Source organism: Triticum aestivum, chromosome 1A, assembly GCF_018294505.1.
Source record: "Triticum aestivum cultivar Chinese Spring chromosome 1A, IWGSC CS RefSeq v2.1, whole genome shotgun sequence".
NCBI lineage: Eukaryota > Viridiplantae > Streptophyta > Magnoliopsida > Poales > Poaceae > Triticum > Triticum aestivum.
This window is the reverse complement of record NC_057794.1, coordinates 352645659-352717747: the sequence shown is the minus strand read 5'-3', so window position 1 is coordinate 352717747 and position 72089 is coordinate 352645659.

Sequence of the window (72089 nt, the reverse complement as noted above, 5' to 3'; positions counted from 1 at the left end):
CAAAACCTGGGAAATTAGACAAATTCGCATAACTAAAAAAACAGAAACAGGCCGAAACAAGACTGGCCCAATAGTGCACAAGAGGGCTGCTCACTTTGGGCCAAGAGGAAAAGATGGGCCGGCTGGGCCTTGGCGCGACACAGGGGAGCGACTGGGCCGGCTCGCGCAGGGGAGAGGTCAACGCTCGTGGTTCCCTCGCTCGCTCGACCTGGAGCAGAGGAGGCAGATGCTAGCGACGCGATCAGGGGTTGTCTCCGGCCTGTGCCCACCGAATCCAGCGACGACGGGCGCGGGGACGATGAACTGGGCGCGGGGAGGTCCAGGAGCGGGATGACGGGCCGATGCAGGGCAGCAGCAGGTTCAGTACAGGGGCGCAGCGGCGGCGTGGGACTTGCCGCGGCGGGCGCTGCGTTGGAGAGGAAGCAGAGGAACGAGCAGGCCACGCTTCGCCTTGGAGCAGGACGACGGCGGTGGCCTAGCGCGTCTCCGGCGAGGTCCAGTGCGCGAGATGGCTGGAGAGGCAGATCCGCAGCGGTGGAGACTGGATCCGGGATGGGGAAGGAGGCAGGGGCACGCGGCTCAACGTGGTTCACCGGGAAGACGGCAGCGGCGACGGACTTGACGGAGCTCGGCGAGAAGAGCAGCCATGGCGCTGGAGCTCCTGTAGGTGGTCATTGGCAGTGGCGCCAGTCGTCGAGGTGAGGTGGTGGAGCGGTGGATGGATCGATCGATGGAATTGGCTAGATTTGGTTGACTGGTGTGAAATCGAGGAAGGGATGGATCCCAAGAGGGATTTGGTGGAGTGGCGGCGGCGATGGGACAAACCCCCTAGAAATTAGGGCTGGCTTGATTTAGTAGGGGTTGGACTATATATATAAAGCAGGGGATTTTGGGTAGGGGCTAATCCGTCTCCCTGATCCTAATCGGACGGTCGGGAAAAATAGTCTAGGGAGCCTAAATAAGAAAACGGTGATATTTTGTAGATGTTTGGGGATGTTCCGGACACAACGGTAACGATAGTCCGGGTTGGGCCCGGGACAGCTGTCGGACGCGTGCGCGAGGAGGGCCGCGGGATGACGAGAGAGCTTAGGTTGGATCTGGCGGTAGGTAGTGGGTTGTGTAGACGGTCTCGAGCTGAGAGAAGAGAAGAGAGGGAGGCCCGGCGACTGTTTCCAGAGACCGAAAACTTCCAACGTTAGACCGACTATATTGTCCCTATAGTTAATCGTTGGGGCGTCAAACGAACTCCGAATGCGATGAAATTTGGCAGGAGGCCTACTGGCAACAACACCGCACGCCAACTTTCAACCCATTCCGAGAACATTTTCCAGCCACTTATAAAACACTATTTCGGACAAGCCGCGGGCGCGTGCAAGTGTGGTTGGGCTCAGAACGGACAACGAAGAGGACGAGGAGACCGGGACAGATTCAAGTTTTGAAAACATGATGATGCAATGCACATGATGACATGACAAGAAGCGACACACCATCAAAACACATGGCAACGACAACGAATCACTGGAAGACACCTGGCGCAACGGACTCGGGGCGTCACAACACTCCACAACTACGAGAGGATCTCGTCCCGAGATCCAGAATGGCACCAAAAGGGAAAACGGAAGAGGAAGAGAAGAGGTAAAACTAAGTTGCTCCTTTGACAAACGAGTGAAACCACGAGCCTTGAGAGGTTGAGCAAATTGAAATAAAGAATGCAACGGGAATGAATGAAGCTGAAAACACTCCGTTGGAAAAGAGGAACAAGGAACATTACAGAAAACTTGAGATTGCAAAGCTAAGAATGACGAGCGCAAAGGACAAGAAGGAATCGACACCACTCTGTTTGAAATGAGATAAGCAAAGATCAAAGAAGAATAATCTCGGGCAGAACTCTGATTGAAAAGGAAAGGGATTGAATAAGAACTTGATAAGATGAGGGAACTTGAGTAGAGGGCACAACACTCCGGTTAAATGGATAAGCACGACAAGAACATGATCTTCACACTTCGATATGATGATTGAAAAGAGCAACATCACAATGCCTCCGCAACAAAAGAATAGAAGATGGATAATTGAAATAGGAGAATGGAGAAGAAAATGTCAACTTCTGCCACAAAAGAGCTTGAAAAGGCATCTTTAGGAGAAGGGTCGAACGGAGTTGTTGGAAAACCAACAACGAAAAGGATAAGCTTGACATGTGCTTATAGAAGGCCTCTCACCAATATGAGGTGACAACTTGCCACCCACGGAAAAGATTTGATTGATATCAACAAGGAGACGAGAACTTATTTCACCGGGAGGATAGATGAAGAACTTGGATCATATATTATCACCATTAATAGCAACAATCCTTAGGGAAAGCTTTAGGTGAAATATAACCCAAGATAATTCCAACGCAGAGGTTGATGGATTTAAAATATCTCATTCTTAATAACATGTGAATCATGAAACATGAACTCAAATTATCAAGAATGGCATAATACCACCTCCAATGATAAGGTAGAAAGAATTGCACTCCGGATTGCAAGATGAAGAATGCATGAGCTCCTCTGAAAAGAATCTCGATGAACACTTCGAGAAGGAATTAAATCCTTGATGAACCATCGTGCAGAAACTTCATGAAGAACTCCGGTAAACAAAAGAATGATCAAACGAAAAGAAAGAGAAGTTGAAAACACAAGGTGAATCCTTGCAATGATTTAGATTAATCTCCATGGAGATGTAATTTAAAAAGGTTGGAACTCCGGGAAAAAGAGAAGATGAAACAAGAATAAGAATTACATTATGCTTAACCTTCACCAATTAAATTGATGACAATCAATGGATTTGGCATACTACTTATTCTCGTGGAAAGGATTAAAGAGAGGTATCGATAACTTGATAAGGTCTTCAATGAAACACCGTTAGGATTGAAACAACGAATGAATTGATATGATCACCAAGGAAGAGAATCTTGAGCAAACCACCGTAAGAATTGGGAACGATCAAAGGAAAGATATCGAAGCACCGGGGGGAATTAGCAAAAGAACGAAGATGTTTGAGAGAGTTTAGATACAAGTGAAACGAATAGATCACAGACTGATTAGAGATCGCTTGAACGATGCACCGGTAAGTTCGGAGAATGATAACTTAAAGCTGAGAATGAATAAACCTGAATGATGGGCTCCGGATGATCAAACTAAAAATAATCCTGAATTTGCTCCGGATAGGTGAAAAAAATTCTCACAATCCAAAAACAACTATGAGAGGATGGCAACCAGCTAGAATGACGAATCTTTGAGAGAACGGATAAGATATGGAGGAAAAACTCTTCTTCGGTCTTCAAAATCTGAGAATGACAATGAGAAACACCACCAATAATTGTTGAGGCACTCGGGAATGAAAAATTAGAAAGGTTGAGCCACCGATGAAAAGAATTTGACAGATCCTGGAGAAAGACACATGACTGATGATAATTCATTCTTACGTCAAACTTTGAAAGAATTTGAGGATAGCTCCGGAAAATAGAAGAGTCAGGTAAGATCCTGGGAAAAAGACCTGTGGGTTAGGGCCCACTCAAAAGATACACTGTTGAAATGATTTAAAGAGAGAGATTGCACCAGTTGAATTAAATGACTTGAATGAGATAACATCCTCGACAAAGTTTGAACGAAAGTATAGTGGAAACACGAATCTTCTGAGCTATCTTCGACACTCCGGAACAAATGTAAAGCGGGAGGTGAATGATTAAGAGGTGCACCGGTAAGAGGTGGCATTTGAAGCAAGGAAAAGAATATGATCAACACAGAAAACTTGAATTGAATCCAGCGAAGAAGAAAAAGAATGAGGAATGACAAACTTAAGGCTCCGTTAGGATCTTCATGAGAATCACCAGGTAAGAACATTGACGGAAAAGAATGGAGAGGCTTCACATCAAAGAAATGGATACTTGATTAAGAAATCTAAGTCCTTGAAGAAAAAGGGTGGGAGGGCGGGAAAAACAAAGGCAGCTTGGGACGAATGAAATGAACACCGTTGAGAAGAACTAGTAATAGATCTTGCTGATATTGAAATGATCGGATCCACTTGAAGAGAAGCACACCGGTTGAAAAGGATTGACATGACAATCTCGATTATCATGAAGGTTTGGTATTCACATAGGAGTACGAGAACACCATTTGAGGAAGGTATGGAATCAACACTTGACATTGAAGCAACTCGAATACCACAACTCAAAATAAAACAAAGGATTGGCTTGCAGAATAAGCCGGAACAAACATGTGATAGAGATTTCGTCCGAAGTTTTCGTGGTGGGGCCTACACAGGCTCGATCGTACAGCACCATCATGTACAAGGCAGTGCACATGACATACGAAGCGTCCCCGAGTCGGCATAGCCAAGGACTCTTTAAGACACAACGAGACCACTGTAAAACCAACCGTGGATAGGCAGACCACTAGACGTCGAACCCCAATTTCATATCATACATCTGTCGGAAAGATATCCTAAGAGCTACTTGAATTCCCACTTATAAACTCCCGAAACTTTCCCAGTTATGCAATCAGGTGTTGGGGATACAGGGGAAGCATAATATCTCACCCAAAACTAACAAATCCTACATCCAGCTGTATCCATCCTTCAACACAAAACCAAGAAACCTTCAGAAATCGTCTACCTCAACCTTTGAAAAGCATCCGTTATACGAGTTATGGCAATACTCCCGAACTCCCGCCCCAGTACTGGGTGGCGTCGAGGTTATCTCAACAACAACTGCATAAAAGAGAATTTCGATGTCGGCGAAACTAAACTCAGGTATTCCAGAACTGCAATGATAAAATTGTGACGATAACACCTCGGAGCTCAACTCCCCGGGACACTGCCACAACCCCTAAATGACAGGAGGCACCAAGAACAATGTTCTCGTCACAAAACCATCGGAATGATTCCAAGATACCCGTGTGATCCTAATTTTTTTAGTGAAATTTGAGAAGAGAAGAGTCAAAACTCTATGTCAGGATGCCTCACCAGATCGACAAAGGGACTGAGGAGTAAAAAGAAGTCCTAACTCTCCGATATATATAATTCCTAAATGACTCGAAACATTTCTAGACTCAATAACGCCAGCGATTCGATCAAGCAGGGGGCTCCTAAGGTCGGGGAAGGCTCTGATACCAACTTGTAACGCCCTTGATGCGGCTATATCTCCCACATGTTGAAGCACGACTTAGAGGCATAACCGCATTGAAAGCAATGTCGCAAGTGAGGTAATCTTCACACAACCCATGTAATACATAAGGGAAAGAGATACATAGTTGGCTTACCATCGCCACTTCACACAATACATGAATAAAGCATTACATCATCCAGATACAAACAAGGTCCGACTACGGAACCAAAATAAAAGAAGACTACCCCAAATGCTACACAGATCCCTGATCGTCCCGACTGGGCTCCACTACTGATCAACTGGAAACGGAACAACATAAAGGACAAGATCTTCATCCAGCTCCTCCTTGAGCTTGGTTGCGTCATCTGCATGGTTCAACGGCACCTGTAAGCTGGTTTTGGAAGTATCTGTGAGTCACAGGGACTCAGCAATCTCACACCCTCGCGATCAAGACTATTTAAGCTTACGGGTAAGGTAAAGGTATGAGGTGGAGCTGCAGCAAGCGACTAGCATATATGGTGGCTAACATACGCAAATGAGAGCGAGAAGAGAAGGCAAAAGCACGGTCGAACAACTATGATCAAGAAGTGATCCTAGAACAACCTACGTCAAACAATACTCCAACACCGTGTTTACTTCTCGGACACTGCCGAGAAGAGACCATCACGGTTACACACGCGGTTGATGTATTTTAATTAAGGTCAACTTCAGGTTTTCTACAACCGGACATTAACAAATTCCCATCTGCCCATAACCGTAGGCACGGCTTTCGAAAGTTCATAACCCTGCAGGGGTGTCCCAACTTAGCCCAACACAAGCTCTCACGGTCAACGAAGGATATTCCTTCTAGCAGGAGACCCGATCAGGCTCGGAATCCCGGTTACAAGACATTTCGACAATGGTAAAACAAGACTAGCAACACCGCCCAAATGTGTCGACAAATCCCGATAGGAGCTACATATATCTCGTTCTCAAGGCACACTCAGATGACACTACGTACAACTAAAACCAGCCCTCGAGTTTCCCCGTGGTGGCGCTGCAAGTGGCTCTGTTTGGACCAACACTCAGAGGAGCACTGGCCCGGGGGGTAAAATAAAGATGACCCTCAGGAGCGCGACTCCCAAGGGAAAAAGAGGCTAGGTGGCGAATGGTAAAACCAATGTTGGGCATTGCTGGAGGAGTTCTATTCAAGGCGAACTGTCAAGGGGTTCCCATTATAACCCAACCGCGTAAGGAATGCAAAATCCGGCAACATAACACCGATATGACAGAAACTAGGGCAGCAAGAGTGGAACAAAACACCAAGCATAAAGCCGAGCCTTCAACCCTTTACCAAGTATATAGATGCATTAATTAAATAAGAGATATTGTGATATCCCAACAAAATATCCATGTTCCAACATGGAACAAGCTCCAATCTTCACCTGCAACTAACAACGCTATAAGAGGGGCTGAGCAAAGCGGTAACATAGCCAAACAACGGTTTTCTAGGACAAGGTGGGTTAGAGGCTTGGCTTAACAATATGGGAGGCATGACAAAGCATGTGGTAGGTATCGCAACATAGGCATAGCAAAAGAGCGAGCAACTAGCAAGCAAAGATAGAAGTGATTTCGAGGGTATGGTCATCTTGCCTGAAATCCCGCAAGGAAGAAGAACGAGTCCATGAAGAAGACACATGGACGTAGTCGAATAGGTCCTCACAAACGCGACGTTATCGGAACCAACCCGAAGAAGCAACACCGGAAAGAAGCACACAATATAGTAAACAACCACCACATGAACATGGCATGATGCACAAACTAGTATGATGCATGTCCGGTTAATGAGGCATGTCATGGCAAAGCGCACAAGCAAGTCTACAAATTAAGTGGAGATCAATATGCAACGGTGCATATTGATGAAACACCACGACAAGTTATTTAGTTCGATCTCATTTATGTACCCAACAATATTAAATGTGGATTAGCATGGCAAGGGGTGGAGCAAAACAAAACTACCTATCTAGGCAAGTTTAAATGAGGCCGGAAACAACGAACAACAATTCCGGTAAATCCCCATATGCATATATTAGGTTTGGTACTGTTCTGCCCTAAACCCATTTTTAGAGTTGTTAGACATGCAAAGTGATGCCACCATGTTAAACTAGACATTTTTCCACCCCATTTACATATAACGATTATTAGGTTTGGAGCTACGGTTATTTAGTTATGGAATAAATCATTTTAGTATGGCAATAGGCAAAATTTAAACAAACAACATTTTAAACATTTCAAACATGCATGAAAGTTGAAAATTATTAAACTAGACAAAATTCTAAGCAACTTTCATATAAAGTTTGTTTTAAAATGATGCACCGTTTGTGAGTTATTATATGCATGTTGTGCAAGGGGTTTTCTGTAAAGCTACAAAACCTGGGAAATTAGACACATTCGCATAACTAAAAAAACAGAAACAGGCCGAAACAAGACTGGCCCAACAGTGCACAAGGGGGCTGCTCACTTTGGGCCCAGAGGAAAAGATGGGCCGGCTGGGCCTTGGCGCGGCACAGGGGAGCGACTGGGCCGGCTCGCGCAGGGGAGCGGCTGGGCCGGCTCACGCAGGGGAGAGGTCAACGCTCGCGGTTCCCTCATTCGCTCGACCTGGAGCAGAGGAGGCAGATGCTAGCGACGCGAGCAGGGGCTGTCTCCGGCTTGTGCCCACCGGATCCGGCGACGACGGGCGCGGGGACGATGAACTGGGCGCGGGAGGTCCAGGAGCGGGATGACGGGCTGATGCAGGGCAGCAGCAGGTTCAGTACAGGGGCGCAGCAGCGGCGTGGGACTTGCCGCGGCGGGCGCTGTGCTGGAGAGGAAGCAGAGGAACGAGCGGGCCATGCTTCGCCTTGGAGCAGGATGACGGCGGCGGCCTAGCGCGTCTTCGGCGAGGTCCAGTGCGCGGGATGGCTGGAGAGGCGGATCCGCAATGGTGGAGACTGGATCCGGGCATGGGGAAGGAGGCAGGGGCGCGCGGCTCAACGTGGTTCACCGGGAAGACGGCAACAGTGGCGGACTTGACGGAGCTCGGCGAGAAGAGCAGCCATGGCGCTGGAGCTCCTGTAGGTGGTCATCAGCAGCGGCGCCGGTCGTCGAGGTGAGGTGGTGGAGCGGTGGATGGATGAATCGATGGAATTGGCTGGATTTGGTTGACTGGTGTGAAATCAAGGAGGGGATGGATCCCAAGAGGGATTTGGTGGAGTGGCGGCGGCGATGGGACAAACCCCCTAGAAATTAGGGCTGGCTTGATTTAGTAGGGGTTGGACTATATATATAAAGCAGGGGATTTTGGGTAGGGGCTAATCCGTCTCTCCGATCCTAATCGGACGGTCGGGAAAAATAGGCTAGGGAGCCTAAATAAGAAAATGGTGATATTTTGTAGATGTTTGGGGATGTTCCGGACACAACGGTAACGATAGTCCGGGTTGGGCCCGGGACAGCTGTCGGACGCGTGCGCGAGGAGGGCCGCAGGATGACGAGAGAGCTTAGGTTGGATCTGGCGGTAGGTAGTGGGCTGTGTAGATGGTCTCGAGGTGAGAGAAGAGAAGAGAGGGAGGCCCGGCGACTGTTTCCAGAGACCGAAAACGTCCGACGTTAGACCGACTATATTGTCGCTATAGTTAATCGTTGGGGCGTCAAACGAACTCCGAATGCGATGAAATTTGGCAGGCGGCCTACTGGCAACAACACCGCACGCCAACTTTCTACCCATTCCGAGAACATTTTCCAGCCACTTATAAAACACTATTTCGGACAAGCCGCGGGCACGTGCAAGTGTGGTTGGGCTCAGAACGGACAACGGAGAGGACGAGGAGACCGGGACGAATTCAAGTTTTGAAAACATGATGATGCAATGCACATGATGACATGACAAGAAGCGACACACCATCAAAAGACATGGCAACGACAACGAATCACTGGAAGACACCTGGCGCAACGGACTCGGGGCATCACATCGGGAGACGATGTGGTGAGTACCCCCTAATCCAGGACACCATTAGTCGCTGCCAGCTGGTATCAGCAATGACATGGGGTGTACCATAGCCACGCCGGCCTCAGTCAGCGGAGTAGGTAGGCCACTGTTTCCACGCTTCTGCCTGTCAGGAGAGTTGGTAGGTTACTGTGGCCACGCTCATCCCTTCTATGGGGACTTGTTCCATCGTATGCCTCGGATGGGACAGAAGCTGACCCGTGGCCGGGTTGAGGAAGACGCCACTGGGGAGTTGGCTTATTGGAGAAGTCTTGGTTAGCCGAGTTCGGCCGGCTCTCACCAGCCGTTTTGGCCGGGTTGAGGGACTTGGTCGGGTTGATGAACCCGGCCAAGCACAGGCCGGATTGAGGGGTGATGCGGGCCCTGATGTTTTTTGAAAAGGATCCGGATTTCGTTGCCTGCCTGGGGTTCATCCCCCCAACACCTCTCCTTCTCTCTGACCGAGACCTAGCTGCTACAATTCTCTATGGTCCCTTCCCTAACCTCCTCGACAACATCAGATCCAGAAGGTTGCCAAGAAGGCCAACACGGACTCGCGCAAGGGCACACCATGATGCGCTTCATCACGCCATAACCGTCTTGCGGGTTGCATTGGTGCCATGCCGCCGCACCCCACTCCTCGTTCTCCATCCACTACCTCCACGCGGTTGGACAAGATGACGTGCAAGAATGAGAAGGCATGGAAAGATGGAAAGATCCTCGTCATGATGGTGCTGGGGAAGAAGGACGTGTTGGGTCCGAGCGACTTTTTGACTGTTGGGAAACTTAGTAGAAAACAAAAAAATGCACCTACGGTCACCCAAGATCAATATGAAGATGGATAACGGGTTGGGATCACGACCGTTACCGTCACCAAGTTGCGGCGGAAGAAGAACGTGTCAGTGTAGATCATAGTTGGAGTCCCTCGAACCGTCAATGAACGATCCCTCATACCACCCATGAACAGTGTCCAAACTAAAGACCAAAAGCGTGGCCTCTCTACTTGATTGCAAGCGTGCAACCTTCATGATCCGGCAGCGCTTCGCCGTCCAGAGCTAATTGTCACTGAAGAATTAGAGGGAGGAGATTAGAACCATATTGGGATTCAAATTATGAGTACAATAGGATTAGCCAAGCTCTAATTAGTCAACTAGGACCAAGTAGAACAAGAACTAGAAGAACTAGAGGAGGCTCCAAAACATATATATTCAAAAGGGCAAAATCCTCATGTATATATAGGTTGGAGGGGGAGGAGAGGGAAGCCACCAAGGGGGGAAGTTTTCCCCTTGGTGCACTTGCCTAGGATGGGGAGGAGGATTCCCCCCCTTGTCTAATTTGGCCCAAGTTGCCTTCTACCTCTTGGCCTTTTTAGGCCTGTTGATATTTAAATTAAATATAAAATGTTATAATTACTTCTAATCCACACATATATATATATATATTAACATCTCGGGAAACTTTTTCCACCTATATATAATTTATCGGTAATACCCTGTATTACCCGCTACTCACCGAAATCCTTCTCGTGACCCCGAAACGCTTCCAGATCCTCTCCAAACTATTCTGAATATTCATAAAATAATTCTACAAATATATTCTCATGACTCCCACCTCACTAACACTCAGTAGATTGTTATTGGCTTAAGCTTGTGACCCCGTAGGTTAGGTAACTCACAGACATGGGTGAAACCGTTCGTTCAATGACCGGCAATGGGACCGTGGACGTCTATACTAGTCCCTGTGAGCACACGAATGATATTTGAGTGAACCTTTGGTTATCATGTGATGTTTCCTTTGCTTCATGATACTTCACAAAACCCAGGATGCATCGGTATCCTCCTGAGTCATCACCATGCTCACTGTACCGAAATCCTCGTTACTGGTTTTGTTCTTCTTTCTCGTTATTGTGTTCCGGCATCCCCGTGACGAAGTCACGTGTGTCTGGCCAGATGATCATTGATGTCATCACACCAAGAGGGGCCCAATAATATCTCTCCATCGTAGGAGGAGCAAATCCCACTCTCGAGCTATCCGGTCACTTGCCAAACTTTCCGATGAACCTGTAAGTTGTCATTATGATCACCGTGTTACAAGTGACGTTTCAGCAACCCCAAAGCCCAACGTGCATAAGAAGTGACCATGGTACTCTCATGGTCTAAGGAGAAATACCACACGTTAACACTTCGTGTTATTACAATTGAATGCAAATGATATTAACTCAATTCATAACAAACAAGATTGGGTCGATTCAATATGATCGTTCTTCTAACGTCATAATCTCAGTGTTGTTTTAGGATCATCATTACACTTAATGATATCCTAAATCTGGAAAATGTGATCAACAACACTTGATGTAGTCCTAGAGGCAAGACTAGGGGCCTTTTATTTACCGCTTATCATTCCACAAGTGCATATGTGTTTTCCACTGAATTGCATATTCCAGGATCACAACAATTATAACATATAATATAAACTCTTAATTATGAACACGGAAACATAATAATACAAATATTGAAATATTATTGCCTCTATGGCATATTTCCAACAGTCTCCCACTTGCACTAGAGTCAATAATCTAGTTGCATGGTTTTCTTAACACATATGGCTTATCTGATGCTGCTCATGCTTTGCTAGTGGTAGAGCCTTTGTCACTGGATCTAACACTCTTCAAATCCCAATGTTATTTGTGTCGGTAACATTTGGTTTTATTGTGTAATTCATTTATTCCATTAATGGTGACACTATATCTCCATATGGTCCATTCCGTAGTAACACTATATCTCCATATAATCCAATTGCTATATCTCCATATAGTCAATATTTATTTGGAACTACATCAATAAACTTTTATTGATCCATATTATATTATATTCAAAACTTCTCAAGTCTCTAACTATGTCATTTATAGATCCACAATTTATGTTCATTTCTAAAACTATTTCAAAATTTATAGCCCGATAGTTTATCAGTCATGAAGTTGTCTTGTGTAAATTTTACAACAATTATTTTGTGTAACCTTCACATCAATCTCTTCATCTCCCCTAAATACAAGAAGCAAAGCTCTCATCCAACTGAGGTACTTAAAACTTTAAGCAATTACCATTGTGAATCTTTTAGAGATCACTATGGTACTTACTACTAATAGTTAGCCTATTCAAAAAGTATGGCTTTGTACATTTTGATAACACACATGATAAATTCAATTTCTGAAGTAAAGTGAACCCTATTCATCCATACATGCTCATCAACTATTGATTTTGCATAGTTTTATATTGTGTGACATTTTGAGAAAGCATATTCTCCCTTTTAAACTTATTTAAAACTTTATCACCGTACATGTCTTAGTGTAATCAGAAGTTTCAATCTATCTATATAGACTTTCATCCAATTATTCTAAGTCCCTTTTAGAAAGATTATTTTATATTATTTCTGATCAGGTGATATGTTAGATCATAAATGTCATAGAACTCCCACTAAATTTCTTGTATCCACAAGTTTTTGATATAATTCTAAATTCTCCAACTATTTTATCAAATTCCAGCTATTTGATACATTATTTCAAATCATACTCATGACTTGAAATATTGATATCATGTTGGTATTCTTGTCAAAACTCTTTGATTGTATCTTATATACATTCTGTTGAAATCTCTTTCAAAATAGTTTTGTTTGTTATATATCAATAACACTCTCCATTGTAATCCATTTACACTTTTATTATTGCTACTAAAATAAAGATTTGACAAGATCAGTTCTTCCGTTTCAACAAAACTTTTGTAAAAAACTTTTTTTCAGGATTACTAGCCATGAACATTTTGAAGATCCATTTATACACCTTGTGAAGGTTTCATCATTTCAAAACTTGTTCCTTACATATTGTCCTCACTTTGGATTTAAATGGCTTCAGTAATACCAATCCTAGTTGGGCGTCATCATAGCTTCCTCGTAGTGTATAGGTTTCATCTTATTCTAACATGACGTAGCAGGTTCGATAATTTGACCTTTGCATTTTGTTACCGTCTTAACTGAAAACTTCTACATCTAATGTAGCAATTACTGTGCTTAGATTTACAAACAAAATATTCTAGAACATTTCTGGTTTAGTCTTGTCATATCTTAAGCCAGAGATTAATAATCTCAATAAACTGTATCATACTCCCACTTGCTCCTTTAACAAAAAAACTTTCCTTGAAAAATATTCATTCTATGATAAACATTTTGTCATTTGAATTTAATGAGAGGAACACAAAACCCTACAATGAAGCCTTCGTCTAAAATATTCCATAACTCTATATAGTTTTTATCAACCCTTTTAGACGGTGCATCTGTTTAGTGAATATTACACTATTTCATTCATAATCCCCCAAAATTTAATAAGAGAAAATTGGTAATAATAGCTCCACAATTATTCAATTGCTTGCTAAACTCATGACTTAGATATAGTTCTTCATGAAAGAAGAATCCTTTTATCTTCTATCATAATGATATTATATCTGCATCCTGAATTTCTTTCAACTGCTTCAAATATTTTAGTTCTTATGTTTTATCAAGTAAATCATATTTACTCATATAACATTCATGAAGTATAAATATTCACCGAATCCTATTATATCCATCGAACATTATACATCTCAATTGTATTCAATTAATTCAAAACTTATACTTCATCTCTATGAAGATTAATTATCCGATATAACCGAGTATTGCCACACACAAGTGATTTTATCAATCTTTGATACATCTCCAATGTATATATATTTTTTGATTATTCCATGCTATTATAGTACCAATCTTGGATATTTTATATTTTCACAGCCCTAGAATAATGTTTGTAAATAGTGGCATTTGCATCCATGCATCATGTCTAAATTTATTTGAAATCTGAATTGGGGATGATCAAAACCCTAGCACCAAATTAAATCAATAGGTTAAAATAAATTATTTTTCAATGGACCCAAAATGCCCTTCAGAAAAGTTCATCATTTTTTAAAAGGGTGCAAACCTCTGCAAAAATGGTGCACATTTTTTCTAGGTCATTTCTGGATTTTTGAATTAAGGCATAAAACTATTTGGATTGGGGTTATAATCGCTATAAATCATTTATAGCTTCGGTAATTGATAACCCACAAGTATAGGGGATCACAACAGTTTTCGATAAGTAAGAGTGTCGAACCCAATGAGGAGCTAAAGGTAGAACAAATATTCCCTCAAGTTCTATCGACCACCGATACAACTCTATGCACGCTTGACGTTCGCTTTACCTAGAACAAGTATGAAACTAGAAGTACTTTGTAGGTGTTGTTGGATAGGCTTGCAAGATAATAAAGATTACTTAAATAAAAACTAGGGGCTGTTTAGATAAAGAAAAAATAAAGTAAATATAGCGAGTGTGGAAAAGTGGTGGCAGGAGTTGTGAAATTTCCCCTAAGCAATTGACTACTTTACTAGACCGATAGCAAGTATTATGTGGGAGAGGCCACTGCTAGCATGTCATCCCTGACTTCGAATTCTATGCACTTATGATTGGAACTATTAGCAAGCATCCGCAACTACTAACGTTTATTAAGGTAAAACCCAACCATAGCATTAAGATAAATTGGTCCCCCTTCAATCCCATATGCATCAATTTCTATGCTAGGTTGAAGCTTCTGTCACTCTTGCCCTCCAATACATAGTCCTATCAACATACAACTAACCCTAGGGTGTGATCCATGCGCGCAATCATATGATGGGCACCAAAGGACAGCAACATAACCACAAGCAAATTAAATCAATCATAGAAATTCATCAACCACCGATAGGACAACAAAAATCTATTCAGACATCATAGGATGGCAACACATCATTGGATAATAATATGAAGCATAAAGCACCATATTCGAGTAGAGGGTACAACGGGTTTTGGGAGAGTGGACCGCTGTAGATAGAGGGGGGAAGGTGATGGAGATGTTGGTGAAGATGGCGGAGGTGTTGGTGTAGATCGTGGTGATGATGATGGCCCCCGGTGGCACTCCGGTGCCACCGGAAGCGAGGGGGAGAGAGCCCCCCTCCTTCTTCTTCTTCTTCCTTGACCTCCTCCCTAGATGGGAGAAGGGTTTCCCCTCTGGTCCATGGCCTCCATGGCACGGGAGGGGCGAGAGCCCCTCCGAGATTGGATCTGTCTCTCTGTCTCTCTCTGTTTCTGCGTTCTTAGATTCTTCCCTTTCACCATTTCTTATATTCCCGTAGATCCGTAACTCTGATTGGGCTGAAATTTTGACACGATCTCTATCCGGAAATTAGCTTTCTTGCGGCGAAAGAAGGGCACCAACCGCCTTACGGGTGGCCCACGAGGGTCAGGGGCGCGCCCAGGGGGGCAGGCACGCCCCCTGCCTCGTGGCCACCTCGGGCACCGTCTCGCATGGATTTTTCTTCCCAAAAATCATATATATTCCAAAAAACTCTCCGTCAGTTTTTATCCCGTTTGGACTCCGTTTGATATGGATATTCTGTGAAACAAAAAACATGCAATAAGCAGGAACTGGCACTGGGCACTGGTTCAATATGTTAGTCCCAAAAATAGTATAAAAAGTTGCCAAAAGTATATGAAAGTTGTAGAATATTGGCATGGAACAAACAAAAATTATAGATACGATGGAGACGTATCAGTAATTCTGAAATATTTTGTGGGGCTTTGGAATAACTCAGTTAGCTCCCACAATAATTTTCAGAAGCAACAAAAATAATTCAGTTAGCAAACCAAATTCAAAACAACTGCAGAAAATAGAATAAAAAATGGAAAAAAACAAATAAGAGATAGCCCAACCTAGCTATGTTGTGCCAGTCATCTTCCTACTTTGGATAGAAGGACTGGGCACGTGCCCTACGCACGCTGGCACGCGCCCGGTCACCTCCTACCCGTCTGATCGCTACTACCGTCTCCCTCGAGCACCATGACACCCCTTCGACCCCCTCCCATTCTCCACCGTCCTCACCCTCTCCTCTGCCTCTCTCCCCCTCTCTCCTTGCTCATGGCCGAGAGCACTGACGAGCACCACCGTCCACCCCTCACCTCATCGACATGTCCAGAAGATCCACATCGTTGCCCTCTTCGTCTATAGCAAGCCAAGCAGGCCAGGAAGCCCTGACGCATCACCATTGAGCTTGTCTTCAACCTTCGGCTGCCGCACACCTCCGATCGATCCGCTCCCTCCCGTGCTTCCCCGGCCTCATCGCCTACTCTATTCAAATTGATGTGAGATCCCACGCATTCTCCCTCTATCCCCTTCTTCTAATTCATGCTCTAGGCCTGATCCCTGCCATGCCCGTGAGCTCCTCGCCGCTACCCATGTTGCTGTCATCGATATAGTGCACAACCGTCGCATTTGAGCACGGGTTTGGACCCCTGGAGCTCTCAGAAACCCAACCAAGCGCCCAGCTTGACTCCTCGTGCCCTGCAGCCCCATGCCCGCACCTAGCCGAGCTCTAGCTGCCGCCAAGGTCGCCATGGTCGTCGTCTCCGGCCACCTCGAGCCTTCCATGGGCTCCTATCGATGCATGCAAGGATGGGTATTCCTTTGGTGCCTCCAGCGCATCCAGCCGACGCTCGTAGCGCCGTCCCGATGGGACTCCATTGTGAGGAAAAGTCGCCGGCGGCTAATCGCCAGCACAGCCGATGTGGTACCATCATTAGCACTAATGACGGGGCTAACTAACCTCCCGGTTCAATGAAAACCGGGCCCCATGCCCTAATTAACAAGCTAAATTAGTTTAGGTTTAAATAAAACCCTGTTTAACTCACTGTGTCGTGTGGACCGCACACGTCAGGTTTGACCCTGTCCGACCTAGTTGACTGCTAATATCACTATGACGCCGTGTTGATGTCATGAATACATTCACTAGAATTTTCATATTTCTAAATAAAATTGGAAATTTCAGAAAATGTTTAAAACTTCTAAAATTCATAGAAATTCAACCGTAACTCAGATGAAAAAAATTATATATGAAAAATTATCCAAAAAATATGAAGAATCGGTTTATGTCATGATCATGCATGTTTGAACAGGTTAACATCACTAAATAGGACAAATCATGATTAGGCCAATTTATGAAATAACATTTGGAGGTTGAATTTGATCTTGTTTGAATTCCACTTCAATTAACTTGGCTAAATATTGCATTAGGTGAATTCAATACCTTAATATGACATGTCATTCATGTGAATGTGCATTGCATTGATTGTGTTCCTTCTCTGCTAGCCGGTGTTCTTCCTTCTCGGTAGCCGACGTTTCCGATGTTGTGATCGTTGACACCGATGAAGAACATTACTATCTTTAGAAGTGTCAGGCAAGCAAACCTCTCTTTGAGCATTCCGATACAACCCCAGTCTCTCACTCTTGATCTATTTTACTACATTAGGAAAACAACGATTCAACTGTTACATGTTGCGGTAGTTGAACCCATTCCTTTGCATGACCTGTCTTTGCCATAGTAAATAGTTGAAACCTACTAGCATGAGTAGGAATTGCTTGAGCCATGTTGTGACTACACATCCATGCTTGCTTGTTATGCCTGCTATGCTTAGAGTTGTGTTGGGTCTAATCCATCTGGGCAATGAATTGGAATGGTTCTGTTCATGTCCTACTGTGTGTGAGCTAAGTGTGTGACCACGATCTGGTAAAGGTAGCTGATACGTCTCCAACATATCTACTTTTCCTAACGCTTTTCCTCTTGTTTTGGACTCTAATTTGCATGATTTGAATGAAACTAACCCTGGACTAACGTTGTTTTCAGGAGAACTACCATGGTGTTGCTTTTGTGCAGAAATAGAAGTTCTCGGAATGGAACGAAACTTTATGAGGATTTTTTGTACAATAAATAAGAATTTCTGGAACCAAGATCCACCGGAGGGGGCACCTGGGTGGGACAACTCACCAGGGCACGCCACCCCTCATGGCGCGCGCAGGTGGGTTCTCCCCACCTGGTGGCCTCGCAGACCGTAAAACCGACGCTAAAAAAATATTATTTTTCCAAAAAAATCAGGGAGAAAGAATTATCGCGATCCATGAGACGGAGCCGCCGTCACCTCCTGTTCTTCATCGGGAGGCCAGATCTAGAGTCCACTTGGGGCTCCAGAGAGGGGGATCTTCGTTCCTCGTCATCACCAACCCTTCTCCATCGCCAAATTCCATGATGCTCCCCACCGGGAGTGAGTAATTCCTTTGTAGGCTCGCTGGTCTGTGAGGAGTTGGATGAGATTCATCATGTAATCGAGTTAGTTTTGTTAAGGCATGATCCCTAGTATCCACTATGTTCTAAGATTGATGTTGCTATGACTTTGCCATGCTTAATGCTTGTCACTTTGGGCCCGGGTGCCATGATTTCAGATCTGAACCATTTATGTTATCACCATTATATCCATGTTCTATATCCGATCTTGCAAGTTATAGTCACCTACTACGTGTTATGATCCGGCAACCCCGGAGTGACAATAGTTGGGACCACTCCCAGTGATGATCGTAGTTTGAGGAGTTCATGTATTCACCGTGTGTTAATGCTTTGTTCCAGTTTTCTATTAAAAGGAGGCATTCATATCCCTTAGTTTCTGTATGGACCCCGCTGTCGCGGGATGGTAGGACAAAAGATGTCATGCAAGTTCTTTCCATAGGCACGTATGACTATTTACGGAATACATGCCTGCATTATATTAATGAACTGGAGCTAGTGCCGTATTGCCCTAGGTTATAACTATCTCATGATGAATATAATCCAACAAGTCACCGATCCAATGCCTACGAATTTATCTTATATTGTTCTTGCTAAGTTACTACTGCTATCGTTACTGTTGCACTTGTTACAAAACTAATGTTATCACTGTTACCGTTACCATTGCTGCTGCTACTATTATCAAAACTATCATATTACTTTGCTACTAATCACGTTGCTGCAGATAATTAATCTCCAGGTGTGGTTGAATTGACAACTCAGCTGCTAATACCTTCAAATATTCTTTGGCTCCCCTTGTGTCGAACCTATAAATTTAGGTTGAATACTCTACCCTCGAAAACTGTTGCGATCCCCTATACTTGTGGGTTATCAAGACCTTTTTCTGGCGCCGTTGCCAGGGAGCATAGCTTTATTTGTTGAGTCACTTGGGATTATTATCAATTTATCACCATGAAGAATCTGAAGGATGCTAAGACTAACATTTATCCCTCTAAGACGAGGGGAGTTAAGGAACTGCCATCCAGTTATGCTTTAGATTCACCTTTTGTTATAAGTAAACTTGCAACACCACCACAAGCTATTAATCCTGATATGTCGCAAGTTATTGATGATGCTACTTCTGCTATGGATAATGCTTATGATGATTATAGTACCTTGCTTGATGATAATGATGTGCCACTTGGTGATTTTCTTGATGAACAAATTGCTAGAGTAATACAACATGATGTTGTTGAATTTGATGATGAGCTTGAAACTAAAACTACTAAAACACCTGCTAGTACTAGCCTTCCTAGATATGAATTGCCTAAGGTGCTGGAAGGTTATGTCTCTACTCTTATAAAAAGCAGAGTTGGTGATGATGGTGTGCCTGCCATCCTGCAATATAGGTCGTCCGATCTATATCTGATGGATAGGAAGGAAACTATGACAATTGACCCGCACTCCTCTCCACATTTGCAGATAAGGCCTTCCCTCATTCATCTCTTTCTCCCAGAAGATAAACTACTCATACAAATGCATCTTGATGTTGCTAGTTATTATTATATATAAAAACGGAGTTGGTGATGATGGTGTGCCTGCCATCTTGCAATATAGGCCGTCCGATTTATATCTGACGGATATGCAGGAAACTATGGCAATTTTGCAAAAATATACCCACACCCCTCTCCACATTTGCAAATAAGGCCTTCCCTCGTTCATCCTTTTCTCTCACAAGATAAACTACTCATAGAAATGCATCTTGATGTTCCGTGCAACGCATGGGCATCTTGCTAGTTATGAATGAGGAGACAACTAAAGATATTATGGCTTGTAGGGATAGAGATGATCTAGAGAAATTATTATGCAAGTATAAGGAAAAATCTCTGAATGCTAGAATGAAATATGATCCTAAGTTTGCTACTTCACCAATCTTTACTAATGATAAGGATTATGAATTCTCCGTCGACCCAGAGTTAATTACATTGGTTGAATCTGATCCTTTCCTTGGTTATGAAACTGAAACTGTTGTGGCACATCTTACTAAGTTGAATGACATAGCCACCCTTTCTACTCATGATGAGAAAACTCGCTATTACTTTATTCTCAAATTATTTCCGTTCTCATTAAAGGGTGATGCTAAAGCTTGGTACAATACTCTTGCTCCTATTTGTGTGCGTAGTTCCCAGGATATGACTTATTACTTCTCTGAAAAATATTTCCCTGCTCATAAAAAACAAGCTGCTTTATAGGAAATATTTAACTTTGTGCAAACCAAAGAAGAGAGTCTCCCATAAGCTTGGAGGAGGCTTTGCCAGTTACTTAATGCTTTGCCTGATTATCCTCATAAGAAAAATGAAATACTTGATATCTTCTATAATGGACTAACCGATGCTTCTAGGGATTTCCTAGATAGTTGTGTTGGTTGTGTTTTTAGGGAATAAACTGTTGGGCAAGCTATAGAATTATTGAATAATATATTGAAAAAATATGATGATTGGACTCTTCCTGAACCACCAGTTAAACCCACTCCGAAGAAGAGGGGTATACTATATCTCAATCCTGAAGATATGCAAGAGGCAAACAAATCTATGAAGGAAAAAGGTATTAAAGTTGAGGATGTCAAAAATTTACGTCCTATTGAAGAAATACATGGGCTTAATACACCATCATTGCCTAAGGTGGTAGAGGTAAATTCTTTAATGAAGTTCAATGATAATGACAATCCTCGCAATATGCACCCTAGCCAATGTCTTTATGAGTTTGAAAACTACATTAGAAAACAAGATCACTTCAATGCAAATGTTATGAAACAATTAAAATACAATTCTGATATGATTGCTCGCTTGAGTGACTTGTTATTTAGAATCTCAAATGATGTTAGAGGTGTTGGAAAGCATGCTTCTATGGTTCAAACTCAGTTAGAACAAGTTGCTAAATCTCAAAGAGAATTGCTTGATGAAATGAATAATAATATACATGACTTTGCTGTTAGAGTTGTAACTAGAGGAGGTAAAATGATTTAGGAACCACTTTATCCTGAGGGACACCCAAAAAGAATTGAACAAGATTCACAAAGGAACAAACACCACCGCACCTAGTTCTTCTAGAAAGAAAAAGAAAATTGATAGGACTTTGCCTGCTCCTAGTGAACCTGAAATGGAAAAACCTCCTAATAATGATAATGAAGTTTCTATCTCTGATGCTGAAACTCAACCTGGTAGTGAACACTCACCTTCTGATAATGAAAAAGCTAATGATGAGGTTCATGAGGATAGTCAACCAAATAGTAAAGAGCCATAAAATGATGTTGACATAGAACCACTAGTTGATCTTGATAACCCACAACCTAAAAATAAAAGATATGATAAAAGAGACTTTGTTGCTAGAAAACACGGTAAAGAAAGAGAACCATGGGTTCAAAAACCTATGCCCTTTCCACCTAAGTCAACTAAAAAGAAAAATGATAAGGAATTTGAACGCTTTGCTGAAATGTTGAGGCCAGTCTTTTTGCATACCCGCTTGACTGATATCTTGAAAATGCCTCCTTATGCAAAGTATATGAAAGACATCATCACTAATAAGAGAAAAATACCGAAAGCTGAAATCTCCACTATGCTTGCTAATTATATTTTTAAAGATGGAGTACCTAAAAAACATGGAGATCCAGGAATACCAACTATACCTTGCTCCATCAAAAACAATTATGTGAAAACTGCTTTGTGTGATTTAGGAGCTAGCATTAGTGTTATGCCTTTCTCTTTATATAAAAGACTTGATTTGAATAAACTCACACATACTGAAATATCTTTGCAAATGGCTGACAAATCAACTGCCATACCTATCGGTATCTGTGAGGATGTGCCCGTTGTTGTTGCTAATGTTACTATTTTGACTGACTTATACTTGAGATGTCTGAGGACAACAACATGTCGATTATCCTTGGTAGACCATTCTTGAATACTGCAGGGGCTATTATTGATTGCAATAAAGGCAAGGTCACTTTTCATACCAATGGTAATGAGCATACGGTGCACTTTCCGAAGAAACAATTCCAAGTGGATGGTCTTAATGTGATTGAAAAATCTCCGATAATTACTATTAGAAGTTTTCAAATACCTCTACCTACTATCGAAAAGAAATATGAAATGCTTATTGTTGGGGACATTCATATCCCCGTTGAGGTAACTTAGTGATTTATGATAGTTCTTCGGTTTCATGCTAATTGAAAGTGGTTGTTAATAAGACTTGATCAACCTTATTAATGGATCATTTTTGAGCGGTATGAAGTTGATGAATTTAGTGAGCACTACCTTCTATCCCTGCGTTTTGTTTTCTATTTTTATTAGTTAAATAAAATAAAATGCCATGTTTTTTCTGTTTTCTGAATTTCCCGTGCAATAAAAAATGACCCAAAAATAAAAGTTCTCAAAATGCTCTGAAAATTTAATATGATTTTTTTCTGAATATTTAATTATTCCTGGTGCAAATAATATTAGAGGAGGCCAGGTAGGCACAACCCACCTGGGCGCGCCAGGACCCCCAGGCATGCCTTTGTGGATCCATATGGAATTATGGCTTTCACTGACTTGGGTATCCGGACCCTGATGGTCGTGCAAAAATCATCATACCTTTGTTGTTAGCCTCAACCTTTAGTGGTCATGATTTTATTTGTTAGGATACCTTACTGAAATAACTTGACCACACCTATCCTTGATTCTTCGTATGACCATGGATGTGATTAATATTTTTGACATTATTCCTTGTGCTTGTTTTTCTGACCTGGGTCCGCACATATGACATATACTCGGGGTTTGTGGCTATACGGAGCTCCTTGCTGAGGCCAATCATACAAGAAGGTGACAAGGTTTTAGGACATCTCCTTGTCAGTTGCGGGAATAATGACCTTGATGACCATTGTCAAGGTTGTTGATTCTGTGATGTCATCTCTAGATCTTGTCGATCCTTGTATTATATGAAATGTATCTCTGTTTATCTTCATTTGCGTGATTCATGAGGCTGTGGGATCCGTACTTTCCTTAGGTATATCTGTTGGATCCTTGCCGCATCTCGTATGAGTGACTGATGAGACTGGGGATGCATGCTCACCATATGTAAAAATCATATGCAACCAAACACTTGATTCTTGAGGTAGGCATATGTTTTGACTGCACTGTACCTTTGAAAAAATTATTGCAAATCTGACCCTTGAACTGCGGAGAAAAGCCATTCATGTAGCTTGCCGAGGAAGGATCGTTAGCTTCTGCTCGAAGCTTTTGTCTCGGTAAAGTGCAGAAGAAGCCTCGATAGCTTACACACGAAGGTTGACATGATTATTGTGTAGGAGAAGTCGGGTTTCCGTACTTGAGAAGCTTCTCCTCGGGTTGCTTATCGAGAAGGATTCATTTTCCGTCTGTCAGAAGCTTTTACTGAGGTATCTTGCTGAGAAAGGCCGGGTATCTTGGATCGGAAATTGTTCACATATCATGCTGAGGAAAATTGAGGAGCCTTGCATCATAAATTTCTTCCGATAACATGTGGGAGAAGACTGAGTTTCTTTCATCAAAGCTTCATACTAATATGCAGACTGAAATCTACACACACGCCCATAATATTCGATGGCTGATTATTTGCATGAGAAAATTTGTTTGACTGTCTTCCTTGAGAATATCACATGTTGACTTTATTTCGGATGATAACATATTTCAAGCATCATGCATCGTTGAGCCAAAATTTTGTATATGATCCATACCTTTGACTGAAAATACACCGTTAAGCTTGTACCCAACTTGTCTTGCCGCTGACTTGATCATTACTGTTGCGAGGATTTGGTACCGATGGGGACTTGATTTATCAGTACTGTTGTGAGGCGTGCACACTAATGCAAAATTGATTATCATCCTCAAAATCAGATATTCCCCATTTCACTGCAGTCGGATGAGAATTCCATTCTATTTAGATGAGTTTCCAAATATTTGAACTCCTTGCTGATTCTTCGGATCCGGTGTCGGTTGATGAGCAACTCTTTATAGGGGAAAAATAATGTAACACCGGGGCCCAAAAGAAAGAAGCAAAAGAAAACTCAAATAAACAAAAGCACACAACAACAATCAATTCACACACAATCAGTGTCACATATTACTGCTAGTCACACAATATGCATGCCTACTTAAGCACACAAATCTTGCAGGATCTCCGGTTCTACGATCTAGCATGCTGTGATGATGTGCACGAGGACGAATAAATGTGTGGAAGAATTGGTGTAAACAACGCTACACCAAGTGCTAGCTTAGCCAGGTAGCAACCTGGACTAGCTTGGAGGCGAGGACATACTTGGTAACCATGTAGCAGGACACAGAATGTCGCAACCACATTATTATCAAGTGGACGGAAAAAGATCCGTACTCGTCCAAGAAATAGGATAGCGGGGGAAAACTGAGGCTGCTGACATTGCCCTTTTTATGATGACTAAGATCATTAAGGGTTGCCAACATGACAATAAAAAGGACGATCCAGGGTAGAAGCATGACCAAAACAAAATGGGGCTGAAGGAAGGAATTGGGCGCGATACCTGAGCACCATTTTTGCAAACAGTGTCGGGATCACTTGGCATCACTCAGCTGGGACAGAAATGACGCCAAACACCGAAGAATGAGCAGGAAAAGAAAACTAGAGAAATGCACAGGCTGAGCTGTAGTGGATTCGAGCCGATGCCATCTACACTCACCAGATAAATCGTCAGCAGCAAATAAGGCTATATGCATGATGTGCAACAAACAAATGCAATAAACCAGCCAACCTTTAAACTACCGATTTCTACCGCTCGCACTGACTAGGGCATCCTATAGCCAGACCTGCTCTGATACCAAGCGATGTGGCACCCCGGCTCAGAGAAACCGGAACGCCCCGTATTCCAGCCCAGAGATCGAGGAAAAGTCTCTGGAATACAACACTGCTTGACATAGAACAAATCAGCTCTTATTACAAGAATAATAATATAAGGGTCTGAGGTTACAAAGAAGCACATCAGCACGACAACACTACACCTGCGATACTACACTTGCTCTATGCTAGCAGCGGAACAACTCGAAGCACCAGAATACTTCTAGCAGTGGAACAACGATGAAGGTGGTGAACTCCACTCTGCAGGGACTCTGGCTGGGACACAATCTAGCGCGCACGCACTTCAACCTCGACAAGCAATCAAGCAAGCATGGCATCACCTGCAATCTAGCATGACACGCCAGGTCAGTACATTTAATGTACTTGCAAGATCACAACAACCATAAACATCAAGGCAAGTCAATAACATAGCATTAATAAGTTAATTAATTAACAACTACCATGATGAAACAACTACTAAGCATGGTATGAAACTGATACAATACTAATAAATCACCATCTCAGATCTTCATAACCATATATCCCTTGGCTAACCGGCCAAGCAATATACCATCTCGATCACCTCGTGATCAAAACCAAACGGTGATCTTTCCGGCGATCACAACCATGACCAACACTTGGTCCCAAACGGTGATCTTTCCGGCGATCACTACCATGACCAACACTTGGTCTCCAACATCATCATTAACATCCTACCAATCTGTACTGCTCAAAATATCAACATATAAATCACCTATAAGTCATTCCGTCATGTGAGTGTTGATCGAATGGTGTGACCTAGTACGAACCCATGCCCTTGACTAAGGACGCGGCTATCGATAGTTTAAACAAACACACTCTACAGAGTTAGTGCACTTTACCCACACCACGGAACCCATGGCCTCGCACTCCCAGTCGGGTGGACCAACGACGTTCCGACAAAACCAATCTACTGCCATGACACTCTCCCCGCCACTCCGACTCACTCCCCACTTGGCTAGCCCTGGGTGGCCTCGTGTCTACCAAAGACACTAATGGCCACCGTCGTGGCCAAAATAATAAACTGTCCCAGATGGGGACATGTGCACATAACAACAACAACAGGCACACAAGGCTTATGTCCGCCTACCTGATCAGGGTAGCATGCGCCCATAACCTTCCCTCGTTGGAGGCACCTGTGAGAGACACGGGAATAGCATCACATTAGGGCCTTCCCATAAAGGCAAATGTGGTTGCACTAGAGAAAGCCCGGTTCGGTGGCACCTGACCAACTTAATGACGGAATTTATCCCCAAAAATATAACTGTGATAACTGATACTCCGATATCAACTATCAAACTACAACCCAAGTCATAGCAATATCCAACAAATAATCCAAGTCTTAATATCGTCATATCAAAATACTCCGAGGACAGTATAACACTACTATCATGATGAATCCAAGAACGATAATACTACTACTCAAATATCAAGAACTAACTATCCAGCTATAATCCATATGCAAGCATCATCTCTATCATCATACTCCAAAACACAATATCAACTAGCATCATGCTGAAACTAACACTAGCCACTAATAATCCAAAGGCAACATGATATCCAAAGTAATACTCCAAAATAATATTAGATACCATCATGAAAATAATCATAATAGCCACTAAGAATCCAAAGGCACATGTCATCCAAAGTAATACTCCAAAATATAATAACGGATATCATCATGAAAACAAGCATAATATCAACCACTAATACTCCAATGGCAACATGATACTCATCAACTACAAACATAACTCCTAGTAATCGAAACAACAACATGGCAACAACAAGATCAAAATAATACTCTGAGAAACTGCCATGCACAAAGTCATGTAGCTAAAGCAATATTTTGAACAAGTTCAAATAGATTAAACCATGTCACTGCATTACAGTGATGCAAATGGAGGGTGTGGCTTGCCTGGGGTGGAAGAAATCACCGGGAAGAAGTGCGAGAAGCTCGCAGGAAGAATTGCCGGAAATCTTTCTCTCTCGAAGGGGGCTGAATAAAGGCAAGGGCATAATGGTCATTTTTAGAATGTCAGCACATGGTGAAAATGATTCCATCGTAACGGGCTCAACGAAATGAAGAAATGGGCTTTGGAATCACCTCATTTGGAGTTGGGACTAAAAAGTTGTGAAGTGTTTTCTGCCAGGGACCTATTTGCAAAGAAAAACTTCACCAACTGGGCCTGGACAGAAAAACAGAAATCATACTTTGCAGAACTATGCCTTCTCCTCTAGAAAACGTATTACACGCTGAAACAAAGAGAAAATACGCTTTCAGGAAAGGAAAACGTACTTCACCTGAAGGAGAGGGAAAATGCGCTTTCTAAAAGTGAAAACATACTCGCAGGTTTCCGTCTCCACTTAATCCAGTCAGCAGAGGCCGGACTGGGGCTAGAGCCACTGGCAGGTGGGGCCGCAGTGTCCACGCACCAACTGGAGGGAAGGGGTCGTGGTCTTCGTCTTCTCCTCGTGCTCGCCCGTGGAGCAGAGAGAAGTCGCCGGCACCTACTACCTCTTGAGCACTGCGTTGGATTTCCCCGAAGAGGAGAGGATGATGCAGCAAAGTAGCGTAAGTATTTCCCTCAGTTTTTGAGAACCAAGGTATCAATCTAGTAGGAGGCTATGCGCGAGTCCCTCGTACCTACATAAAAATAATAGCTCAACGCAACCAATGCGCTTAGGGGTTGCCAATCCCTGCACGGTCACTTACGAAAGTGAGATCTGATAGAGATGATAAATTATATTTTTGGTATAGATATGCAAAGTGAAAAGTAAAAGGCAAAGTAAAAAAGCAAAGCAATAATAAAGTGATGTAGATTGATATGATGAGAAAGAGACCCGGGGGCCATAGGTTTCACTAGTGGCTTCTCTCAAGAGCATAAGTATTCTATGGTGGGTGAACAAATTACTGTTGAGCAATTGACAGAATTGAGCATAGTTATGAGAATATCTAGGTATGGCATCACGTCCGAGACAAGTAGACCGACTCCTGCCTGCATCTACTACTATTACTCCACTCATCGACCGCTATCCAGCATGCATCTAGAGTATTAAGTTAAAAACAGAGTAACGCCTTAAGCAAGATGACATGATGTAGAGGGATAGTTTCATGCAATATGATAAAAAAACATCTTGTTATCCTCGATGGCAACAATACAATACGTGCCTTGCTGCCCCTTCTGTCACTGCGAAAGGACACCGCAAGATCGAACCCAAAGCTAAGCACTTCTCCCATGGCAAGAACAACCAATCTAGTAGGCCAAACCAAACTGATAATTCGAAGAGACTTGCAAAGATAACCAATCATACATAAAAGAATTCAAAGAAGATTCAAATATTATTCATAGATAGACTAGATCATAAACCCACAATTCATCGGTCTCAACAAACACACCACAAAAAGAAGATTACATCGAATAGATCTCCATGAGAGAGGGGGAGAACATTGTATTGAGATCCAAAAAGAGAGAAGAAGCCATCTAGCTACTAACTATGGACCCGTAGGTCTGAAGTAAACTACTCACACTTCATCAGAGGGGCTTGGATGATGATGTAGAAGCCCTCCGTGATCGATGCCCCCTCCGGTGGAGCTCCGGGACAGGCCCCAAGATGGGATCTCGTGGATACAGAAAGTTGTGCCGGTGGAATTAGGTTTGGGAAAATTTTGTTTTTGCCACTCTAGATTTTTCCAATTTTCCTTATGCCACTCTAAATTTTGACATTTCACTTTTGCCACTCTTAGTTTTTGAAAATTATCTGAATTGCCATTCCGGTGGCAAAAGCAAAAATTTCGGAGTGGCGATTGTTATGCATTTCAAAAGCTAAGAGTGGCAAAAATGAAATAAACTTATTCTACTTTTGCCACAGAATGGCAATTGTGATAATTGTCAAAAGCTATGAGTGGAAAAAGTGAAATGTCAAAATCTAGAATGGTATAAGGAAAATTGGCAAAATCTAGAGTGGCAAAAACAAAATTATCCCATTGGGTTTTTGGCTCCGTATCTGATCGTTTGGGGGTATGTGGATATATATAGGAGTAAGAAGTACGTCGGTGGAGCAACAGGGGGCCCACGAGGGTGGAGGGCGCGCCTGGGGGGGGGGGGGCAGGCGCGCCCCCCTACCTCATGGCCTCCTGTTAATTGGCTTGACGTAGGGTCCAAGTCTCCTGAGTTGTATTCGGTGAGAAAATCACGTTCCCGAATGTTTCATTCCGTTTGGACTCCATTTGATATTCCTTTTCTTCGAAACCCTAAAACAGGCAAAAAACAACAATTCTGGGATGGGCCTCCGGTTAATAGGTTAGTCCCAAAAATAATATAAAAGTGGATAATAAAGCCCAATAATGTCCAAAACAGTAGATAATATAGCATGGAGCAATCAAAAATTATAGATACGTTGGAGACGTATCAGCGCCAGCGCTCGCCTGGCCGACTCCGGCCATCCCCCGAGCCATGCAGCACATCGGCGTGCTCAGGGAGATGAGCCGCACCCGCCTGGAGCATCCACACACTGTGGGGAGGATGGCATTGAGCAAAGCCGCGACTTCAGCGGACGACGGCTCCGGGCGGTGATGGGCTTGTGGCCAGAGGCCATTGGAGGAGGAGGCTAAGGGCGGGGAGGAGCCAGGGGTGTCCGTGAGGGGCTCTGGTGGTGGTGTAAGGAGGGGAGGGGCTCGGTCTCGCTCGGATTGGAGCAGAGGCCGTCGGCGGCCGAGGCGGCCATTGGAGGACTCGAGAGCTCTTGGAGCTCAGGTAAGGGACCAGGGTGGCTTCTGGGAGTGAGTGAGGTCGAGTAGTGAGGAGAAACGCGCCCAGGACGGCCTTATATAGGCAGGGGAGGGGTGTGTCGCGCTGTCGTCACCGCAGACACGTGGCCAGCGCCACGGACGCGTGTGCACGCGCATGAGCTCGCTGGTAGACGACGGGGGAGGAGCAGTGGAGGTTCTCACGGGGTAGACGAGGCCAATGGAGCACAGAGAGGAAGATGAGGGCGATGAACCGAGCCAAAACGCCACTGTACATCCGTGGGCACATGGCGGTTTGCATCGGTAAGGAAGCTGATGGAGGGGAAGAGGGGTCCAGGGGAACCGCGACGACGAGATGCAGCCACTCGACATGCTCACAAGCTCTAAGACGGCGAGAGGGGAGCAGACGAAGCAGAAACGGTGCCCTAGACGAGGCCACTACGCATAGAGCGCGCGCACAGCCTCGCCATCATCGTAGTCACCATGTGAACCGGGGCATTCAATGCTCTACAGCACCCAAAACATTGTCTAGCTGTTAGTCCTTCCAAACTGGAGCATTGATGGGGCCATGGCTAGATCTGGGGTGCTATGGTTAAATGGTAACTAAGCTCTGAAGTTTACTACAGTAAACTTGGCCGTGCACTGGTGATTCACAGGGATTTGATTGGGTCAAATTGAGTTGTCTGCAATGATTAACTAAGGAAGGACTATGATCCTGGAGGTTTTGGGGCATAATGGAGCACAGACTAATATAGTTGCTGTGAAACCCCCAAAATTGGTCCAAAATCAAGATTTGGATGATGCACTCACATGATGATGCCACTTGAGCTCAAATTTGGCAAGGCTTAATGATTTGATCATGTGAAGATGCTGTAAAAGTTTCATACCAAATGTATTTACCAAAATGGTACTTCCTTCACAACTATCTTCGCTGACCAGAATGTTGCAATAATTCTAGAGAAATATTGTCTTGGTGAAATGGTGCCAAAATTGGTGGAGAGAAGTTATTCAGGTAGGAGAACAGTCTGGTAATTTATCAGGATTTTTGAAGCAATATAAAATGCACTTGCTTCACAACCTGGAAATTTTACCAGAAGTAAAGATTTGGTCCTGTGCCCACATAGATGATTGGATGGGGCTGAATTTTAGATGAGCGGGATAATATGAGCACAATAAGAGTGATGCAAAATTTCAACTTATTTGGGTACCCCTAGCTAGCACTTCCTTCACACTAGCTTCTGTTTGACAGAAAATTAGAAAAATCACTGAGAAAGTTTGGCTAGGCAAATAAAGTTGAATTTTTGCATGAGGCCATGATTTGGACATAAGAGAATGCCCAAACGATTTGGTAGCAATCAGGAAAGGATAGGTGGAACTTCCTTCACAAAGTGCCCCTCTGGACAGAAATGAAGAATAATTAGTGAGGAATTATTCTTGGGCTAGGACAGGAAAGTTTGGGCATATTTGAGCAATATATGACCCAAAGAAATTATGAGAATTAATTGAGATTTTTGGGAGTGACAGAAACATAGGTTGCTTCACAACCTAGGGCAGACAGGGTTATTCCTTTAATAGAAAAAGGAATATTTCCTAGAAAAAGATTTTAGGGTTTGGTCAAGCATTGGAGTGACATGATCTTGGAACTTTTTTAGAATGATGAGCCACTTGGGAGAGGAAATGAAGATGATTTCCTAGGTGACAAGACCACAGAACCACTCCAAAAAGAAAAACAAAGCAAAAACCAATATATTAGAAAGAAAAAGAAAAGGGCCAAAAACCAGGCTGTTACAGCTTCCCGGCATCTTGAGGACATTGTAGCCGTGATTGGTCACCGCCATGAACTTGGCTAGGGCTGGATACCCGAGGATGGCGTTGTATGGCAGGTGGATGTAGGCGACGTCAAAGTCGATGAGTTCGGTGCGGTAGTTGTTGCGTTCTCCGAAGGTAATGGGGAGGCGGACCTGCCCGATCGGGGTAGTAGAGCCGTCGGTCATTCCTGAGAAAGGCTTGGTAGGCTGAAGCTGGTCATATGGCACTTGGAGGTTGTCGAACGTGTCGACGGACAGGAAATTGAACCCTGCACCGCAGTCGATGAGGGTCTTGGTAACTTGCACGTTGCTGATGACTGGTGAAAAGAGCATTGGGAGGACGCCTGCAGTAGCTGCGCACTTGACCTGATCTGCGGAATTGAACGTGATGGGGCACCTGGACCATCTGAGTAGGCGTGTGGCCTCGAGCTTGGGGAGAACTGCATTCACTTCACGAGCAAACTGTTTGAAGATACGCTGCGAGGCTGGGGCTTGAACTCTGCCCAAGATGCAGGCGATAGTGCGTGGCTCCTGGTAGCCCCCAGCCCCCTCATCTTGATGGTGGTCGTCATTACTTCTGGGTGGTGGCGGTAGTGGAGGAAGGCCAACGTTTCCTTGAGGATGAGCCTCACGAGGCTGGTCCCTCCAGGCACCCTCGCGAGGCTGATCCTGCTAGCGGTCCTCATGAGGCCGGTTGTGCCACTCCTGGTGTGGGCCACGGTCATCCCAGCGTACGCCACCGCATCCTCCTCCTCGGCCGTAGCCCCGGTCGCTGCACTCGGGGCCTCGACCAAAGCGTCCTTCTTGAATGGCTCTGAGCTCTTGACAGTCGCTGGTGTTGTGGGTGTGCAGGTTGTGGAAGGCGCAAAATGGTCCGCTGCTCTTGGATGACTCGGGCTGGTCTCTGCCTTGCTTGGTGTTTCGTTCTGCCGCGAGTAAGGCAGTTCCCTTGCGCTTCACGTCCTTGGCCTTGGCTTTCTTCTCCTCCGGGTCCGCAGCAGGGAGCTCGAGGAGGGAGAGGCGCCCCTCCTCAGCTCTTGCACACTTGGTCGCGATGTTGAATAGCTCCAAGGTCGTGCACATCTCCTCATGGATGGCGAGCTCCTCCTTCATCTTGATGTCGTGGACGCCATCGGAGAACGTAGAGATGATGACCTCGTCGGTCACCTTGGGGATTTCTATGCGTGCGTTGTTGAAGCGCTGGATGTACTTCTGCAGGGTCTCTCCTGGTTGTTGCTTGATGCGGCGCAGGTCACCCGCGACCGGGGGGCGGGCGCGAGTGCCCTGGAAGTTGGCGATGAAGCGGTTGCACATCTCATCCCAGGAGGAAATCGAGCCTGGAGGCAGGTTTAGGAGCCAGGAGTGGGGGGCATCCTTGAGAACCATGGGAAACTAGTTCACCATGACTTTTTCATCGCCGTTGGCCGCTTCGATGCTCAGCTCATAGAGTTGCAGGAACTCTGCGGGGTCAGGGGTGCCATTGTAGCAAGGAGGCAGATTTGGCTTGAACTTGCCCGGCCAGGCGACGCTAGGCAGCTCGGGGTGAAGGCGCGGCAGCCGGCCGTGGTCACCGAGGCTCGCCTTGGAGGTGGAGCTTGGTCTTGGCGCCCACGCGCCGCTACGGCAAGTGGCGCGGGGCCTTGCCGCAGCAAACGATCCTAGCGCGGCGGTGCGAGGAGTGGTAGAGCGTTCCCTTGCGGTCGAGGGACTTCTTGACAGCTTCTTTCTTCACGCGCGGGCGCCGGACGCGGTGGGTCGCGCCGTGGAGCCGCGTGCCTTGGCGCTAGGGCACCGTCTTGGTGCAGAGGTGGCGAAGGTGCATTGTGAGCTGTATCGCCTGTGGCTGGAGGAGGGCGAGGCAGAGAGTGGGACGGCGTAGGGGAGCCCCCTGCAGCACGGACAACCTCGGCGATGTGGTCAAGCCAGTCCTCGTAGAGGTCGTCGACTAGGTAGTAGCACAGGAGCTCGTGCGCCATGAGGAGCGCGGCCCGTGCGTTCGCGGGAATGCGACGAGCGTGAGACGACGAACCAGCAGGAGTCAACGATGGAGTGGTGGTGCGGCTGTCCCATCGCACCGAGGGGTGCAGCGAGGATGCTTGCTGCTCGTTCCTCGCCGGGCCGATGGCGGCGTTGGCGGCAGGCGACGGAGAGCGACGGGGTAGCCCGCCGATCGGGGCCGTCTGAGCAACACGGGTTGCGAGGGCAGCCCGGCGCTCGGTGCGGGCACGGCGTGCGTACACCATGGAGACGATGAATCAACATGACGCAGAGCAACGAAAAGGAAGCTTCGGCGCACCCCTGCCTAGCGCGCCAAATGTCGGATCACGGGTTCCGGCAAAACCCTTAAGGTTCGAACACTGGGGTGCGCACGAAGATTTCCCCCCTATCGATCCATGTCCTAACTTAGCTAAGATCTTACAAACTAACTCGACGAACTCACAACACTAAGGACACAAGATTTATACTGGTTCGGGCCACCGTTGTGGTGTAATACCCTACTCCAGTGTGGTGGTGGTGGATTGCCTCTTGGGCTGAGGATGAACAGTACAAGGGGAAGAACAGCCTCCTGAGGAGAGGTGTTCTTGTTCTCGGTGGGTGTGTGGACAAGGATGTGGGTGGCTCCAATCTCAGATCTCTCCTCCCTAGCTACGGTGGCGGACAGATCTATTTATAGTGGCCTTGGTCCTCTCCCCAAATATTGAGCGGGAAGGGAGCCAACAACGGCCAATTTGAAAGGGGAACATCTAGTACAAGCTATCCTGACAAAAGCAATCTTCGCCTGCCAAAGGCTCTGGTGGTGACGCCGTCTTGGGCTCCACAGTGACCTCCGTCTTGCCGTCCTTCTGGTCTTGGTCTCATTGCACCGATATGGAAACCTTTGCTTGATTCCTTGGTACTCCGCGCTTGCGCTTGCCCCCTTAGCACCAAAGAGGAAACAAGGACACTGCGCGCGCTGGCGCCCGCCTGGTCTCCATCGTCATGGCTCACGTCACGAGAACCTCGCGACGTTTTCCTGGCCTTGAACTCTCCGCCCCCCACGAGCCAGCCTAGTGAGGCCGCTCCTAAGGAGGTCTTGTGTCGTCTGCCTTGCAAGGCTTGGCCCCTCGTGAGGGTCTTGATTCCTTGTTGATGAAGCACTACAAAAAAAAGACACATCCGTGACATTTTGGGCCAAACGAATTTTTTTTCTGTCATACATATGACACTTCTATGACGATAATTGTGACAAAACCCGTTATCATGATAGATGTGGTGGGCTCCTACTTCTATGACAAAAAATCATGACAGAAAATGGGCTTTTCGTCCTGGGCGGGCCAGAGACGCAGCTGCATGACATTCTTTGGGCCGTCCATGATGGAAAAAACCATGGTAGAAGCGAGGGGGAGGAAAATTTTGGGGAGTTCCCGATTATGGTGTGAGGTTGGGGGCCGAGCGATGCGCGTTTCTCTTGTACACGTACGCGCGTGTGTGTGAGGCATTTGCTCTAACTGAACCCGAGCGAGGCGTTGGGCTCTAACTGAACCTGAGCGATTGCACTGCAGGCTACGCGTTACTGAACCCGAGCGATTGATCGATGGCTGTTAACTGAACCTGATCGAGTGATTCCTTCGCTACTGCTGCTAAATGAAGCCGATCGATGCTGCCTCTGGGATGAATAGTGAGTGTTGCGGGGGGTTTGGATGAACAGTGAGCGGTGGTGTTGCCTCTGGATGAACAGGACCCCGTGGTGTGGTGGAGGGCTGGATGAACAGTAGATGATGGAGGGGTGCCCGTGGAGGGTGGTTGAACAGGACCCCGTGGTGTAGAGGGCTCGATGAACAGTAGATGGTGGAGGGGTGGTTGAACAGTAGCCGGTGGAGTAGCGTGCGGTGGAGGCTGGTTGAACAGGAACCCGTGGAGGCTGGAGGAGGTCGACGATAGCCCGTGGAGGCTGGAGGAGGTCGACGGTGGATATGAACAGTATCCCATGGAGTCCCGTTTTGCCATACGCCACACCCGTCCCGATGAACAGGACCCCTGTTTCGACCGTAGGACGCCCGTTTCATCCGTTTTGCGGTACGGTACACCCCTCCCGATCAACAGGACCCCCGTTTCGACCATAGGAGGTCTGTTTCGTCCGTTTTGCGGTACGCCACACCCCTCCCGATCAACAGGACCCCCGTTTCGACTGTAGGAGGTCGTTTTCTCTGTTTTGCAGTACGCCAGACCCCTTCCGATCAACAGGACCCCGTTCAGGCCTCGTTTCCATCGCCTGTTCTGTCCAAGCCCTCCCGGTGAACACGACCACGCATTCTGTTCCGACCCAGCCGGTTGGCTCCCACGCGTTCCGTTGCCTCCCGATGAACACGACGCATTCCGTTGCCTCTCCATGAACACGACGCATTATGTTGCCTCCCCATGAACACGACGCATTCCATTGCCTCCCCATGAACATGACGATGACGTTGTTTCGCCGTTCCGACCCAGCCATGTACACGAGCCTTGGTCGTACATATGCACGAGTAGGCGTTTGATACCCCGCCCATATGTACACATACGTGGCCGTATTTTCTTTCTTGCACCCTGGTCGCTGTACGTATGTGTACATGCTACGTGCACGCCTCTACTACGACACGTGCGCGCCTCTACTATGAAACGTGCGCGCCTCTACATCGACCTGTATGTACGTACACGTTCGCGACCAGAATGACAACGCTACATACGCTTCGACCAGGTGGGTCCCGACTGTCAGGAACTTCCTTGCGTGCGAAGATGTAGCTGGTGGGTCCCAGCAGTCAGGGGGGCGAATCGTTTTTTTTTGCCCGGACGCACTTCCTTGCGTGCGAAGGTGTAGCTGGTGGGTCCAAACAGTCAGGGGGGAAACATTTTTTTCGCGAAATACGGTGGCCCATCCAGTGGGTCCCCGCTGTCAGGTGAAGGAATAATTATTTTGCATGTAATAAGGAGGCACTTCCTTGCTGCGGCCGTGGACCCAGCTGTCAGCCTCTCCATGTACAGCAAAGTCCGATGGAAGCCGTTCCTTGACCACGTTGACCACACCGCGCCGAGAGCACCAGGGCGGTGGACGACGGCGAGGCCTAGGAAGGGGACAATGCGGAGCCGGGGAAGACGCGGGAGTGGATGCCCATGCGTAGAGGAGTACGAGGGTTCACTGGTTCGCTGCGGTGTGAGGCTGTCGTCGCCGTAGAATAACAGGGGGTGTGGGTGAGTAGAGGGATGGCCTGGCCAGCGGTGGGAGTAGTAGGGGGCGGTGAGGCCTCCGCCACATCGCAGCCGTCCATGGGAGGCAGGAGCATGAGGCACGACCGGCGCTGGTTTGGGCGGCTGGAGCAAGAAGACCAGAGGGGGAGTTGACAAAGCTAGAATCGTGGAGGACGACAGCGAGGCCTAAGAAGGGAACGACATGGAGGCAGGGAATACTCGGCAGTTGTTTCCCACGTGGAGGGGAGTACGACTGTACGAGGGTTTACTGGTTCGTCTACCGCCGCCGGAGAATAACAGCAGGTGTGGGTGAGTAGAGGGATGGCTAGGCTAGCGATGGGAGTACGGTGGGGCGGTGAGGCCTGCGCGGCAGCATAGCCGGACGCGGGGAGGAGGGAGCAGGCAGTCCCGCCGGCGCTTGTTTGAGCGGCTGGAGCAGGAAGAGCAGAGATTGAAGAAGCACGACGGTCGTTTGATGGACATCATACAGTCACTGGAGCTAGAATCGTTCATATTGACTAAGTTGACAAAACCCTCCGTCCCCGTCAACTTAGTAGGCCCACAAGTCAGCCTCCCACCATGGTGGGTCCCAGCTAGCAGGGGGAGTATTCATTTTTCTGTGCGTAATAAGGAGGCACTTCTGGTGGGTCCGAGCTGACAGTGGGGGGAACTTTTTTTCGCGAAATATGGTGGTCCGTCCGGTGGGTCCCAGCAGTCAGGGGAAAACATTTTTTTCATGAAATACGGTGGCCCGTCTAGTGGGTCCCAGCAGTCAGGGGGGAAACGTTTTTTCTGCGAAATACTGGTGGCCCGTCCGGTGGGTCCCTGCTGTCAGGTGGAGGAATAATTATTTTGCGCGCAATAAGGAGGAACTTCCTTGCGGCTGCCGTGGACCCAGCTGTCAGCCTCTCCACGTACAGTACTCTTCCAATGGAAGTCGGTCGTTGACCACGCCGCGTCGAGAGCACCACAGCGGTGGACGACGGCGAGGCCTAGGAAGGGGACGACGCGGAGCCGGGGAAGATGCGGCAGTGGATGCCCACGCGGAGAGGAGTATGAGGGTTCACTGGTTCGGCTGCGGTGTGAGGCTGCCGTCGCTGCAGAATAACAGGGAGAGTGGGGGAGTGGAGGTATGGCCTGGCCAGCGGGAGTAGTATGGGGACGGTGAGGCCTCCGCGGCAGCACAGCCGGCCACGGGAGGCAGGAGCATGCAACACGACCGGCACTGCTTTGGGCGGCTGGGGCAAGAAGACCAGAGGTTGAAGAAGCACTATGGCCGTTGGATGGACATCGTTGACCAAGCCACACCGAGAGCACCAGGGCGGTGGACGACGACGAGGCCTATGAAAGGAACGACACGGAGCCGGGGAAGACACGACAGTGGCTGCCCACGCGGTGGAGAGTACGAGGGTTGACTGGTTCGGCTGTCGTCGCCGGAAAATAACAGGAGGTGTGGGTGAGTAGAGGGATAGACATGCCAGGGATGCGAGTATGATGGGGCCGTGAGGCCTACCCGACAGCACTGCCGGCCACGGGAGGCGGGAGCAGGCGGTTCCGATGGCACTGGTTTGGGCGGCTGGGGCAGGAATATCAGAGACTGAAGAAGCACGATTGCCGTTAGATTGACGTCTAACGGTCTGACGCTGGTAGAGTCGATTGTTGACTAAGTTTCTTTTTTGAGAAACCTTGTGTACGCATGAACTTAGTAGGCCCACAAGTCAGCCTCCAAATCTGTGGCAGACAACATAAAGCCCATTTGCTATTTTTTATAATTTGCAGCCCGTTTGCTAATTCTTAAGTAATTTATTACAGCCCATTTTCTGCCCCAGACCACGGTCAAAGAGTTCAACCTTATTTTGCATATTTCGGTGGAGTCCGAACTGTTGTAATCCCGAAATGATAAACATTTTTTCAAGAACTTATTGATTTGCCAAAAAATCATTTTGTTTTTGTAAGCAAATAAGACGTGGGACAATTGAGTTGGTTTAAGGGAAAACCAGTGGTAAAAAATCAGCACTGGGTGGGAAAAAACAACAAAAATAAGGATGTAAATATGAAAAGGGAATTTTATGTGTTTTAAATATAATGATACGTGTATATGAACTAGTAGAACTATAGGTAGAGATTAGAAAATGGATGTAGGACATGCGTTTCAAGAGGATAATAGAACTGGGATGTGTGTTTGATTCAGTAAAAAAACTGCCTGCGGATGTTGTAAGACAAAATATAACTAACACTGGCGGGCCAGAGGCCAGTAGATACCTGCTGGATCTTTGTGCCCCGTTGTCGTCATGGGATGGGCCTATTAAAAACAAAACCAACCCTGGGCAGTCTACAGCCCAGTTGAAACTTGCTCGACCTGAAAAAACAATACATGTGCTCAATAAACGAGAGAATTCTGCAAGTACAGACTGATAACTGGGATGCAGCACTGATATTGTTTTTTTATCGTGATAATAAGTGCATGCACTTGTTTCAAAAAATTTGGAGAACTGGGAATTCAAACGGTGGGTGCTTATGCTACCCATCAAATAAAAATCAGGTGCCTGAAAATTCGTTTCGAAACAAATGATTTAGCTTTATATCCACGTCGACCCTCGGCATGATGGTTGGAAGCAAATGCAAGTTCATACCAAAAGATCATTAACAACAATACCAACTTGCGGACGACAAGGTAGTACAACTACCAATACCAAACTAACTTATAATCTTTTTACTCCTGGCCCTATTGTTCGTCTGGTAGAAAATCTTGCAGAGGACCAGCTCCCGCTCCTTCTCTTGCTCCAGGTCCCCGAGGTGGTACTGGTGCATCACCCAGTTGGTCCTCTGCTGGTCGAAGTTCTTTTTGGTGTGCAGCACCAGAACCTTTTTTGCTGCCCGTCTGCCGGCCGTTGACCATCACCGGCAAGGTATTGCCAGTCTTGTGCCACATTGCGTGCATGCCGTGCTCCGACTGTATCTTGTGACGCGTCCATGTGCCCCTTTTGAACGCACTGGAATTGCGTTGGAAGAAATGCTTCCTTACGCCACTCAGTGTGATACCTGCAGTATTGTGGAATACAGGTTTTAGTGTACCTAGTTGGCATTTTCATAACATCTTTGGCATGTTGCAGTCACTTGTTTCACTTTTTATTAACTGTCAAATTGTAATTGCTTCACCAGGTCTGCGTCTAAAAAAATAGAGCTATAAACAAAGGAATATGTTTGTGCAAGTAGACGGCCGATCGGTGTCTTAGCTGGAAGTTTCTCAGGTTGGGTGTAGCATATGCCGTGCTCGCTGTCGATGGTTGGTATGAACAAATCGATGAGAGACTGAAATCTCGCGCTGTCAGCACTCACTTTGGCCTCAAGGTGCTCGATCAGCTCCTGATCCATGGAATCGAACTTGACGCCAGCCGGCAGCACCGGCCAATCCTTCTTCGACTTGCATCGGTAATTCCAGTTATATGGTACTCAATGTATGATCAATCGACTGTTTTAAGTGAATGATGAAATATTTCGACAGATAAGTGGTACTCCAAATCTGAAGTCCAGAATACCGAACACGCCGCCGGGATTCTTGTGTCACCTCACGCGCAGCGTGTAGTCACGTCAATTCAATGTGTGGACATGATGAATAATTTGACTGACGTATACTACTGCTACTTTATGGAGTACTCACTAGTCGTATTTAGTGTCACAATTTATACATAGGTTTAACTAACAAGTACGCACTTGAAGCCTAACTGATATATATATAGTAGCACTATTTGGATCACAGGATCAGAATAGTTATTCGGATCACGGTCGGCGCTATATAGGCCCGAAGACATGTTCCCGAGCTCCCGAAACCCACAAAGAAAAAAATAAGCCCACTCCACGCCTCCTCGTCCACCACCTCGCCCGATCCCCAACCTTCAGATCTCCCCAGTCCCAGTGACACCGAGCTCCCCCTGACCCCGCCTCCACCCGGCGTCGCCGCCCCCGCCCCCTCCCACTCCCGCCCTGCCGGCAAGCCGGGCGCCACCATGCCCGCCCTTCCCTTTGACCGATCTCCTCCTTCCTCACTGTCGATGTCGTGGGAGCACCCATCCCGCTGCCCAGACCCTAGCCGGTGACGCCGCCATCGTCATGCAGCCGCAGCCACGCCCTGTCGGCGGCGCCGCCGCAGCCCCACCCCCGCCGGCGATGCAACCGCAGCCCCGATCCCAGCCGATGACGCGCAACACCACCTGCCAGAGCACCTCGTGGAAGCCCGATCCGGCAAGGATCCTTCACCACCCTCCACTCTCCGGCGACCACCGGCCCGCGTGCGGATGGTGTGCTATCCTGTAGATCGAGGAGGCGTCGAACTTCAGATGGAGGAGGCCACAACCTGCAGCTGGCCGCGCCATGGTTGCGCGTCGCCGGCATCCTCCGTCATGCTCGGCACCTCCTGAGCATTAGAGTGAAGGTCGACTCGTATGCGCTCTGCAGTTCAATTTCTACTGATCCTGTAGCGCCTAAATCCATCGCGCACTTATATCGCAAGGTTCTTGCATGTGTGTTTTGTCCTGCAGGGCATTTTCTTCAGGGCAGTGGAGAGCACCCTCACCCTGATCCCATCTGCAGCAACGCCCCGAGTCCTCCCAAAGCAGCCTTGAGCCGTTCAAGTATGCAGCCCCGGGCCGTTCAACGACGGAGCTGCCGACCATTCGTGAACACAATACCCCTTATCCTGCTGCCCACCATCCTATAAAGGGAGACTTATTGTGAAGACTTCAAACTGAGTACAGAAGACTCAATTAATTTTTGCTCCCTTCTTGAAAGGAAGAGGGGAGTTGGTTCTCTTTTGAGGTTGCGACTCGATTAGTCGATTAATTACAGCTTATTTTTGACCTTCCTGTGCTAGTAGATCTTTTCCCAATTCTGATCTTCTTTCAGTTGCTGTTTGGATTGATTCCCTTCGCTCTTCTTCGACCGCGCTCATAAATACGGCCTTGTAATCTTGTGGAAAGGAGCAGTGCAGTGCATGTGAATACATATGGCCTGAAGCTGCTATAATTGTCCAAAATCCGGTGTTTGCTGCTGCAATCCGAGTGAAGTATATTTGGAAACATGCCTACCTCGAGTCTTCTACTCCGGTATGCTCGCATCACACAGTATGACAGTATACTACACAAAATAGCATGGGAGTGATTCCTGCAAAAGCTCAAATTCTGCTGACAAGTTGTGTGCTGTGTTTGGCACTTTTTAGTCCTGAACCAGCAGTCCTCGAGGCAGGATGTACTACTACCTGGACTCATCTGCCCCGAAGGCACAACACGAACCAAGCCCCATGTATTTCAGTGACTGACTCAGTAGTCCTTGATGGTCAAACATCCGGCAGCTAGCCCGTACTGCACCACCATATCTTGCCATCTTATGATCCCAGCAAAATGTTGAAGTAAAACACACACCACCAGGAGGAGAGTATATGTCAAGGAAGGACTGGTGAAATAGCAGGGCAGAGATGCCACAGTAATGTTGAGCCGGAGTGGTAGCGTGTGTGCGAGAAGACTCGTTTGTTTGGGTTGGGGAGCCAGCCGAGCCAACGCACACTTGGTGGACAGTCTATCTGGTTCGTACGCCCGGCCATGATATTGTGTCTGAAAAGAAGACTCAAATGGGCACGTTCAACTACTGTGTCCCCAGCCATGAAAAATCATGGCCCGTCATGGTCTCCTTACACCTAAACGGCTACCATTTTTCTATTAGTGAAATTTCCTCTGTTTTGGATTTATGAAGATGGGACAGATCACTGTTTAGAGTTTTGTTGGTACGATGTTGCTGCAGTTTGATTTTGGGCTTGGATGTACAAGTTGTATGATGAAGGTGAGACAACTAAGTGAAGTCCATTTGCACATGTGAAATTCAGTGAGCCGTATGAAAGGGAATAAGAACGTTTGTTTATTTGGCCCCCATTTGTACATCGGGTTATCTAATTTCTTGTTTTCTATTGTTTCATGAAGTTCAATAGTATGCTTTGATGCAAAAAAAGTGCTTTTAGTATGTTTAATGTAAAAAAACTAAAAAAGGTGAAGCCCCAAACAAAACTACGACACATAGACGTCCAAAACAGCGAGAAGTTCAACTACTACACAAAATGCGTTTCAAATGAGAATAGAAAAGTTAGAGTGGTTCGATGTCTATAAAAACTCAGATTTTTTATGTTACTAAAGAGAAGCAAAGAGACATTAAAATTGATAAGAGCCAGAAGTTCACGTACTACACGGTGTGCATTTTGTATTAAAAAAACAATGAAAAAGAAAATGCTAAAAAAATTGTTGCTAGAAGTTCAAGTGCTCTACCCGAGAAAGTTCAGAAATTCTTGTAAGAGAGTTTGAACAAAAATACGTGACATAAGTTCAAGGTGAAAACAGTGGGAAATTCAACTACTTTACGGAATGCGTTTCAGAAGAGAATAAAAGAATATGAAATTAAAGCCTAAAAGTTTGTTGCAAGAAGTTCACGTGCCCCACCCTGCATGGTTCAAAAATTATATTTACGAGATGTCCGTCGTTCATTTACATGTTGTTTTCAAAGGTAAAAAACAACGTTGTTTTGCTATTTAAAAAACGGATCTCAAACGGCAACAAATTTGTAACACATGTCTACATGAAAAACATGTTGCGATTCATAAGCTTTCCACCGATTCATAAGCTTTCCGTATAAAAATCGAATACTATTCTTTACTCAAAATATGAAAAGGTGAAGTTCAAATTGAAATAACAGAGAAGTTCGGAGTTTATTAGAACCTAGGATTTACCTGTTCAAAAAATAAAAAACACAACGCCATTTTTTGCACTTTTAAAAACAACCCATAAATGAAAAAAAGTTGCTAGAAGTTCAAGTACTCGGCGAGGAAAAGTTCAAAAAATTCTTGTGAGAGAGGTACACCATGTATATAGATGTCTAAAATACATAAAAAAATGTTTTTTGTGTTTTAAAATAACTCTCTCAAACCAGAGAGAAATTCAAAGTGATAACAACCGAAAGTTCACGTACTACATGGTGTGTATTTCATATAAGAAAAAATACAAAAAAGTGAAACAGAGTGAAGTTCAAACAGGCATGCCTCAGAAGTTCAACTACTTCATGCAGTGCATAAAATAGCACGTCAAAAACAAAGTGAAGTTCAAACAGACATGCCCCAGAAGTTCTACTACTTCATGCAGTGCATTTCCGTTATGATGAATGCAGAAATCATGATCTCGCCATTTTCTAATTTACCTCAAAACGGCAGGAATATTATTTGTGTAAATTCAAGTCCTCGATTGGAGAAAGTTAAAAAAATATTGTGAGAGAGGTTTGTACAAAAAGAATATCATTTGTGTAACACTGACGAAATGGATGAGAAAATTACAAACGAAAATACTTCACAAAAATTCAACATGAAAACTGCAGGAAGTTCACCTACTACACTGAATGAATTTCAGATGAAAAACTTTCAAAATCGTCGCGAGTATGAAAAAATGATCAACACGGGAAAGTTGCGTGTTTACAGCAGCTTTCCACTGGTATATCACTTGCTCAATTCCGGTGAGTGAATGGAGAGCTACGAGAAAAAAAACACGTGAAAAACAGAGTGAAGTTCAAGTAGACATGCCGAGAAGTTCAGGTTCTTCACGCGGTGCATTTTCGAAGAATCTGTTTCGCGATAAAGGCAGAACGAATGATCTTGCCATTTTCGAAATTACTTGAAAACGGCCAGGATTCAGAGAAAACCATCAACATGAAAAAGTTTTGCATTTTCCGTAGCTTTTCAGCGGTATATTATTTGCCCCATTCCGATAAAGTTTGTAGAAATTACGGCAAAAATACGTTTTTAACCATTTTCAAAACTGACATAAACAGTAATGAATTAGGAGAAACAATATATACAGAAAAGTTTCGCATTTCTTCAAGCTTTCCAACGCCATATCATTTGTTGCATTTGGACGTAGGGTTAAACAATTAGCTCGAAAATACGAACTCGGTGGAACTTGTACCGTTTTCTAAATTACTTTTAAACCATTCAAAATTAGAAAACACTTTTAACATAAAAAAGTAGTGCGTTTTCATAAGATTTCCAACGCCATATTATTTGCCTTAATTGGATTAGCCGTTTAGAAATGGCGTCAAAAATACGAACTCGGGTGTTCGGTTTGCGAAATTTTATGATTTTCCGAATTATTCTTTAACCGTAGGGAATTAGAGAAAACTTTCAACATGTGGAAGGAGCAGTTTTGCAGCAGCTTTCCAACGCCATATTATTTGTCTCATTCCGATAAACGGTTTAAATATGCGATCGAAAATACAATTTACGTTTTTTGTATGAAGAAAAAACGGTTTTCAAAACTGCTCTTAAACTGCTTACATTTTGCCAAAAATTTAACTTGGGTCATGATACTGATGTCCATAGTTATCCAACGGTATATCACAAGCCCCATTTGGACACCTTTTAGCTGAAGTTCAACCTAGTACTCGGGGAAGGTCAGGCGCGTTACTCGGGAAGTTCATGTTGTGATCAGAATATTATTCTGATCCCGTGATCAGAATAGTGTTTATGTATATATATATATATATATATATATATATATATATATATATATATATATATATATATATATATATATATATATATATATATATGGCTTCTGCACAACATCTCCATCATCATTATCAGTACATCCTACGCAGGTGAGTTAGGATGCACTTGATCCCAGGAAGGTATCTATCCTTCAAACTAGAGGAGTGCTTCAAACTAACAACAATACATAATAGCCAACAATGAGGGTCGTGCTCAGCAGCAGAATACATGGCTTAGTCTAGATATCAACATGAATCAAGTTGTGCATATTTGTTGTTGGCATGAACCACATCGCCGCATGTTGGGTTTGCAAAAGCCATCCATCACATGGAAGCTTGATGCCTTTCAGACATTGAAGATTATCTGGCAACAAGCTGTGTCGATGAATCTCTGGATATGGTGATGCATGAAGCCCATGGTATGATGTGTAAACACAGCCCCCCCTCACGAATGGAAGTTGCATAGCACAGTAATCATCGCCGGTGATATGATCGATGATTGGTTGGGTGTGGTTGCCGAGGCTGTAAACCATGGAACAAGGAGTGGTTGCCGAGGTTGTAAACCCGCCTCTAGTTGAATACGCATGGCCCAACGGAGCTGGGATCTTTCTCGAACACGAAGCAGCCATAGCCATCAATGTCACGAACGCCCCACGCATTGTACTGCATGTGGTTTGATGTAATGGTTTGGTCAATTTGGTACGTGCGAATGAGCATCAAATGACCGCCGTCAGCTGAACGAGCGATAAACCACCAGCCATCGGCTGGTATGATTCCAGGTCCTGGAATCATGAAGGCCAGCACATTTGCGTCTGTTGCAACAATTCAAATTGGAGACCAAAAGGACAAAAATAAACAATAATGTTCAGAGTATGTGTGGAATTAAGATTATTATAACAGTGACACATATCATAGACAGATAATTGCAATGCCGTGGTCATAATCATACCCCAAGTTAAAAAAATAAGCCAATGGCTTTCATATTCTAGCAATATGTCATGGTTCAAACATCATGTAACAATGAGAGGAAAACAGCTATGACAGCGCCTACTCATATTCTACCATAGCACTTACTACTACTGTTCTCATATCAACTCTAAGCAATAACATGCATTGTTATAAAAATCTTGTAAACGAGAGTAACATATAGCAATCATGATGTTATGCTCATAATATGTATTCTAACAATCATTAGATGCCAATTGTTCTCATATCAACTCTAACAATAACATGTGTGGTCATAAAAATCTAGGAAATGAGAGGAACATATAGCAATGATGTGGTTATAGACATGCTATGCATTCTAAATTTGTAACAAATGAACAGGCAGTTGTATTCATGAGGTAAAGATGAGATGAGATAGAACAATTACACAATGATAGATTCCACCACTATAGGCAGCCAATCTGTGCATCGATCGCGTAAACGATGCCATCATGCACTATAGCATCAGACAGAAATGTTGCCTCAACAGTATTGATGATGAGCCATAACCATGTATGGCGACCGGATTCCAGATATACTAATCCCATGTTGAACAAGGCAATGAGCTTGTAATCCATGTAGTCTTCTGATGGTGTGGGCACTTCGCAGATTACAACTTTCTGTAAACAGAGGTCGAGCCAAAAGCTTGACGCGTCTCGTGCGTAGTAGGCAGGAGTGTCCAACGATGGAAGGGTGATCTCTCGCTGGGTGTAGATATCCACAAGACGCCACGGACTACCGGTGTGGTGGATGAGGACGATCCAGTTGGCCTTCAGGCCCGCCCAGCAGCGGCCGCACATGAAGGACAGGTGGACGGGTAGTGGTAGCATGTCGAGGGGCACCACGGCAACCTCCGTAGGATCGTCAAGTCGTTGTCTTGGCCACCTGCGAGGATTGGGCATCAGCAAGCAGGGTGTCTTGAAAAGAGCCGGCCGGTTGCAGACGAGTAGACGGTAGAAAGACACCGAGCATGCGGCCAGACGGACGGTGCTGAGTAGGTCCATACGACTACATATCTGCTCCAAGAGAACATCGGGGAGGGAATTCCAATCGCGGCTCTGTGTATCAGTCGGTTCTGCCATTGGGGTTTTTGGTGCCTGCGAGCCAGCGGGGAAGTGGATTCGAGTGGGCGAGCGAAGAGGCTTCTCCTCGTATGGCTGAGCAGTGAGCGGGGGGATATGGTACGCGCGAGCTACCAAGGAAAATGGCGCGAGCGGGCGAGCAGTGAGCGGGGGTAAATTGTGTGCCGCCGACGATGGGGAAGAGAGGAGGAAGAAGAAGAGAGGAGGAAGAAGAAGAGATGGCAGTACTGGGTAAGGCTGATTTAGTAACACCAACATGCTGGTTCAGCTTATTAATTATGTGTCCCATCTGCTGCAGCGTGTATTGTCACTTCACTGCGAAGACGTTCTCTCTGACCGAGATGGGGAATAATGGATCGCGAGGACTTCCTTTCTACAGTATCCCTATGCCTCTATGCTCACTTCACTCATTTTGCTCCGTACCTAGTCACCTGTTGAAATCTGTAGAAAGACAAATACTCCGTATTCGGGAACAGAGGGAGGCTTTTACTCTGTACTATTTGGGAACAGAGGGAGTATCACCATATGGAGGGAATAGAGGAAGCTTTAAATATGAACATGTCAATGGGAGGGAGTAAGCCCCATGCATGCATGCATGCAACATGCAACACTCACACGTACACATGGACGCACGCAACACTCATGCACCCATGCGGCACACAACACACGATGCAACACACACGCTCATGCTCAAGTCCTCAACCTACTCCCTACATTTGTGAAAGACTGTACATTTAGAGATTTACACATTGACCAGGGCATAATTAACGCCCAAAAGTAGCAGACTTATGTGTGCATGTGACCATTGAGATAAGAAGATTAAATGAAGGTCGTTGCATGCTGTAATTAAGGATGGACATGTAGCCTATACCTACAGCACAAGTTGGTGCATTAGTCAATCAATATTGATTTAGATTAAATGCTAAATGCATTGGAAGTGTAGATGTACATCATGTACTACACTCTTTGTTTTATAGCCGATGTACACTCTTTGTTGGAAGACCAAGGGAGGACACATGCATGCACTCACATACACAGCAAGGGCGGTTCGCGCGCAAGGGTTGGACTCGTGTCGCGCCTACGTAAAGTTTTGTTTAACTAATTTCTTTGCTCTGCCAACTGACAGGTGGGACCCAAAAACCAGGTGACAATTTAACCAATCAACAAAGTGCCACGTCGACTATGTGGCTGGTCAGTAGGGTGCAATACGGTGCTCTACGATGAGCTAGTGATTGTATAATCGCCGCAAAACTATATATAGTGACCGTAAAGAGCGTATTGTTACATAAGTTGACCGCCAGTGTATTTTTCTTGTTTCAAGTTAAGCCATATTAATCGGAAAGGACGCAGTATGGAATACTACTACTAGTACTAGTACTGCTTTGATGTGTCCCGTCAACTCGCCGAACGAGGAGAAGCTTGCTTACTACGCCTCTCCCTCGCCCACGCGCACGGTGGTTCGCAGGACGAGGAGAGGGTTTTGACTACAGCGCCCTCCTCTCCCTCGCCCTCGCCCTCGCGGTGGACGTGCAGCAGTTCAATCGGTGTCAGATTGCCAGAATCATATTATACTGTAGTATCATCATTGTTGGACCTTCCAAAGAGGCGAAGAGACAAGTGCAAGGTTCACACGAGTATGAACTGTTGAACCTCCCGAAGAGGCAAAGAGCCAAGCACAAGGTTTTATAGGAGTTGTCGTCCTAGTAGGAGTGTACTACAACTATAGCGAACGATGCTACTGTATGATGCCGCCACGTCACGTATATCCAAAGCTGTGCCACCTTTTTTTCTTAGAGAGCATGTTGGAGCTTGTGCAACAACTGAACAAGTTGCACGTACACATAACACATTTACTAGTAATAAATTCTAAAGCATAAATGCCAGTATGCCACACAAGTTCAACTCCAATTCATGTGATAATTTGTGCATGACTAGTCTACATATATTCACAGCGCTACCGTTCATAATTACCGTACTCCACTTACACGTTACAGATGGGCTACATGTCCTCCTCCAGGTTCCAGTCTCAGGTGTTCTTCATGGATGGCATGATCCATAGCGGTGGGCAACAGGAATCATTGTCGCATCTTTCTTGTCCGGTTCCACACGATGGAGACTCATCCAAGCTGAAGCGGCATAAATCAGAGATAGTGTGTCCCAGCATGTCGTTCATCCGGCGGTGCACACTAAAGACACAACCATGCTTCATGAACTGCAGGCCTTCCGTGTCGTGCATGGAAGGTGGCATCCACTTCACAATGGGGTAGTTGTCCCCGATGAAAAGCGAGTACTCTCCAAGAGTGTTCCTCGGCACCCACGTAGCATCGCGGGGGTCGAACTCGGCGCCGTTCATCTGGTACACGCGGCATCCCAGATCTGGACACATGGTGACGTACATAGTCAAGGTCCATGCATAATAATGTTGTGCTCAAATATGGCGGACAGTAATACTGTGCAGCAAATAGTACTACTCCGGTATAGAGGAAGTAAAATAACCGGCTTATTATATATAGCCACTCTTGGCTACATGGATGAGATAGTAAGACATGGAAAAACAAAAATGGTGGCAGCTAGTGGGTTCAAGTCTTCAAGGGCCTAGCTAGCTATACGCGTCCTCCAAGGTAAAAAGTACTCCTACTAGTACTACAAAGTATACTACTAGTACAACAATGAAAGAGAAGGCGAGAGGGTTAAAAAATGGAATACCTGGGTAGATGGTGACGGTCCGATCGTGGTAGATTGTGTGACCATGTTGCACATCAGTGGTACCATGGGTAACGACTGCTAAGATAGTTGATCCCAATATGCCAAAGTCAGCTACAAGGTTCCAGGTTAGACCGAATCACGGATGCAAATGCACATCCAAGATCGGCGATCTTATTTTGATCGGGGGATGACTGGTCCCTGCAAAATAATGGAGTACCGTTAGGGATGCAAATGGTTTGTGCATTCCGTTTGTAATCTCCTGTACCTTAGGATGGCAACCATATGAAACAAGTCCCCTAGCTTGTCACTGCGAAGATGCGGCCTAGATGGCGCATGGCGTCTTCGAACGTGTAGGGGTACAAATCGGCCGCCGCCAACATGCGCCAGCCTCTGCCGTTACTGCCTCTTGCATTGATGGCAATCCTTATGTCAAACACCGTGATGAGATAGTAATCGTCGTAGCCGCGTCACTTTGTCGACGGGTCCACAATTTCTATCTTCTTCAATCTCATGTAGGCATCATCATACGTATTCAAGCCCAGCCAGTCCAGAAGGCCGATCCCAATGGTGGAGAAGGGGTCTACCGGAACGGCCGCACTGCTGTGGATGTTGTGCAAAATGATGGTGGTATCCGGCCGGAGGTATGCAAGCCAATCTTCATTGGCACCGACCCAGACCTATATATAAGACGGTGGGCAGCGGAGAAATTACGGGATGGAAATGGAATAACTAAGTACTACATGATCAAACTCCATTACTGACCCGCTCATCGGACAAAATCCGACTACCTCTCAACGTCAGCAACTCTAGCGGAGTCAATGTGCAACCATGCCAGGGAGCGGTGGACTATTCGAAGGATTGTCCTGATGTCTACTACACAACCTTCTTCTTGTAGACGTTCTTGGGCCTCCAAGTGCAGAGGTTTGTAGGACAGTAGCAAATTTCCCTCAAGTGGATGACCTAAGGTTTATCAATCCGTAGGAGGCGTAGGATGAAGATGGTCTCTCTCAAGCAACCCTGCAACCAAATAACAAAGAGTCTCTTGTGTCCCCAACACAGCCAATACAATGGTAAATTGTATAGGTGCACTAGTTCGGCGAAGAGATGGTGATACAAGTGGTATATGGATGGTAGATAATAGTTTTTGTAATCTAAAATAATAAAAACAGCAAGGTAGCAAGTGATAAAAGTGAGCATAAACGGTATTGCAATGATAGGAAACAGGGCCTAGGGTTCATACTTTCACTAGTGTAAGTCCTCTCAACAATACTAACATAATTGGATCATAAAACTATCCCTCAACATGCAACAAAGAGTCACTCCAAAGTCACTAATAGCGGAGAACGAACGAAGAGATTATGGTAGGGTACGAAACCACCTCAAACTTATTCTTTCCAATCAATCCGTTGGGCTACTCCTATAAGTTTCACAAACAACCCTAGAGTTCGTACTAGAATAACACCTTAAGACACAAATCAACCAAAACCCTAATGTCACCTAGATACTCTAATGTCACCTCAAGTATCCGTGGGCATGATTATACGATATGCATCACACAATCTCAATTCATCTATTCAACCAACACATAGAACCTCAAAGAGTGCCCCAAAGTTTCTACCGGAGAATCACGACGAAAACGTGTTCCAACCCCTATGCATAGGTTCATGGGCGGAACCCGCAAGTTGGTCACCAAAACATACATCAAGTGGCACGTGGTATCCCATTGTCACCACAGATATCCACGGCAAGACATACATCAAGTGTTCTTAAATCTTTAAAGACTCAATCCGATAAGATAACTTCAAAGGGGAAACTCAATTCATTACAAGAGAGAAGAGGGGGAGGAGAAACATAAGATCCAACTATAATAGCAAAGCTCGCGATACATCAAGATCGTGCCAAATCAAGAACATGAGAGAGAGAGAGAGAGATCAAACACATAGCTACTAGTACATACCCTCAGCCCCGAGGGAGAACTACTCCCTCCTCGTCATGGAGAGCGCCGGGATGATGAAGATGGCCACCAGTGAGGGTTCCCCCCTCCGGCGGGGTGCCGGAACAGGGTCCCGATTGACTTTTGGTGGCTACGGAGGCTTCTGGCGGCGGAACTCCCGATCTATTCTTCATTTTGGAAGTTTTAGGGTATGACGATATATATGGGTGCAGGAAGTACGTCGGAGGAGCCACGGGGGCCCCACGAGGCAGGGGGGCGCGCCCCCCACCCTCGTGGGCAACCCGTGTCTCCCCTGACATGCACTCCAAGTTCACTGGGTTGCTTTCCTTCCAAAAATAACTTCTCTAGTTGATTTCGTTCCGTTTCGACTTCGTTTGATATTCCTTTTCTTCGAAACACTGAAATAGGCATAAAACAACAAATCTGGGCTGGGCCTCCGGCTAATAGGTTAGTCCCAAAAATAATATAAAAGTGGAAAATAAAGCCCAATATTGCCCAAAACAGTAGATAATATAGCATGGAGAAATCAAAAATTATAGATACGTTGGAGACGTATCAAGCATCCCCAAGCTTAATTCCTGCTCGTCCTCGAATAGGTAAATGATAAAAAGATAATTTTTGATGTGGAATGCTAGTTAGCAAAATTTCAATGTAATTCTTCTTACTTGTGATATGAATATTCAGATCCATAAGATTCAAGACAAAAGTTCATATTGACATAGAAATAATAATACTTCAAGCATACTAACTAAGCAATCATGTCTTCTCAAAATAACATGGCCAAAGAAAGCTATCCCTACAAAGTCATATAGTCTGGCTATGCTCTATCTTCACCACACAAAATATTTAAATCATGCACAACCCCGATGACAAGCCAAGCAATTGTTTCATACTTTTGATGTTCTCAAACTTTTTCAATCTTCACGCAATACATGAGCGTGAGCCATGGACATAGCACTATAGGTGGAATAGAATGGTGGTTGTGGAGAGGACAAAAAGGGAGAAGATAGTCTCACATCAACTAGGCGTATCAACGGGCTATGGAGATGCCCATCAATAGATATCAATGTGAGTGAGTAGGGATTGCCATGCAACGGATGCACTAGAGCTATAAGTATATGAAAGCTCAAGAAAAGAAACTAGTGGGTGTGCATCCAACTCGCTTGCTCACGAAGACCTAGGGCATTTTGAGGAAGCCCATCATTGGAATATACAAGCCAAGTTCTATAATTAAAGATTCCCACTAGTATAAGAAAGCGACAACATAGGAGACTCTCTATCATGAAGATCATGGTGCTACTTTGAAGCACAAGTGTGGTAAAAAGGATAGTAGCATTGTCCCCCTTTTCTATTTGGCCTTTCTTTTTTTTGGCCTTTATTTTTTTATTTGGCCTTTCTCTTTTTTTGGTACAATGCTCTATTGAATGATGATCATCACACTTCTATTTATTTACAACTCAATGATACAACTCGATACTAGAACAAAGTATGACTCTATATGAATGCCTCCGGCGGTGTACCGGGATATGCAATGAATCAAGAGTGACAAGTATGAAAAATTATGAACGGTGGCTTTGCCACAAATACTATGTCAACTACATGATCATGCTAAGCAATATGACAATGATGAATGTGTCATGATGAACTAGATGGTGGAAAGTTGCATGGCAATATATCTCGGAATGCTATGGAAATGCCTTAATAGGTAGGTATGGTGGCTGTTTTGAGGAAGGTAAATGATGGGTTTATGGTACCGGCGAAAGGTGCGCGGTACTAGAGAGGCTAGCAAGGGTGGAAGGGTGAGAGTGCGTATAATCCATGGACTCAACATTTGTCATAAAGAACTCACATACTTATTGCAAAAATCTATTAGTTATCGAAACAAAGTACTACGCGCATGCTCTTAGGGGGATAGATTGGTAGAAAAAGACCATCGCTCGTCCCCGACCGCCACTCATAAGGAGGACAATCAATAAATTAATCATGCTCCAACTTCATCACCTAACGGTTCAGCATACATGCATGCTACGGGAATCACAAACTTCAACACAAGTATTTCTCAAATTCATAACCACTCAACTAGCATGACTCTAATATCACCATCCTCATATCTCAAAACAATTATCAAGCATCAAACTTCTCATAATATTCAACACACTCATAAGAAAGTTTTATTAGTCTTGAATACCTAGCATATTAGGATTTTAAGCAAATTACCATGCCATTTAAGACTCTCAAAATAATATAAGTGAAGCACTAGAGCAAATGACAAACTACTCCAAAAGATATAAGTGAAGATCAATGAGTAGTTGAATAATTATGAAACCATGTGAAGACTCTCTAACATTTAAGAATTTCATACCTTGGTATTTTATTCAAACATCAAGCAAAGCAAAATAAAATTACATTCTAAGAATGGCAAACATTATGTGAAGAAGCAAAAACTTAGGATCAACTGAAACTAACCGATAATTGTTGAAGAAGAAAGGTGGGATGCCAACCGGGGCATCCCCAAGCTTAGACGCTTGAGACTTCTTGAAATATTATATTGGGGTGCCTTGGGCATCCCCAATCTTGAGCTTTTGTGTCGCCTTAATTCTTCTCATATCAAGGTCTCCCTAAATCTCAAAAGCTTCATCCACACAAAACTCAACAAGGACTCGTGAGATAAGTTATTATAAACCATTGCAAAAACCTTATCATACTCTACTGTAGCAAATCCCTAAAATTATTATTCAACATTGCATACTAAATGCCTCTGCATATTTATTAGTCCTATCCTCAAATAGAATCATTAAGGAAGCAACCATATGCAAACAATGCAAATATAACAGCAATCTTCCTAAACTGGATAGTCTGTAAAGAATGCAGCAACATCCATGCCTCCCTAGCTCCAAAAATTATGAAATAAAATTCCCACTGTAGTAAATTTATCAGATCTTAATATGCAAAAGGTTTAAACATTTTATCACATTCTGACTTTTCTAGGGAATCATTGCAACAGCGGTAAACTTTCTGTTTTCAAACAGCAACATGTATACTTGTAACATAGGCATAGTAAGGGCTATCAATGCCACTTTTATTGAAATAAAGGATGCAAAACATTGTTCTAAATAACAGCATGCAAATCCTAACAAAATAAATTCACGCTCCAAGCAAAACACATATCATGTGGTGAATAAAAATATAGCTCCAAGTAAAGTTACCGATGAACGAAGACGAAAGAGGGGATGCCTTCCGGGGCATCCCCAAGCTTAGGCTCTTGGATATCCTTGAATATTACCTTGGGGTGCCTCGGTCATCCCCAAGCTTAGTCTCTTGCCACTCCTTATTCCATAGTCCATCGAATCCTTACCCAAAACTTGAAAACTTCACAACACAAAACTTAACAAAAAACTCGTAAGCTCCGTTAGTATAAGAAAGTAAATCACCACTTCTAGGTACTGTAATGAACTCATTATTTATTTATATTGGTGCTAAACCTACTGTATTCCAACTTATCTATGGTTTACTAGCCATAGATTCATCAAAATAAGCAAACAACACATCGAAAACAGAATCTGTCAAAAACAGAACAGTCTGTAGTAATCTGGATCAAACGTATACTTCTGGAACTCATAAAATTCTAAAATAACTTGCTGGACCTGAGGAATTTATCTATTAATCATCTTCAAAAATAATTAACTAAATATCACTCTCCAAATAAAAATGGCAGCAGTTCTCGTGAGCGCTAAAGTTTCTGTTTTTGACAGCATGATCAACAAGACTTTCCCCAAGTCTTCCCAAAGGTTCTACTTGGCACAAACACTAATTAAAAACATAAAACCGCATCTAAGCAGAGGCTAGATGAATTATTTATTACTAAACAGGAGCAAAAATCAAGGAACAAAAATAATATCAGGTTGCCTCCCAACAAGCGCTATCGTTTAACGCCCCTAGCTAGGCATGATGATTTCAATGATGCTCACATAAAAGATAAGAATTGAAACATAAAGAGAGCATCATAAATAATATGACTAGCACACTTAAGTCTAACATACTTCCTATGCATAGGTATTTTGTGAGCAAACAACTTATTGCAACAAGAACCAACTTGCATAGGAAGGTAAAACAAGCATAACTTCAAAACTTTAAGCACATAGAGAGGAAACTTGATATTATTGCAACTCCTACAAGCATATATTCCTCCCTCATAATAATTTTCATTAGCATCATGAATGAATTCAATAATATAACCAGCACCTAAAGCATTCTTTTCATGATCTACAAGCATATAATTTTTATTACTCTCCACATAAGCAAAATTCTTCTTATTCGGAATAGTGGGAGTATCATAGGAAACTTGAATACTATAAATTGTTTCCACATTAAAAGAGTAATGTTCAGAGAAGGGGTAATCTTAACCATGTCAAGTTTTATAAATATAATCACTACTTTTTATAGCATAAGTATCATCACAATAATCATCATAAGTAGGAGGCATGCTATCATCATTATAAACTTGCATATCAAAACTTGGGAGACTAAAAATATCACCTTCATTAATCATAGCTTCCCCAAGCTTGGGACAAACATTAATTGCAGCAAATATATTCTCAAATATGTCATCCTCATCAAACATAGCTTCCCCGAGCTTGGGCCTTTTCATATCATAAGCATAATCACTCTCATCATTAATAGTATGGATATCACCGATAGTATAGCAATTATCATATTCTTTCAAGAAAGTACCAAAAAGATTTTCAAGATCATAAGAAGTATCATTATCTTCCCAATCATAATCATCACAACAAGCAATAGGCATAACCAGATCATCATCAAGTGTATCATCTTCATTTTCATGAGGCACAGCAATAATAGGAGCAACTTTATTTGGGAGAGATACCTTTTTACGTCTCTTCCTTTTTCTTTTCTTCTTCTTCACCACATCATGTGTGGGTTCAATCCTCTTTTTGGAGCTCCTTATTAATGAGATTGGTTGGATAGAAAGCTCCTCCTCGTTACCTGATTCATCATAAGAAATAATAGGAGGATATTGGGAAGTCTCTTCCCTTTCATTAGTATTCTCTTCATCCTCTATTTGTTTTCTTTTCTTTATGTAATTGGCAATATAAGGATTTTCAATGCAATTCACCGCACAATACATGTGACGCCCCCGATTCAATCGTACACTAATCATGCATGCAAACGTGTACGATCAAGATCAGGGACTCACGGAAAGATATCACAACACAACTCTAAAAACATAAATAAGTCATACAAGCATCATAATACAAGCCAGGGGCCTCGAGGGCTCGAATACAAGTGCTCGATCATAGACGAGTCAGCGGAAGCAACAATATCTGAGTACAGACATAAGTTAAACAAGTCTGCCTTAAGAAGGCTAGCACAAACTGGGATACAGATCGAAAGAGGCGCAGGCCTCCTGCCTGGGATCCTCCTAACTACTCCTGGTCGTCGTCAGCGGGCTGCACGTAGTAGTAGGCACCTCCGGTGTAGTAGGGGTCTTCGTCGACGGTGGCGTCTGGCTCCTGGACTCCAACATCTGGTTGCGACAACCAGAAAGAAAGGAAAGGGGAAAAAGTGGGGAGAAAGCAACCGTGAGTACTCATCCAAAGTACTCGCAAGCAAGGAACTACACTACATATGCATGGGTATATGTGTAAGGAGGCCATATCGGTGGACTGAACTGCAGAATGCCAGAATAAGAGGGGGATAGCTAGTCATATCGAAGACTACGCTTCTGGCAGCCTCCGTCTTGCAGCATGAAGAAGAGAGTAGATTGAAGTCCTCCAAGTAGCATCTCCAAGTAGCATCTCCAAATAGCATCTCCAAATAGCATCTCCAAGTAGCATCTCCAGTAGCATCGCATAGCATAACCCTACCCGACGATCCTCCCCTCGTCGCCCTGTGGAAAAGCGATCACCGGGTTGTCTGTGGAACTTGGAAGGGTGTGTTTTATTAAGTATCCGGTTCTAGTTGTCATAAGGTCAAGGTACAACTCCAAGTCGTCCTGTTACCGAAGATCACGGCTATTCGAATAGATTAACTTCCCTGCAGGGGTGCACCACATAACCCAACACGCTTGATCCCATTTGGCCGGACACACTTTCCTGGGTCATGCCCGGCCGCGAAAGATCAACACGTCGCAGCCCCACCTAGGCACAACAGAGAGGCCAGCACGCCGGTCTAAACCTAAGCGCGCAGGGGTCTGGGCCCATCGCCCTGAGCACACCTGCACGTTGCGTGGGCGGCCGGAAGCAGACCTAGCCTAGCAGGCGTTCCAGTCCAATCCGGCGCGCGCCGCTCCGTCGCTGACGTCTGAAGTGCTTCGGCTGATACCACGACGTCGGGATACCCATAACTACTCCCACGTAGATGGTTAGTGCGTATAGGCTCGTAGCCGACTCAGATCAAATACCAAGATCTCGTTAAGCGTGTTAAGTATCCGCGAACGTCGAACAGGGCCAGGCCCACCTGTCTCCTAGGTGGTCTCAACCTGCCCTGTCGCTCCGCCACAAAGTAACAGTCGAGGGCCGTCGGGAACCCAGGCCCACCTCTACCGGGATGGAGCCACCTGTCCTTTCAGCCCCCTCGTCAGAATCACTTGCGGGTACTCAATGAGCTGACCCGACTTTAGTCACCATCTGTATAGTATGTATGTATGTATAGTATATACCCGTGATCACCTCCCAAGTGATCACGGCCCGATAGTATAGCAAGGCAGACTGACAAGAATGTAGGGCCAATGATGATAAACTAGCATCCTATACTAAGCATTTAGGATTGCAGGTAAGGTATCAACAGATGTAGCGACAATGTCGGGCTATGCATCAGAATAGGATTAACGAAAGCAGTAACATGCTACACTACTCTAATGCAAGCAGTATAGAGGAGAATAGGCGATATCTGGTGATCAAGGGGGGGGGGGGCTTGCCTGGTTGCTCTGGCAAGAGAGAGGGGTCGTCAACTCCGTAGTCGTACTGGGTAGCAGTGGCGTCGATCTCGGTGTCTAGCGAGAGAAGAGGGGGAAGAAACAATAAATATAATGCAAACAAATGCATGACTATACATGACATGACAAAGCGTGATGCTAGGTGTGCCCTAACGCGGTACGAGGTGGTACTGGTGAAGGGGGGAACATCCGGGAAATTATCCCCGGTGTTTCGCGTTTTCGGGCAAAGGAGCCGGAGGGGGAAAGTTGCGTGTTCGCTATGCTAGGGATGCGTGGCGGACGAATGGGCTGCATATTCGGATTTGCCTCGTCGTTCTGAGCAACTTTTATGTACAAAGTTTTTTCATCCGAGCTACGGTTTATTTTATATTAATTTTTAAAGTTTTAATTCATTTTCTAAAATTATGTATTTATTTTAATCCGAATTGACCAAGTCAAAAGGACTGGTCTAAATGGGAGTTGGTGGCCCACATGTCACTGCTTTAATAATTTCCAAAAGGATTTATCTAAACTAAATAGATGGGACCCACATGTCATTTGCTAATAGGCTAACTTAGCACTAAACTAATACTAAGCTACACCTAACATAATTAAACAAGGACCGGCCACTACTGGGCACAGCCTAGCCGGCCACACGTACGGCGCGCAAACACACAGAGCACACACGCACACACAATGCTTGGGTTTAAGAGAAGATAGCATTTTGTGATTTTTGTTGGATTTAAACCATGCATCAAATGAATTTGGTCCAGTGGAGTAATATGTAGTTTGTCAAGTGTACATTCTACTCATATTTATTTTTGGCCTGTTAGTAGTTGTTTAACCGCTGATTAGAGGCTGCCTAGGGGGTTAGTCAAAGTAGATATTGAAAAGCTAACTAGTAGTACAGTAAGCAGCAGCAATTATGCGCAGCAGGGCAAGAGCTTCAACAGAAGCAGCACGAGCAGGCACAGGGGCGCGTGCGGGATGGCAAGCAGGGCCGGGCGCGGGGTCGGGCGAGCAGCAGGCGACGGAGGCGGGCGCAGCCAGGCGGCGGTGAGAGCGGGATGCTGCGGGGTGACGCCGACGCGGCCGGGCGAAGGCAGGCGCGGCCGGCGCCAGCGGGCGCGAACGGCGACGGCGGACAGGGCCAACAGCGGCGCAGCAGTAGACGACCTCGAGGCCAGGCGAGGGCGAGACGCAGGGGGTAAGGCCATGGGCAGCAGCACCACGTACGCGTACGCAGACGAGCTCGGGGACGGCGGCTACGGCAACAAATCAAGGGGGTAATGAAGGAGGATAGACGCGGCTCACTTCGAGGGAGGTCGTGGACGTGCCTGGAACCGCCGGGAGGCGCCGGTGATGGAGATCGACGGCGATGGCGCCATGGCCGTGGCGGGGAAGACGACCAGATGGCGAGGTTGTGGAGGGCTTCAGCTCGAACCGAAGGTTGTAGGCGATGCAGACGAGGCCAACGGAGCTGCAGAGCATAACCTCACGGGTCGGGGACGGCTCCGGCCATGGGAACGACGATGACGCGGCCATGGACGTGCTTGGGGCATGGGAGATCTGTGGGGAGGGAGAGAGGGAAGGAGTGGGGGGATGGGATCGAGGGGTCGGGGCGTGGCGCCCTTATCCCCTCCCGGCGCTGTCGGCGAGAGGGTGCGGCGGCGACCAAGCCCCTGTAGCGACCTGGTCGCGTGAATAGGAGAGAGAGGAGGGTTCGGTGAGGGTGGGCCGGCCCGATGGTTTAGTGGGCCAAAGCCCGGGGGTAGGCTGGTTCTTTTTTTTTGTTTCGTTTTGGTTTTCTTTCTTTTTATTACACTCTGTTTATATTATTTTAGTAGGCAAAAACAACTTTACTAAAACATATGACTGTCTCTATAAATCGATTTACAAAATAAACCACAACCACAAAAGGTTTCACACATAATAAAAATAGTTTAACATTTTAAATTAGGAAAGGCATTTAACAATTATTTTTAGTCACTGTTATATTCACAAAAGAGCATTCAAATACTTTACAAAAGTGTTGGATCACCACCATAATTAGTTATGTAATATTTCCCACACTTTGAACATTTTATTTTGCATGGTCGGGAAATTTAAATTTTAAGCTTTAATTTGAATTTGAGTTTGAACTAAGAGTTGGATCAAACAAGGATTAGCAACAGTAATGTGATGACATGGCACCATTAACGGGGGATTACTGTAGCTTAATGATCCGGGCATCACAATACATATAAATCTTCTCTAGATCAAAACCAAGAAGTTTATCGAGATTAAATTTTGGAATACCCTCAGTTATACATTTCATTTCTTCATAACCCAAGAGCAAACTTAGTTCATTATGATGTGCAAGGGAAATCAAGTCATCACAATTTTTGGACACGATACGGTCATGGAACAATTTGCATTTGATATTTAAATGACCATGTTCATTGCAAAGTTCGCAAGTATGGGTAAGATATCTTAAATTTTCAGCACATTCATCTAGCTCTTCTTGCAACAATTTGGTTTCTAAGTACTTATGCCTCTTGCAATATCTATCTTCCCTATTTGGTGTGTACTTGCAAACCCAGTCTACTCCACAAAAATTGACATGTTTATAGGAGGAATTTTCATTATAACTGGTGCAATCATCATTAGCATCATGGATATTCAAAGAATTCATACTAACAACATTGCAATCATGCTCATCATTCACATATTTAGTGCCAAACATTTTATAGATTTCTTCTTCTAGCACTTGAGCACAATTATATTTTCCATCATACTCACGAAAGATATTAAAAAGGTGAAGCGTATGAGACAAGCTCAATTCCATTTTTTATAGTTTTCTTTTATGAACTAAACTAGTGATAAAAACAAGAAACTAAAAGACTTGATTGCAAGATCTGAAGATATACCTTCAAGCACTCACCTCCCCGGCAATGGCGCCAAAAAAGAGCTTGATGTCTACTACACAACCTTCTTCTTGTAGACGTTGTTGGGCCTCCAAGTGCAGAGGTTTGTAGGACAGTAGCAAATTTCCCTCAAGTGGATGACCTAAGGTTTATCAATCCATAGGAGGTATAGGATGAAGATGGTCTCTCTCAAGCAACCCTGCAACCAAATAACAAATAGTCTCTTGTGTCCCCAACATAGCCAATACAATGGTAAATTGTATAGGTGCACTAGTTCGGCGAAGAGATGGTGATACAAGTGGTATATGGATGGTAGATAATAGTTTTTGTAATCTGAAATAATAAAAACAGCAAGGTAGCAAGTGATAAAAGTGAGCGTAAACGGTATTGCAATGATAGGAAACAGGGCCTAGGGTTCATACTTTCACTAGTGTAAGTCCTCTCAACAATACTAACATAATTGGATCATAAAACTATCCCTCAACATGCAACAAAGAGTCACTCCAAAGTCACTAATAGCGGAGAACGAACGAAGAGATTATGGTAGGGTATGAAACCACCTCAAAGTTATTCTTTCCAATCAATCCGTTGGGCTATTCCTATAAGTGTCACAAACAACCCTAGAGTTCGTACTAGAATAACACCTTAAGACACAAATCAACCAAAACCCTAATGTCACCTAGATACTCCAATGTCACCTCAAGTATCCGTGGGCATGATTATAAAATATGCATCACACAATCTCAATTCATCTATTCAACCAACACATAGACCTCAAAGAGTGCCCCAAAGTTTCTACTGGAGAATCATGACGAAAATGTGTGCCAACCCCTATGCATAGGTTCATGGGCGGAACCCGCAAGTTGGTCACCAAAACATACATGAAGTGGCACGTGGTATCCCATTGTCACCACAGATATCCACGGCAAGACATACAGCAAGTGTTCTCAAATCTTTAAAGACTCAATCCGATAAGATAACTTCAAAGGGGAAACTCAATTCATTACAAGAGAGAAGAGGGGGAGGAGAAACATAAGATCCAACTATAATAGCAAAGCTCGCGATACATCAAGATCGTGCCAAATCAAGAACACGAGAGAGAGAGATCAAACACATAGCTACTGGTACATACCCTCAGCCCCGAGGGAGAACTACTCCCTCCTCGTCACGGAGAGCACCGGGATGATGAAGATGGCCACCGGTGAGGGTTCCCCCCTCCGGCAGGGTGCCGGAACAAGGTCCCGATTGACTTTTGGTGGCTACGGAGGCTTCTGGCGGCGGAACTCCCGATCTATTCTTTGTTTTGGATGTTTTAGGGTACGACGATATATATGGGTGCAGGAAGTACGTCGGAGGAGCCACGGGGGCCCCACGAGGCAGGGGGTGCGCCCTAGGGGGGTGGGCGTGCCGCCCACCCTCGTGGGCAGCCCGTGTCTCCCGTGACGTGCACTCCAAGTTCCCTGGGTTGCTTTCCTTCCAAAAATAACTTCTCTAGTTGAGTTCGTTCCGTTTCGACTTTGTTTGATATTCCTTTTCTTCGAAACACTGAAATAGGCATAAAACGGCAAATCTGGGCTGGGCCTCCGGTTAATAGGTTAGTCCCAAAAATAATATAAATGTGGGAAATAAAGCCCAATATTGCCCAAAACAGTAGATAATATAGCATGGAGCAATCAAAAATTATAGATACGTTGGAGACGTATCATGTCCCATAGAAGAACCTTCTCCCCGAGGATGCATGGAAGACTAACAAGCAAGGCGTGTTTAAGCAGCATCTTGAAAAAGTTGGTGCAGGAAGCACCGAGTCTTGCGGCGGTGAGGACGTCGGACTGGTGTGTGATTTCTCCCACAGGATCGTCGTCCAAGGTCTCCCAGCCCCGACAAGGAGGAGAACCGCCTGGCGAATCCATGGGAGCAGCGACGAACTGCCTTCTCTTCGGGGGGAGGGGAACTGGCGAGGAGGAGATAAGAGCATAGTAACCGCAGGGCCTCGTCCCTTCCAACTGTAGATCGTTCCTCAGCGAAGGGGTGAGGCTATTATTTACTACTAGTACTCCCTCCGATTATTTTTACTCTGCGCATAAGAGCAGACCCGGATACCAAGGCAGGGGCTCGCTGCATGCTTTCTGGATGGAAATACCCCTGGCGCATGGATGGGAGGAGCTAGAAGCTATAAATGCCCCATGCAGCCCATTGGATGTCCGCCCGCGTTCTCCTCTCTCTGCATGTTGCATGGATGTCTCCCTCTCTCTCACATGACTGCATGTTGTGGCACTAGCCTATGAGAAGCTCGTGTGGAGATAGCAATCTTCTCTCTAGAAGAGATTTTTTTGAAAGAAAGGGATTATGGAACGTTATGGGATTGCATTATACTGTAAATAATAGCACTAGTAAGAAATTTTTGGCACTAGGTAGTAGTTTTTGGCGTGGATTAAGAAATTTTGGGTATGTTTTTTGCCATTTTTTTACACGCCAACTAGTGTCAAAAAACGTCTTACATTATGTGATGGAGGAGTACGTACTCATACTATAGCAGTACTAGTACTACTTTTCTCAACTAGTAGTGCGATGTACTGTACTTCTAGTCTAGTTTAGTATAGTCCACCAGTTTTGAACTCTTGAATCTCAGGGCCAAGGAGCTACAGTTGGAAGTGGAGGGTACTACTGTTCTCTAGAACCACCGTTGTACTATCAATGCAGGGGAAGTACACCTACCTAGTGGCCTAGTGGGTACTCTCGGTGCTCTATTCAACCGCTCCTCTCACGTAGCTGGCCTACTCAACCGCTCCTCTCACGCACACACCAGCAGCCTGTTTATCAGCGACGGTTACTGCGGGGGCAGAACATTTGAGTTATTTGATACAGTGAGACTAGGCTTTTCGCTTCCATTTGTGGAGGTGTAATGGATCTCGTCGAACTTTGTTAGTAGTTCCTTCTTTATGAATGAGATGAAGCAATGCTTTTGCCTCCATTTCAAAAAAAACACGTCAAGAGGAATTTCTTTTATAGTAGAGCCGATAATGGAGTGAAGTCCATGCGTGCAATGCCACAAGCTACAGAGTAGTAGTACTTCATCCGTCTAGGTGTGTAAGTCATCTTATGTTGTGCATCGCGACCAAGGCGGAGAGGAAAACGAGAAAACTTAATGTCTTTTTGATAATTAATAGCATTGCATGCAATGAACTAACCACTGCATGTTATGTTTGGTAGTCTCAAGTCATTGAAAGCATGCACAGCCCACATATCTTATTGGTTGATATGCCACAAAACAAAAAACGAGAAGGGAGTTAATGTACGGTGCCTAAGTGTTTTGGGATTATTTGGTTTTCGTAAGGTGACTTACACACCTAGACGGAGGGAGTAGAGCACTTTACGTACAGAGCCATATTACACAGTTCCCAATGCCCTGCCAGGCTTTTCCGGCTCCTCGGGCTTAATTGGGAGGCGCTAGTTTAAATATGCTACTAGCTAATGAGGAAGCTGCAAGCGAGGTGCGGCTAGGGCGAGCACGCGAGCCACGAGATGTTGGGAAGGAAAACCCGTTCACGTGGCTAGGCTGTCCAGTGCACCCAGATTGTGGGGCCGCACGTCCGTTTGACTTCAAAACTCAAACTACCCGTGTAAAATATTGGCTCACAGCGAAGTGTAGTAGTACTATTTAAAAAAAAGGCCGCCGTGTGTTCGGTCGGAATAGAACCAAGAAAACGAGGTATACACTCCCGTGACCACTAGTAGTACTCGTTGGAGTACAACGCAACCTAGAATCGCCTTTTGTCGCTAGTAGTACGTACATTGTTCCTTACAAGAAACCCCTATCATCTGCTGCTGGCTATAAGCCAGTGCCATGTCATCTACAGCCCATCTTATAGCCAACATGTACAATAATAGATCAAAAGAGTGTACTACTTTTTTTATGTGGCCCACTTCTCATTCTCACAAAGTGCCTAGGAGCACGTGCTAGAGCTGGCTCTTCACGAAGAGCCCGCTTACCTTCTCTCTCCTCTTATCTTTCCTCCAACTAAGCAGAAATATACTAGTTTATTTCTTATAGCCCACTGACTCAGCTCTATTGTACTTGCTCTAATAATGCAAGAAACCACTAAAATGCCAAGAAACTACTACCACTTGCATACGTGGTAGACTTAAGATAAGACTACCTTATCAACCATTGTACATGCTCTTACCAACAAAAATCCTCGAGTGACCTCCTACCTCCGGCCCGTCCACCTAGTCATCCTCGGCCATGGGACGTAGCTACCGCCACCGGCAGAAGGCGAGGTCAAAACCGCCGGCGGTGCAGAGCCCATGTGCAGCAGCCCGGATGCCAGCTCTGTCCGGCGCTCGCGGCCACTAGCTAGCCAAGATAGCTCCATCCAGTTGCTTGTCTGCAAGGTTTGCTAGCTAGATTGGCACGGCAGCACGGCGGCTTGCTCGTGCGCGCCGCGCTAAGGCCAGCCATCTGGCTCGAGCGAAGGCCAGCACGGCGGCTTGCTCACCCGTGAGTCATGCTCGGGCCAGCTTGCCAACCCGTGCGGAGGCCAGCGCAGTGTCCGGTCCGTCCGGCAGAGCAGCGGCCAACTCGCTCATCACCGGCGCCACCGACGAACACGCATCAGTACTGTTTGAAGTAATGTTCAGGAAAATAATGATTTGAGGGGGAATAACATGATAGAAGGTGAGATGTGGGTCCCTCGTGTCAACGGTCAAACAAAATGTGTTGGTTTAAGCTGCCTCATCAGCACGGACATGTGGGCCAACCCTGTCATAAATGGGTTTAAACAAACCTAATCGGTAGGAGTACTAGGTAGTTTTTGGCGTGGATTAAGAAATTTTGGGTATGTTTTTGCTATTTTTTGTACAATAGATTCTTCCTAGGGCTGGTTGAAAGTGGTAGTTTTTTGTTAAATACTCTACATATTGTAAGTAGGAGTGAAAGTTAAGCTTTGGAAGCCAATAAGCAAGGCTAGTTACATAGTGCATATGTGTACATGATTGAAAGTAAATATCAACCATGAGTGACTAATATCTTTATGGAAAACTAGAAATTATGGAATACTAGGAAAAATGCATGGTTGGAAATATTAGGAATGTTCATGTCCGTTGCAACGAATCATAATTAGAATAATACTTATTCACAAACTTGGTACAAAACACTCTAATTTTGATATACATATGTCACTAGAGATATATTATGTTTCAATTAGAATATATTCCTTGGGCTATTTTGGTGAGGTCAGGGAGGGATGTGGTCGGTTTTAAGATACTAATTATGGGGTTTTCTGCAAATTGGTAGACAAGTGGGACGTTGGTGAGAAAAGGCAACAACTTACCTCAAAATCGTTAGATGTAGATCTAATGGTCAAAAACGACAGATGGCAGACACACCAGCATCACCAACATAGTCTTGTGTAGGAGTACTAGCAAGATCCGTGCATTGCACGGAACATCAAGATGCATTTTTTTATAAAACACTTGTTGTGATTGACCCTTGCGGGAGTAATCCCATGTGTAAAAACTAATGACATCTCGAGAAATATGAGATAATGTGAAGAGGAGTGGGGTATGGTGGTGGTTGGTGGTCGGACTAAGCGGAGGCATGGGGATTAACGATGCCGGTAGCGGCCACCAGGCCAGTTTGTTCCAGAGGCTTCCTTTCTTAATTGCTCAACAATGAGGTTTGTTGGAGATAAGGATGAACGAGGGAAGGCCTTGTCTTCAAATGTGGAGAGGGGTGCGGGTATCTTTTAGTTTAATTTCCATCCGTCAAATATAGATCGGACGGTCTATATTGCAAGATGGCACACGTACGATCATCACCAACTCGGTTTTTTATAAGAGAAGAAATATAAGTATGGAGATACAAACTTATTATCGATACTTGCTTCCGTAAACTAGCATCTACATTCTATTCAACGCCTCGGCATGTGGGGCATTAGCACAATGACTTCTCGACTGTGTAAAACAAAGATTTTCCCATCGCCGACAAGGAGGGGGTGACGGCGGCGCGCTTTTTGGTTTGCTCTAGTCCTAGTAGTCATACTAGGTGGTCTAAGCACGTGTAGATTTATTCTTTTTCACATCTCGTGTTCGCCATACTGCCACGACTGTTGATGAATAGACGGTAAGTTATTCATGGGGAAACCCTTGTTGAGCGTGTTTGCGAGAGAGAGAGAGAGAGAGAGAGAGTGTGCGTGTGTGATATGTTAGAGACTGAGGCAATGATAACATATTCTTTGTGTCTATGTGTGTGGAGGATAGAGAGAGACATGTACATGGGGCTTTGTGTTGTGTAACGTGGAGACACATATACATAATTAGAGAGTGAGTGTGTGAGATACACATGCGGACATGAGGAGAGATGAGGATCAAGATAAATGGGTGTTTGTGCGTGTCTGTGTGTGTGTTTGTGCACGCGTTTGTGTGTGAGAGGGAGAGAGTGTATGTGGAGTAGAGAGACCACTGATGATGTAAACCTAGTATAAGGGAAGGGGGAATGGTGTGACATGTGTAGTAGCGAGATAGCACGGGTGCGGGCGGGGGAGCAGACTATTTGGAAGAACATCGAGTGTGTGTGTGTGAGAGGGGTGTGAGATCTAGAGAAAGAGAGAGAGCTAGCGACGGAGAGAGAGAGAGAGGAAGAGAGGGGGCGAGAGGGGTTGTTTGTGTCCATAAATGGCGTATAGATAGGGAGACAATGTTGATGTTGTCCGAAATTGGCCTATGAACGGAGACGCAAGGGAAGCGAGTCATCGTGTGTGTGATAGGGACTTCATGAGAGATCTAGAATAGATGGTGTAGAGAACAATGTGCGAAATCAAGAACGATTATACATTAGGGAGCTATGCAAAGAGTCACAACATATATGTATACAGGGAAGGAGATGGGGCGGGTCTGCATGTGGGAGAGATAGAAAGAGGAGAGTGGTGCACAAGGGGATAAAGTGTGCTTGTTTGCAGTGGGGGTGGTGTGTGAGGTGAGTGCGCGAGAACCACATAACTAGGGAGATAGACGTTTGGGGGCGACGTTTTGTGTGTATGGGAAATATACACTCTACATAGTGTGTGTGCTTGGGTAAGAGAGATAGCGGGAGACCTAGAGAGTGAGGGAAGAGATGTGTGCATGCCCGAGAGCAAAGTGATAGAGACATATGTTGGGGTCCAGACTTTACAAGAGAGAGGGGTGTTAATGTGCTCATGTGTTGGTGTTTGGGGGAGAGAACGACTTCTCTATGTGTGTGTGTGGTGGTGGTGGGGGGGGGGTTGACTTAAGATAAAGAGTGAGGTGTCTATATTTGAGGGACTTTAGTGTAATTGAGATATTGTGCACTCATGGTTGATCAATTTCTTTCACAGTTTGTACTATGAGATAACGATACTTTTGAACATGCGTGATATACCTTGATGTACCAGAATTACAAACCTAAGATTGGAATTTTGGAATTCGACTCTATCATTAGCTTTTGTAATTCATTTATACGGAGGTACATTTTTTCAGCCGGGATTTCGTGATTTCAAATTCATATATCAAACCTACAGATATACACATACGGGCATGTTCAAACTTTATAATCATCCACTTTATTCATACACATACACATTTTTGCTTTTGTCATCATATTTAGGATAAACACATTTGGAATTTCATTTGAATTGGACCGTATGATGGTATTTGCTTGTAGTAGCTCAATGATCCATATTTGAATTGAATGGACAATCTAAGTTTCGAGTTGGAGACATTGATTTTCAAAACTTTCACATTTTTTGTGTGCGAAACAAACAAATTGTCGGCCAAGATATCATAGTCGGCTGTACGAGAGCAGAATACTTATAATTTTAGGCGCCAAAAGCTTTCAAACTTCCCGCTCACATCGAAATATCACGCGCCCGAAAGTTTAGCCCTGCGATATTCCTGTTTTACCCCTGCCACATGAACGGAAAAGGGCTGCTTTGGTAACTCCATTGTTTTCCCCTCTTTGCCCCCAACATTCTTCCCCAGAGCCCCTCCCCTTCCCCTCCCCGACCCCCAACCACGGCAAGCCGCCGAATCTAGTCCTCCGCCGCAACGGTGGACCTCACACCCCGCCGGATCTACCTTCCGCACCTTGGAACCCCCAACTGCCAACTCACCACTTCACCGGAGCCGCTTCAGCGACTGGCTTGTCCACCGCCCCAGATCTCCTTGACCGCCATCATGGTCCACCGCACCGAATCTGCTTAACCGGCGCCCTCGTCCACACAGCGTAGGCCCTTCACTAACTCCCTCGTCCGCCCCTTCGCTGGCCCTTCATACAAGCCCTTGTCCGCTACAACAGATCCACCTCACCGAAAGCACTATACAACGCGCCCGCCGAAGCCTTCGTCCACTGCACCGGACCCGCTCCACGGACGCCATATTCAACTCCACCGGCCCTGCTTTACCGTTGCTGCAGCCTCATCAGGTTATTTTGATTTGTACTCCTTCGGTTTTTCTCTTTATCGTGCAACTGTTCACTTACCACAGACGAGCTTTCTTGTATGTCGACAGGCGCCGGAACCGTAGCACCGTAGCCGCTTCAGCAACAGCGATAGCCGGCCCAAACTCAACCGCAACACGAGCACCATCAACGATCCTTAGCTATCAAGTATGACAATGATACCCATACTCCGCCAAGAATCGGGTACTATTATCCAACGGCCCGCGCCTACGTTCACTTTCCTAGCATAAGCACCGCACCTTTGAATTTCTTCAGGGCATCATTCGGTTTTTCATGAGACGCGTTATTCTGCTTGCACCTGTAGGGCCATACTTCTGGCAGTGAACATGTTACATGTGCTAAATTACATACCAGTGCACATATAGTTAATATGCTTTAGTTTTGTTCTGATGCCACCTGTTGGTTCCATCAGACTGCTTAATGTTCTCTATGCTTAATTACACATCAGCAAACTAGCATGTGGTTCCGCTACTTTTTGTTCGTTTTACCCTACATTTTCTGATGCTAGCTATTACATCACGGCTCCGAGCCTCTGTTCATTACTTGTTTGTGTGTTCTTGATCTTCCCAAGTTGCATGACTAATTTGATGCTTCTATTAATTATGGAGCTGCCAACCCCATCAAGCAAAATATTTGTTCTTTTGGGGCTGGCACCTCGAACAAGCATAAAATAGAGGGAAGCAGATATATTGTCGTGTATGCACACACCCTTCTTTCGTTAGTTTAGATGAGCCATTAATGATCAATTCGGACCAGTGCATGCGATTAAAATTAATTTGACCTAAATAGATGGTGCAGAATAAACTACAACAATTAGATTTGCAACCAGGGGATGCTGACGATATCTTCAAAGAACATTGCAACAGCAGCTAGGCTTCACAGCAACATATGGTAAGCCAGTGTGTTTTAGTACATGTGAAATATAATGCGAGTGGGATGCTTTCTTGGCTTGTGCCCTCAACGTGTAATGCTACCAAATTACAAATAGTTCAGTTGTTTGATTTGTTGTATTGCTTGATTTGAATGCTTATTTGTTGTTACGCTATACCTGAGTTGGCCAATATGTCAGTAGTGCATGTTGTATTATCGTAAAGAAATGCATGCCTATTTCATTTGAGTCCTTAACTTTTCCTCTCAACTTCATCACAAGACTGTCTTCGTAGTTTATATGAGGCCACAGTGTTAAGTGCTTTCTCAGATTATTTCAACTGCTTAGCTGCCTTGGCAACTTAAATATAGCGGTTGTACACTCCCTTTCAACTAGGGATGTCAACTGGGTCCTGTTTAATCCTGATTAAAGTCCACTAGTGGTATGATAGTTCAAAAGAGTTTTTGTTTTTTGAGGAAAATGAACTAGGGAGGTAGCAAAAACTAACTAGATGGGACTAGCGGATGTCGTGTATTTGCCACTTACATCCCTAGTTTCATCTTACCATTTTAATTTCTTTTCGGCTGATGCTGCTTCGAACCATTTA